We start from the raw sequence: 64353 nt of genomic DNA, 5'->3' as shown, positions 1-64353 counted from the left end.
AGGTCAGAGGACTGGAATGGGTCATAGCAGAAGCTTGGTTTGAGCTCAGTGACCCATTTCTGTGTTGTTTTTTGAGGTTTATGTTGGGTTATTGTACGGTTGGAAGATCCAAACATGTCCCATTATAAGATTTCTAACAGAGTCAGTCACTTACTGATTTTTTATCTCTTGGTATTTGATAGAATCCATGATGCCATGCATCTAAAGAAGATGTCCAGGACCTCCAGCAGAAATATAGGCCCACAACATCAAAAATACAGCAGTATATTTCATTGTACACATGGTGGTACTTTTTTTCTCTGTGTTCACCAAACCCATCTTGAGTGTTTGCTGGTAAAAAGCTCATTTTTTAGTTTCATCTGATCATAGAAACCAGTCCCATTTGAAGTTCCAGTCATTGCTGATAACTGAATATGCTTTAGTTTGTTTTTGAATGAGCTAGGAGAATTTTTCTTGTAACCCTCCCAAACAACATGTGTTGATATAGGTTCTGTTTGACAGGTTTTCTGAACCAGAGACTCAACTATTTTCTGCAATTCTCCAGCTGTGATCCTTGGAGAGTCTTTAGCCACTCAATCTCTCCTTCTCACCGTGCATTAGGACGATATAGACACACGTCCTCTTCCAGGCAGTTTTGTAACATTTTCTGTTGGTTGGAAATTCTTAATTATTGCCCTGATGTCCCTAATTATTGCCCTCAATTATCTTTTGCTGCACATCAGAAATATATTCTTTGGTTTTTCTCATTGTGATGGATGATTAAGGGAATTTGGGCTTTGTTTTCCCTCCTCTTTATATTTCTGTGAAACAGGAAGCCAGAGCTGGATGATTTCATGTTTATAATCATGCTGGAGTGATCAAAATTGTGAATATGAATGGGAATATACTTCAGAGATATTTTACTCATAAGAATTTATAGGGGTCTCAATAATTGTGACCAACGAGTATTTGAGAAAAACATTCATTTCATAATGATATTTCCCCTCCGTTTTAAATTATTATTATCCAATGAAAGGATACATTTTTGTGAATTTTTTAAATAAAAGACCAAAAGGATTAACAATGCAGATGAATTTTCACAGCCTTTTTTGATCATATTTACCAAGGGTGCCAATATTTTTGGCCACGACTGTATCTAATTTTAGGCCGATTTCAAAACTGCCTTTACTCTCTAAAGTTCTAGAGATGGTAGTTTTTATTCAATTACAAACTTTTTATAGAAAAATCAGTGCTTGAAGTCATTCTGTCAGGTTTTAGAGCACAACATAAGACAGAATCAGCAATTTTAAAAGTTTATACAATAATTTAATAAGTGTTGATTCTGGAGCTTCGGCAGTCTTAGTTTTGTTAGATCTTAGTGCAGTGTTTGATACGGTAGACAGTGGCAGAACTGCACATTTGCTGAGGGGTATGAGGGCAAGATTAGTCTTGGCGCCCCCCTGTATATCCCTGTGTATATATATACTGATATATATATATATATATATATATACACAGCAGCTTCGTACATACAGCTACTTTTTTTTTCTTCGTGGTATTAAACTTCTTATATGCCACTGTTATTAGTAATATAACTTCTAATGCCAACTGCCAAATATAACACTTACAAATTAATAAAATTTATGAACGCACATAGAAAAGAGAGAAAGTCGTTTTTTTTTTTCCTTTCTTGTTTTTCTTTTATTTATTTATTTCTTAACTTTTTTACCATCAAGTGTCAGTCACACTCAGCGCCAGCTGGGAGGAAAAGCCAACAATTCATAAAAATATTTCCACACAAGATATTTTTAAGAGTTGCTACTCTGTGTGATGACAGACTCCTCTGCATCCTGAACTTCAGACTGAGGCTACGTTTACACTAGTGCGTCTTCGTTTTAAAATACATAACTTTAGCCATGGTTAAGCCTGTTGTTTACACTAGTTTGGCTTTTTTGACCCTTGAAACGGACTTTTGAAAATGATGGTGTGGCTGCCCACATTCACTCTGCGTATTCTCGACGGCCGTGTATAAATTAATGCGTTGTGGCTGTACCTGCGAATGGTCATGTGACCTGCGTTTTTGGTTGTGTGGACGGAGAACGTTTCTGAAACACAGTGAAAACTCAAGTGTAGACGAGGATCATTATCATTGTTAAACGGAAACACACTAGTGTAAACAGGACTGTGGACTTGTGTTATTGTTCTCATCTGAGATATTCTGCAAAGTGTCAGAAACGCTTCGGTCTTTTACTTGATATTAAATAGGGCTCCATCGATGGCTGTTGATACTAAACATAAAGGAGTAGTTCACTTTCAGAATGAAAATTCTGTCATCATTTACTCACCTTCTACTCGTTCCAAACCTGTATGAGTTTCTTTCTTCTGTTGAACACAAAAGATGGAAGTTGTCTGAAGTTCATTTCTGCTGTGCACTGGGGCATGTGGATAATGACGGTAAAAACAACCACCATAAAAACAGGACATGCACTTTCTGATTCAGTGCAGTTAATGGTGGCAAAAAAAAATAAAAAATAAAATAAAAATGTTTTATAGAGAGAAAAATGATTGAGCTGCTTCTTGTGAATGCTCTGGTATTCTCTAACAAAGAAGGAGCTGGACATATGCAACTCACTGACTGACCAGTGTCTTCATCTCACCATACAACAAGAATTGGTACTTTTCCTTAATGCATTTAACCATTAAACGTATGTGATATTTAAGCTGTTCAAAGCAGTGGAAGAAAAATGCTATTGTAAGGTCCACCCACTGGCTCAAGGACAGTGAAAAGAGAAATAGTTTGACAGCATTAGTTTATATCATATTTTCTTTATTATGGACTTTTAGTTTGCTTTCAATAGTTTCTGTCTTTTGTTGTTCAGTTTTCCCGCCACTCTTTAGTTGGCATGGTAAAACATTTAAATAGCATAGGTGTTATTCATTATTTCATTAATTTGGTTTGTACTTAAGTTGATGTCTCTTCACTCTTTGTCTGTTCACTCTCAGGCCCTGTCCACACGGATGCAGTAATTTTTAAAACCGCAGCTTTTTCTATGCAGTTTGGCCATTCGTCCACACGCAAACGCAGCGCCAGGTCACTGAAACCGAACATTTTTAAAATCCCCTGCCAGGGTGAAGAAACATTTTCAGGTTTCTGATTTGCCAAAATGGCTTTACGGTTGAGATTATGCTGCCACCTGTTGGCTTGGCATGCTCTTGACAGTGCATCATAGCATGTGTTTGCATCATGTGGACGGAGATTTTTCTTAAAAACGGAAGAAGGAAAAACTCAGCTTATAAAAATGCGTGTGGACATGGCCTCAGTTGTTATTTTTATCATCATAATCAATGGACTTTACGTAACAATGATTTTTTTATTTTTTATTTATTTTTTTTGTAGTGCATGCAACATTTATTGCTATGACTTTCTTCTAAGATTTTCTGGTTTTTGAGGAAGGGCAAATAAGGACTTTCTTAAGTCTTTTTAAAGGCCTACAGAAACCCTGTGCTCTTCTCTCATCCAGGTTCAGTTCTTCATGGTGCAACCAAGTAATCGTGTAGCTTTTAGCCCCCTTTTTTTGGTGAAAATAATCATTATTTGATTTCCCTGTCAACCAGCAGGCTATGCAGGTTGGGCTTTCACAGTGTATTTGTAGTAGCCTAGGTGATCAAGATTCCCCTTTTATCTTTTTAGCTGTGTATTGTGGGGTGTTTTGAATGTGCTATAAAACGGGGACATTTCCGGTGACAGAAAAAAACAAAAACAGGGACTGTCCCTGTTTTACCGCACATTCAAAACACCCTACACATTTGCTGCTAAAAAGGTCAGTCAAGCACAGCAGAACACTATTATACCCAGTTATCAAAAGGGTAAACATTATCGGTTTCAAGGTAGCCATTCTAAGTTTTTCTATAGGTTTAAGTTTTTTTGTTAGTTTAATGTTTTGTTGGTAATATATTTTTTAATGGTTACTGCGTATGTAAGCGTTTGTGGTTATGAATTAGTTTGTGGTTCTCTTTCAAACAGAATCAATAACAACAGCTAAGTAGTCCCTCTAGAGCAGATTATTTTTGATAACAAGCAAAATATGTTTGCTGCGTAATTCAGACTTACTGAAAATGCCAGCAGGAGGTGCTTTAAAGCGGGAGAAACAGAGGTTTCCCCATTAGCTGCTGTACACAAATCAGCGCTGAGCTCACAAACGCTGCTTTATTAGGCATATAGCATGCAAGATGAAATAAAAATGACATCGAAAATTTAATAGACTAATTAAAGATAGTCTTCCTTCAGAAATACAGTGATATAAAAACATGCAGTACATGGTAATGTTTATTCAACAAAGCCTTTTGGAAAATCGGTCAGTTTTGATATTGTGAGTGCCACTAATAAATAAATGTATGGGAAACACATCCCTTAGCACAACCACCTGATCCCAACTTCAGTCTACCCATCACCTTAACTTTAACTGCATTTGTAGACGGGGCCACAGCCAGACAGATAAACAAACACAGACTGGAAGTTAACTTAGGGCCAGGCCCGTGTGCCCAGTGAAACCTTCTGTATAACAGGGCCTGAACAGTGTGCAGGTTTGTTCTGCACACAGTTTTAAATGCTCTGCTGTCACAATGCAGTAATTAATTCCCACACACACATAACCTAACTATACTGTGTGTGTGAAACTGTACCCTAATAAAAAATATGAATCAACTAAACAGTGGGGTAAATGTTTAATATCACCTGACCAAACCAGAAAACAGATCTTATCGCATCTGCTTGTCAGAGAAAGTGTTCACAGCAGTATGAACGGATGGCAATATGAATGTACTTTTAAGTAAATTGTCTAACCTTGTTGTTTTTTATTATTGGTGTTGTATTCATTTTTACTATCCGTTGTTGTTAATAATAATTATTTAAAAAAAAAATTGAAACCAATCTGCATATGTGATGGACAGTGGTTATGCTCATCTTTGGTATCTCTTTGAAGTCATCTTGAGTAAAACAGCTCCATATTTAACAAAGCACATACAGAAGACCTGAACCAGAAGTGACGTGACCTGATTTAAAGAATAAATTAGAATTAATAGTGAAGGTCCAGTTCCGAAAGCACAAGCATGTATAACATTTGGAAAAAAATAAAATATTGTTATTGCTGTATATAGTATATTCACAATTTGTTTTTGATTTAGGTTTTTTTAATTAGCCTTTATCTTTCTGAGTCCACTGCAACTTTCTCTTTGTGAGCTTTGGTTAGAGGTGGCCAAATGCAGCTTTATGCACATCTGCCACCCTCTGGAGAACTGAGAGGTTCTTGAGACTCTAGAGACACCAGCACAGCCAAATAACTGTTTACTGCTCAACAGTGGCGTTTTTTAATAGCTGCACTTTTAATACTATTATTTTATATAACAGAAGCTTTACTTAAGCATTTATTTGACTGAGTTCTTCTATGCTCTTATTTATTCACAAATCTTTTGACAGCTTGATGATCACTAATCGGTTTTTGTGAAACATCAATTGTTTTCATGCACTTTGCAAGACGTTACACAATGTCATGCTTTTGTCCTGTAAAATGAAATAAATAAATAGATAGATAGGCCTACATAAATAACAGTAGCATATGGAACCTACAACATTAAAAAATAAAAAAAGTACTGTCCACTTTTTTTAAATCGTAGATAACAAGTGAGATTTTTGACCACTGATGTAAACTGTTCCTAGTTTAACATTTCAGAAATCACCTTACAACCGCCTGGCAGCCTTTTACAAAAAATAACCATGGTTTTATTACAGTAACCACAGTTTACCACAGTATTTTTAGTTAAACTGCAGTAACCACAGGTGGTAATAATAATAATACATTTTAGTACTTATGTAACACCGTGTTTATTTTTCATGAGGTACCCTCAAAGGTGCACCTTTGTAACTTATACCCTTAAAGCATGCATACTTGTATGGTACTAATATGCTCTCTTTTAGGGTTGTAGGTGCACCTTTGAGGTTAATTTTTCAGTCTTAGAAGTATGGTTACACCTATGATATTTTATTTCTGACAGTGTAAACAACTAAAAAAGTTGTATATATATAAACATGGCTTTAAAAATCTAATATTAAGTGAGTAATTACTGATTATATTATTTTATTAATTTAAAAGATCAGTTTAGTTTAGAGGTATTAGCTTGAAAATATCGGTATCGGATCGAGAAAGAGAGAGAGAGAGAGAGAGAGAGAGAGAGAGAGAGAGAGAGAGAGAGAGAGAGAGAGAGAGAGAGGTATCGCCCATCACTACCTGTGTTGTTATTTTTATTTATTTATTTATTTATTTTTTTATTGCAAGACAAAAGAAATACAAACACAAAATAGCACTGCATTGACATACAATGACAAAAAAAAAGAAACAGGAAAATCATTCTTTCAGTATAATATCATCATAAGCCTTAACAAACTTGTTATTCTTATTATTATCAATGTTTTTAAGAGATTTAAAAATGAGTAAATACATCAAATCTAGGTAACGTATTGAGAGATTTTGATTTATGAATAAAAAATTTACAATGCAAAACAAAAAAATTGACAACAAGATTGACAACATGGTTACTACCAGAAAAATAGAAAAAAATATCTTTCAATGAGAATTTTAAATCACCTTTTATAAAAGAAGATAAATAACAACTTAAGTTCTCCCAAAGAGACTTAACCTGATTGCAATAATAGAATAAATGTAGTAAAGTTTCTTCTTCAACTTTGCAGAACACACATAAGTTAGAAAGATCCAAAAAAAGAGCAATTTGAGAGTTCGTTGGATAAACATTATGCAAAATTTTAAAATGTACCTCTTTAATTTTATTAGAAATGCAGAATTTTTCAGGGAGTAACCATGCTCTCTTTCAATGAATATTATCAAAAAAATTGGTCCAGAAAAATTTACATCTAGGGGATGTATATACTGAATAATGTAATATTCGCTTTATATATATCTACTGTTACATTTTTATTAAGAAAACAACCTCCATCCAGTAAAAGTTTGGGCATAATTGTTTTCCTCTCATTATAACTCAGGTATGTCTTAAATAAATGCACATAACTTGGAGACACGCTACCTGTGTTGTTATTTTGCTCATGAACCCTTTTAGTGACGTTGCAGCCAGTGTGCGCGTTCTCGTGGAGCTTTTCCGGTGGCGTTTCCTGTGTTTGTAAACTGACTTGAGTGGGAATAAAAGAGCGAAATAGAGCAGCACTAAGGTAAGATTTATGAGCACTACACGTAGAGTTTCAATAAAAATGATTATTACCGCTCTTTTATCTTTCGGAATGATGTGGTTCGGTGCGCCTTTAGAGGCCTCGAGAGATAACGTTAGGGATCTGATTATAGAAAGCCATGTATGCACGAAACACACATGGACGCGTTTAAAATCAACTCCAGCTCAGAGCAAATCACCCCTGACTGATGCGAGACATGCGGTTACATGTTTAGAAGGGGTTGAATTAAGGAAGCTCGACTGAATGAAAGGATTAGGTGTGTTAGATGAGCATTGTTGGTGCGCGAGCGCGAAGAGCAGCGCGCTGGGATGCATGTCTCGTGCGTGGTGTGTATAAGTATAACTAACGTTATCCTTTCATCTGCATACATTTATTACAACGTGCATGATTGTATTCGGTGTCTGCTGCTAAACGCACAGTACGTTACTCGTTTTCTTTGTGGATGTCTTCCATTAGCTAACTGTTAACACACCTCAGTCAAGTCCATAGTACTTCATGACATGGTTTGGATGTGTCTGATGAATGAAGAGGGTTGAGAGAATTGGATCTAAAACCTCATATGCTTACATATTCCTTCCTGTTTAAAAGGGCATTACACTGCTAAACAAGCCCACAAGAATTTTTAGTTGATTGATGTAACGTTACTGGACGAACGGGCTTTGACTTGAATTTGTTTGTAAATAATCTAATATATTTGTATGGGAGTTAATTTCGTATACTAATAGAAACAGATATTTAGCATTTTAGAAAGCTGAAGTTACTAAAGCAATGATCGAGGAGAGCACTAAGCATGAATTTGGGAAAATCACTGTAACATAGTGTTGCATATAGGGGTGCACGATAAATATCGGCCGATAATTAATGCGCATCTCGTCATTAACCCGTTTAATCCCTAATTTTTCCCAGACATGAAAATATCCAAATGATGTGTCATTAGTAACCCTTTGAAATAAACAATAATTATTTTTTGAATTTTTTTGGAAAAGTGTGTGAAAAATTGTGTTTTATGTTCGGTCACAATTGTGACCGGTGGGATAAGGTGAGTACTGAATGAACATATCTCTACTATTATGCATACAAAAAACCTTATGCAACACTGATAGGAACATTGAGATAAAAAAAAATTTAACTATCACTGCATTTCAAAATTGTTACTTTTTTGTGAAACATAACATCAAATTTTTATATTAATGCTTTGAGTATAAAAACATCATTATTGTAATTTTTTTGGAACATTTGAATTTTTAATTCAGTGCAATGTTTTGTCAATGCAACATTTTATTGTTATTTTCACTAGCAACTGCAATTGGATTTATATTGTATACCTAAGTTCACTGTTATCCCACCGGTCACTATTGTGACCATCAACATGTTTACTCATTCTATGACCACAGTCAACAAAAATAAATATATGTGAATGCATATATTAATACTAGACACCCTAAAGAACATGTGTACCAAAAATCTTTTTCATATCTTTATGTTGACATACTTTTGTGTGTTTTTGTTTGGTAGATTTTTTGAAGATTGGTTTTTGTCTTCGTGCAAACAGGAAATAAACTGCTCTGGTCATGTGACAGTTTGCACTAACCATGTGATACTGCACATATTTAATCGAGACCCTTTATTTTTTCCATATTTGCAGGAAGTGCACTAAAACATCAGTCATCAGCCGTTGTTAACAGACAAGCTGCGCAAATCCACCTTCATTATCAGCTTGGATTTGCACAGCTTGTCAGAGCTGCTATCAAATTGGCACGAATGAAAACAGTGAGACACGCTTTGAACACAAATTGACACATTTAAAATTCACAACATCATCTCAAATTTACGTCACACACAGTTTGAGTTTCAGGCCTAGCAAACTCTTCGTACTCGAAGCAATTTCTGTGTTTGAGTGCTGCGTCCAGTGGATGAAAGCCTGTAATTGTTGTGTTACCCACCCTGCTCAGTCTTACAACACTTGCTGTATTTTCTTTGTGAATGTCTCATGTTTCTACTCTAATTCATCTTTGTCACCGCAAAGAAAAGACATTGCTGCCCCATGATAGAGACTTGTGTGACACTTGGTCCAAACTGACGTCTCATCTGCACATCTCGCCTGTCTCTCAAGCGCTGTCCACCACCATGTCACACATACCCGGCAGCTCGGTCCGGGACCACATGAAATGGGTTAGTCCTCTACACGTTCCACGCTTCAGGACATCTTATTTTCTCTCTTGGGTTATTAGATTTTGGATTTTCGCTTTAATTCTAGTTCCAAATCCCTTAGTGTCTACACTTCCCGCAACAAAAGCTCATCTTTTATTCTTTTGTCTTGATGTTTTTTTAAAGGCAGGGCTGTTGGGATGTGAAGCGGTGCTGTCCAGCATGGCTCTGATGCAGGCCAGTTCCATCGCTGCTCCTAAGAAAATGATGTCGCCGTTGGGTCCGGCTTCAGGCCACGGTTCAGCCCAGAGGGATGCACAGGACCGAGGGATGCAAGGACACATGGTCTTACCAACGAGCATGACCTGCCCTCCGCTGGTTAGGAGACACCTTCAAGCTATAGATTAGTGAAAAGAGTTGCAAATTAGTTATTTAGGTTAAATTGGTTATTTTGTGCCATCTGGAAAAAAACAAAAAACACTCATAATAACTATTTTTCAAGAAACGGCTAAAGACGCATCTTACATATTGTACAAAACGGCACTTAGCAGCACTTGTTGTCCTTTTTTATTGTCTTTTATTTGTAAGTTGCTTTGGATAAAAGAGTAAATGTAGTGAAATATCACTGATTCTGATTTGGCCCGCTCACGAAAGTCTGGTAGCTACAAAATTTGCCCACTGCCTTATCATACATGATTTTCTGTTTTCAAACAGTGATTTATTTTAAAGTGATGTAAAATAAGAATACATTTAAATTCAGTTGTGTTGGACATGTGTCATACAATGTGACACTCTATATTTCATCTGAAACTATCATTTAATCTTTGTTTCTTTAATAATTACACATGGATCTTTAATAATCTCATATTGTTTCAAACACTACATGGAATATTGTACTTTTTACTCTTCTCTCACAGAAGGGCTGTTTAAAATGAACTGGTAAAGGCAAAAAGCAGGTTAGAAATGGAAGGAAATGGTGATCTATAGTACTCAGATAGCAGCGACATAGGTTCAAAACCTTAAATGTTGCGTAGAAAAATCTGTCAACTACCCAGTTATTAGTATTGCCTTCGGCTGTAAAAAAAAAAAAAAAAGAAAAAAAAAAAAAACCCTTGACCTCATATAAACCGGTAATTATTGGCACTGCAATGCATTCGTTCAGTTTGTTGGTAAAATGTTTCAGAAATCTGTTTGTTTTATAGTGTTGTGTTAAAACGCAGAGGTGGCATTGTAGGTTTACAAGCATTTGTGATTCATGTGTGTGTGTGTCTGTAGCTTCTGCGGAAGGAGGCTGATTTTACAGCTTCCCGACTGCTGGATGAGAAGGAAGTGAGACCCAATGAAGACATGCAGCTGAAGAAAAAGAACAGGAAGTCAGGAACTCCCTCAAAAGTGAGAGAGCAGGAGGGGCAAGCAGGGAAGGTCAGTGTGTGGGGGTGGCATATATCACGCAGAGTGTGTTTGAATACACTGCTTTCTGTGAGACCTTTTCAGTGCTGTTTGGTCGTGCGAGAGGGTTACGGAGAATATTGTAAAAATATATATTTCTTCAAATGTGACATTACAAGCGTTTCAGCAGCTGTTCCTGTATGGTAATGGTGTGTTTGTGGTGGTGTGGGGGAGGAGACGGCTGGTTTTGTTCGGGGGGTGGGGCGGTCTGTAAAGGGAGGGGAACGCTGTAGCACAATAACTGTTATTGTATCTGTCTGCTGTGATTTAAAGGGCTGGGATTTTTAGGAATGATTCATATCTGCTTCTTTTTTAGTTTGGTACTTGGCTAGTTAAAGTTTAGGTTCTTTTATGTGTGACGTCGTTTTGTTATGCATGTCTTTTTATACTATGTGCATATAAAAGAATAGTTCACCAATCATTTATGACATGTTATATATTCATTGTCATGTTATCCCAAACCTGTATCCGTTTCTTTATTTTGCAGAGCAAAAATTAAATGTGTGTGTGTTTTTCCCATTTAATAAACGTTAATGTGGTTCTGTGTTGTTTTGGACCCCTCTGGCTTTTATGAAATGTGCTCGTTTGTGTTCTGCAGAATAAAGAAAGTTATACAGCATTGCCATGTGTAAATTATGACAGATTTTTCATTTTGGTATGAGCTATGCAATACTGTGCATTACTCAGCACTGAGTATTGTGCAAAAGAAGATATTTAAAAAGGATTACATAATTGTCATGCAATGATATTTGCCTCTGCTCTGTGACTTGATTTCCCAGTTTCTAACTGGAATACATGGTTTAGTGATGCCTGCCGTGTCAGTCTTTCTTGCATTTTAGTGTGAAATGTATGATGCATTTGAAACTGAAAAAAATAAAGAAGACAAACTGTAGGTGATATAGATTTTTATGTAATCATGCATTTGTAGTAGGGATACAAAAAGTAACCTTTTTTTAAAGGGTAAGGTAGTACAACTTAATACACATCTATCTGTCTCTCTCTAACTCTCTCTCTCTTTCTCTCTGTATATGTAATGTGTTGTAAGTTGCTGCTTCAATTAACTGATTGAAAAGATCCCACTCAAAAAGTATGATAGTCATTAATGATGCTCTCAAGTATGTGCCGTGGAGAGCTATTCAAGATTGTGTGTGAATAAAGACTTCTATTTCAGCCTGTTCCTCTCACAAAGTTGTGTGGCTTCAGAAGATTTGGAATGTAGTGTATGGATAATTTTTCTGATAATTCTGTGGTTCTTCTTTTTCCTGATAGGCGGTTGTGGATGAAAATGGAAATTGTCCACTTTCAAAAGTCCAGAAGAACTTTATCTGTGACCACTGTTACGGAGCCTTCAGGAGTGGATACCACCTGAAGAGACACATTCTCATTCATACTGGTATGAATATTTGTGTTGATCATGTTTGATTGTGGTAATGTGTTTCACTGTTTCACACTTGAGTGTCTGATTTATCACAGGAGAAAAGCCGTTTGCTTGTGCAGTGTGTGACATGAGATTTATTCAGCGTTACCACCTGGAGCGACACAGCCTCACTCACACTGGTACGACTTGTTCCTCTGCATTCTGATTTGAAACAGTAATTGTTACCTTTGCATTTGTGATTTGATAAATGTAAATAATGTGCTTTTATAGGTAAGATAATTTATTTGCATGTGAGTGATGAATTATTGGACTTATAAGCTGCACTATAGAATTATTATTATTTTTTTTTAATTGAATTAAATTCCATTATTTACATATATAATATGAAAATAGTTTTTTGAATTAATGTTCTTGCCTTCCCCTGATTCACTACAGTAAGCATTTAATAATAATTAAATTGAGCTGTCAGGTCAGGTGAAGCTTTGGAGCTGCTCTGATTTGATGATCACAGGAGACAGCCACAGATGGCAACAGAGAGGCCAAAGTTCTGTAGTGCAGTTTTAATATCAAGTCTTCTCCCTGTACACTTAATGTTTGCACCTTAGTTAAATGACTTAATGTTTGCCTACAGACTTGTTTCCCAGTGGTGATCGGATACATTTGATCAAAAGCCAAGTTCACACTACACGACTTTAAACGTCAGCAGATCGCTGGGCTGTTCAGACTACATGACTTCCTGTCTGTCTTGAAGTCGTTGTGGTGTTCATACTAAGCGTCACTATGTAAATGATCTGCAACAGGGGGTCACACACTACACGAGCTGATAACTCTGTCACCCAGCAACACATTCTCATGAATGATGCGTAACAACATTTGAAACAGGAGTTGTTTATTTGAAAATGAACGTGGGGAGGAATTAGCCATTAGTCAAGTCACCTTTATTTGTATAGCGCTTTATACAATACTGATTGTGTCAAACAGCTTTACAGAGTCAAACAGGAAAATAGTTTGTAAGTAACCCAAGAAGACAATAACAGAGTAATTTTTCAGCTAAAGTGAGTTCATTGATGATTCAGTGATGTCATCGTCCGGTTCAGCTCTCTTCCAATAGCATCTGTGCAATCAGTCAACTAAGCAAGCCAAAGGCGACAGTGACAAGAAACCAAAACTCCATCAGTGACAGAAATGGAGAAAAAACCTTGGGAGAAACCAGGCTCAGACGGGGGCCAGTTCTCCTCTGGCCAGATGAAACCAGCACAGATCACAGCCTGACCTGTCGCAAGCTCGTTTACTTGTAAATCAAGCTTAAAATCCTGTAGTGTGAACTTGGGTAAAGTTTCATTAACGTTGCGTGAATCCTGACTAATCCTGTTTGTACATTATTCTGAAGTAGGCACTTAAGCAAAAATCATGTACTGTGTCTTGAATCAGCTAAACCCTTCTGGGTGTATAAAGCTTAATTTGTTATGAGGACATTTGAGCAAGGTTTTGTTTCTGTGTAGACGATCATTGAATTTGCCACTCTGTGCATTTAGGGGTGAAGCCGTTTGCTTGTTCCATGTGTGACATGCGGTTTTTCCAACGTTACCACTTGGAGAGGCACAGCCTCACTCATACTGGTATGTGTCGTTACATTGGACAATCCTTCAATATTTACTTTTTACACAATAGCACTCTTTAAAAATGTTAAAGCAAAGTTTTATGAAACAAGCATCATCTTTATTTACATACTATACAACTATAACTGATATCAAAGTCTTGCACAATTTTTTGTTTTGTTTTGTTTTTGATGTATGTGACCCTGTCTGTGAAATCCAGGCTAAAGTCTCAAAATCTAATTATGCAATAAAAAGCATCAAAGTTTGATTTCACTATGATTTCAATCATTGACATGGCCTTACTCAGTCAGCGTTAAAGTTATAAAGGTTATATTTTGCACAGAATGTTCTATATCTTTATGGAGGATGATTTTATGTAAACAAATAAATAAATAAATAAAAAGCCCACAGAAAAATGACTTGTTGGGTTGGGTTTTCACAGGCAGGGTCACATATGGTAAAACAAAAAAAATACTGTGCTCTCATTAGTCTTTTTATTTATATAATTATAATGTAATTATAGAAACCCCAAAAATCTGTATATTATAAACAAAGTTACAGATCATAGCGCGTCTACACAGAACAAAAACCTTTATTTTATTTATTTATTTTTTAAGGTCTCTTCACACAAATAAGAATGACACAAGACACAAGTATAAAATACTAGCTTTTTTGTTTTTTTTTTCTTTTGCACTATAGCATTATTCACACCATGTTTAAATTTCTCTATTTTTTTTAAGCATTTGAGCAATTAGAAAGTTGACTCAGCTGCAAAAAAAAAAAAAAAGTTAATTTGAAATGATGCTAAGAATACAGTATTACTTCTAGGCTTTTAGAAAATGTCAGAATAACTTTTAGATAAATAATAATATCCACTGAAACAGATGTATGCTAGCAGTACTAGTTAGCAGAAGTACTATTTGGCAGAATTGCTGTACTTTTGAGTAAGCTGTTATATGATGTGCAGAAGACAGTTTATTGATATTTTGTTCTGCGTTTAGGGGTCAAACCATATGCTTGCACCATGTGTGACATGAGATTTTTCCAAAGATACCACCTTCAGCGACACAGCCTCATTCATACGGGTACAAGTCATCTCTACCCACTGCGCTGCTCTACTTTCTGCATTGCTTTTGTTCATTTGACTGACATTTCCGAACCATGCGGTGTTATGCTCACTCTGCAGTTCCATTCTGCTTTTGCTCAACATTCCTGCACATTGTCATGCACATGAACCTTGTTGCCTTTTTAGCATGCTAGATGTGTCCCTGGACCACAAAACCAGTCTTAAGTTGCTGGGGTACATTTGTAGCAATAGCCAAAAATACATTGTATGGGTCAAAATTATTGATTTTTCTTTTATGCTAAAAATTGTTAGGACATTAAGTAAAGATCATCTTCCATTAAGATATTTTGTAAATTTTCTACTGTATATAAATCAAAACTTAATTTTTGATTAGTAATATGTATTTTTAAGAACTTAATTTGGACAACTTTAAAGGCGATTTTCTCACTATTTAGATTTTTTTTGCACCCTCAGATTCCAGATTTTCAAACAGTATCTTGGCCAAATATTGTCCGATCTTTATAAACCATACATCAATGGAAAGCTTATTCATTCAGCTCTCAGGTGATGTATAAATCTCAATTGACCCTTATGTCTGGTGTTGTGGTCCAGGGTCATAGATATCGTCTGCATGACGTTTACTTTGTCTGTGAGGCAATCACAAGTCCCTTTTGAAACTTCATATTTAATCTTCAGAAAAATTGCTTTTCTCTTTCACCTCTATCTTTGAAAGGAGCCCTGCTTATCTGTGTTCTAACAGAAAATTTCCTTGAAAAAATGTGTGTCATTGTGGTTGGCTTTTGAGGAGTACTGCAGATGATCTTAAGTTCTGAAGGTGCACGCAAAGTATGGCTTCCTTCAACATCTTATTGAAGAATGACATCTTCCTTAGTTTTCCTCCCAAAATTCCACAGATTTTTTTTACCATGCATTCAAAATCTCAGTCTCCAACCTGGCAATCATGGTTCATGCGGATATCCCATAAGCTCATTTACAGATTTCATAGTTTTACTTTTGAAATGGTGCAAACGGTTTATCTTCCAGTTGTCAGTCTTAAGTAATATTTTCTGGACCCCACTTTATTGACTTGCCAAATTAGGCCTTGCCAATATATGTATCCTTGTGACAATATAAAATGTCAACCGCGACAGATGGATAGATGCATGTATTTATTTATGTGTATTCCAGAGCTGCACGATTAATCATTACAAGACCGCGATCTCAGTTCAAACACCCAGGCGATCTTATTTCAAAATGACACCGAATCTCCTGTGTCTAAAATTCACTTTTCACAAAGTCTTATCAGAACATTCAAATCTGCATTCGAGCTGCCGCTGACACAGAGAGAGCAGTTATCATGTTTAGGTATGAAACAGCTTCACAAACAATCTTGTCAACCACAGTATTATTTCTGTCTTACAATCATGCATATTATCACTGAAGTAATGAGATAAAAGTATATAGTTAGGAGGATATAAATAACGATCAAAACAGAGCAAATCACCTTTTGAAAGTAATTGGTGCTTGGTATTTGTATATGTATTTGTCTTTGAATAATTAATTCAAGAGATTCCTTCAAAACTGCTGATTCCTCAGTAATGAAACAAGTTAAGTAATTAAGAGCGAGTCATTGAATCATTCATTCATACATTTAATAATTAAAGACTACAGATATTATTAGATTATTAGACTACAGATATTAATATTTTGTCACAGCCTCTAGTGAATTACACATTATTTGGTTTATTTCAGAGTTATGGTAGAATTATTATCTCTATTTAAGAAAAAAAAAAAAAAAAAAAAGTCATCCTGATTCCCAGTTTATCCATAATCGTGTAGCTCTAGTGTATACTGTGGTCTTCAAATATTTGTGGACGTGGTTAACTCAGTTTTATGTACAGCGGTCCTGCACCAGAGACACGGAAACAAGGAGGAGGAAGATAAACACACAGATCAGGAGGACTAAGGCTTAGTTCTTTGACAAGAAGTGTCAGTCAATAGAGATTTTGTTGTATTGTTTATATTGCGATAGGTAAATATACCTGTACAGTGCAGGACTGCTTAAAGTTGTTGACAAAGCATGCGTGCACACTCATCTCTCAGACAGCGTGCTAGTACTGAATTGAGTTACCTTTCACAGCTTAGGTCAAATTCACTCAAAATTGTCAAAATACCCATTTTGGCAAGTATAACTGAAAACGGGTGGAAAATTTTTAGTAGTAGTTCATGGTAAATTATTGCTTTAAAGCATACTTTGTGTCATTTGTATCTTCGATTTAGTGTATTAGACATTGTTTGCAATATTTAAAAGAACTTTTTACTTGTTGAATATCCTATTTCCCTTGGAAATATGTCAGATTATGGAAGACATTGTTTCATGCTAACCTTCAGAATCAGTGTTAGTAGCTGGTAGCCATTATTAGCACAGTGCCCTATTAAGCTGTGCAACCACCTTTCACATGCTTTTTATGTGCTTGCAAACATCTCTTGCACTCTGTTCTTGTGAAGCATGCGATTTCAGCAATATCTGTCAACAATCGGCTCCTATATTGACACAAACGTGTTGCATATACATGGTTTATATCTTATGCATAATTTGCTCTGGTCATCTAGGGGTGAAGCCGTATGCTTGCTCCATGTGTGACAGGCGTTTTTTCCAACGTTACCACCTGCAGAGACACAGCCTCACACATACGGGTGAGCCGTCTCTCCTTACCCTTTACATTGTTCTACTTGACTACACCAATGCACGGCTTAGCACTGTTGCCAACTTGTCAGCGTTTGGCACTATATTGTGTTTATTTATTTATTTATTTTTTTAGACTGTTGCCTTGGCAATGAAAAGGGGTTTTTAAAACCTATTTGAAACTTGGTTTCTACACTCACAAGATTATAAACAGGGAATTGTGAACATTGGGAAACCTCCAAATATTCCCTCAAATGTTTCTGGCTCAGTATTATTAAACAGTTGGCAGCAATGCTTTAATACCTTGTACACATTGCTTTTTATAGTTCATGACAACAAACACAAGCAAGCAAAACAGTTTTCAAACATAGGTTTGACTGCAACAAACTCGAGTTTGGGCATAGTTACAGACAATGCAATGGGGTGTTGGACATACTGAAAGTTTTTATTCATCAAAACGTAACATTCCGGTACTCTGTGTTTAGGAGTGAAGCCGTATGCTTGTTCCATGTGTGACATGAGGTTTTTTCAGCGTTACCACCTGCAGAGACACAGCCTAACCCATACGGGTATGAGTCCAAGGGGGCAATGCACATTTAAAGCATATCAAACACTTAATTTTGCAGCGTTTATTATATGGCAACCACACTTTCCATGGTTCTCCATGTGCATTTTGGCTTTTTTGTGTGACCAAAGGGGTAAACATAAATTATTAATTGTCCTTTGAATTTTTTATTTCTTTAATTTTGTCAATGTTGTCATCTCCAATGACACAGTCTCAGCCACATGGGTGTGTGTGTCATGGCTGGCCCATTCTCAGGGAACTGTGCCATATCGCGGCACAGAAATTCTCTTTTGGTTTTTTGTTTGTTCAAAGAGGTTACTGTTGAAGGTTACTGCATCCTAGAAATGATATTTTCCCACCTTAGCCCCAAAGTGCATGGCCATAACCATCATAGACATTGAGGGACACCTTGGTAGGTACATCCCCACAATATTCAGTTTACTTGTCAACCAAGGATTTTTTTTTTTTAAGCACACTTTATATTAGTTGTTAGCTACTATGTGCTTACGTTAATGTGATATGGTTAGGTTTAAAGGTGCAGTAAGTGATTTCTGTCCATATTTAAAGTCAACACCCAAACAAACACACCGCTAACAAAAAGAAACATCCCTGCCTTCATTGCTCCACCGCCAAATTCATGAACATGCTATGCTACACAAACAAACATAGTTTGGTACAAACATAATTTATGTTTTCTAGAAGACAGCTAGCAAATATTTTAATTTTCAACACTGTTTCTCAGAAATCACTTACTGCACTTTTAAGTTTGGGTAAAGGGGTATGGATAGTGTCAGCAGCAGCAATTTTTAAAAATTTTTTTTTTTTTTTTTTTTTTTTGTTTTTTTTAACTTAGCAGTGACGGAAAAATCTATTGCAACATGTAACTGTAATTCCCACCACTGTCCAGTTGGGGATGAGTGTGCTATTATCTAGTATTGTCCCATCTTTGATAATAGCTTAATAATAGCTTAAAATTTAATTTTACGATCCTGTCTATCGTGTTAGTCATGGCCTAATGGTTAGCGAGTCTGACTTATAACCCAAAAAGTGCAGGTTTGAGTCTCTGTACTGGCAGGGATTGTAGGTGGGGGGAGTGAATGACCAGCGCTCTCTTTCACCCTCAATACCACGACTCAGGTGAGACCCTTGGGCAAGGCACCGAACCCCCAACTGCTCCCCAGCCGCAGCAAAAATGGCTGCCCACTGCTCTGGGTGTGTGTTCACTACTCACTACTGTGTGTGTGCACTTAGATGGGTGAAATGCAGAGCAGAAATTCCTAGTATGGGACACCATACTCGGCCTTACTTCATCACGTCATCATTTTTTCAGTGGCTGATTCTTGAGCTGTAACCACAATCCCAATACTAAAAACACTGATCAGCCACAACATTAAAGCCACCTGTCTGATCTCATCTCATGCTGCTAAACAGCTTTGGTGCATCAAAACATTGACTTCATAAGACCTCTGAATGTGTCCTGTGTTCTCTAGCACCAAAACATTAGCAGCAGATCCTTTAAGTCCTGCAAGTTTCATGGATGGATCCTGCAAGTCCTCCATGGATTGGATTTGTTCATCCAGCACATCCCATAGATGCTGAATAGGATTGAGATCTGTGGAATTTGGAGGCCAAGGCCACACCTTGAACTCTTTATCATGTTCCTCAAATCATTCCTGAACAATTTTGTGCAGTGTGGCAGGGTGCATTATTCTGCTGAAAGAGGACACTGCCATCAGCAAACAGCACAGCCATTAAGGGCTGTATGTAGTCTGCATTAATCTTTAGGTAGGTGGTATGTGTCAAAGTAACATCCACATGAATGCCAGGACTAAAGGTTTCCAACAGAACATTGTCCAGAGCAAAACACTTCCTCTGTTGGCCTGCTTTCTTGCCATAGTGCTTCTTCCCCTGCTGCCATCTCTTCCCCAGGTAAACAATACATAGACACCCAGCCATCTACCTGGATCCACCACCTGGACAGTTAATGTGATTCCTCAGACCAGACGACCTTCTTCCATTGCTCTAGGATCCAGTTCTGTTGCTCATGTGTCATTTCAGCAGTTGAAAGGGTGGCCCCTTGACTGATCTGCAGCAGTACCAGCAAATTTTGATGCAGTGTACACCTTTGTATCATAAGCAGTATTACATTTTCAGCAATTTGAGAGACAGTAGCTCTTTGTAATCGGACCAGACAGGCTAGCCTTCACATTCCACAAACATTAGTGAGCCTTGGGTGCCCATGATTTTAATGGTTGAGGTAGTTTTTTTTATTCGGACCAGACAGTCATTCGCCAGCGTTTTTCAACGCGTTTTTTGTGTTCACACCCAAGCGATTTTCGCTGACGATGAGCCGAGTGAACATGCAAATTCATTCACTGACATTAGATGGCGCTTAATGTAAAACCATACTAGTTCTCTTTTATCAAGATTTTTTGTAATCGCTGTCGCGTTTGTCATATAGTTCTTTGTGTTCCGACCCCAACGAGGACCAGCAACTCTACATTCATCTTGCCTTACATCTTCTTCGTCTTATTTCTTCCCGGCAGTGTAGACGCTACCTGGCGTATATCTTCTTCGCCGTTACGTATGTGTGCTCAGCAAGACAGTTTTTGTGTTTGAGCGCCCCCAAGTTGTGTTTTACTGTAACTTCAGAAGCTCCAGACACGTGTGCAAAAGCGCCATTCTCATTGGTCGTATAGTTTTTGACGCGGGGCGTCAAACCAAAAAAAAACGAACCCGAGGCGTTTTTTAAAAAAATGACGCTTTTACGCGTGCCGTGTTTTTTCGCGTCGGTGTGCACACTCACATTGGCGCGCCTTTGTTTAGTCACGAGGCGTTAAACGTCGGCGAATATCGCGCGCGAAATTCGTCCCGGTGTGAACAGGCCTTATGTTTGAGCCTTGGGTGCCCATGACCCGCACCATTTTTGGGAGGTCCTAACCACTGCAAACCAGGAATACCCCACAATACTTTGCATTTTGGAGATGCTCTGAGCCAGTCTTTTAGCCATCACTATTTGACCCTGTCAGAGTCACTCAGATTGTTTCGCTTGCCCATTTTTCCAGTTTGCAGCACATGAAATTCAAGAACTAATTGTTCATTTGCTGGCTAATATATCGCACCCCTTGACAAGAACCATTAAAACAGTATATTAAATCAATGGTAACAACGTCGTCTGTCATTTTAATGTTGTTTCTGATCAGTGTATGCCTTGCAAGTTTCTAGTTATGTATTATTACTAACCCTAAAGCACTACATTTATTTTAAACCTGTCACTGTAAAAATCAAATTCATATACCTATAATTTGAAAATGATGCCTGTTTTTTTCATTGTTTTTTATGCTTTTGTTTTTTTTTGCCTTGAAGTAATGCTGCCTTGATTTGGAAAGTGGAAGAAATAATTTAGAATCTTAGAATTTTTAAATCGTAATCATGAATATGTCACATTTAAGTGCTTTGCTGTCAGACAAAGTAGGAAACATGGAGAACATGTTTTTTTTTTTTTTTCTCTTTTTTCTTTTTTTCCTCTTTTGAAAATGTATTAGACGTTTAACCAGCAGATCAAAATTGGAATCTAATCCTGAGTAAAAAGAGTGTGTGCATGAGAGGCAGCATATGACGATGCACATGATGGCAGCATAAACCGCAACCTATAATCAAAAAAATAACTAAATTCTCTTATGTAATGTTTTGAACAATGATCAAGTCTTACATTCAAAACGGGGTTAAGGGTCAGTTCAAAGATGGCTCATAACGGCCTAAACTAGGAAATGATACCGCTGCAGCACACAGAGTTAGTTAATATTTCTGTAAATATAATTAAAACACATCACTGTTCTTTGTTTTGCACTAATCAGTTGTCCCACAAGGTGGCAACACTGGCCCATGCCTTGTGTCACAGTATAAAATGAAGCTAAAAGATGGAATAACAACAGCAGTAAAATCGCAGAGACCACAACAACAAAAGTCTCCCGCATTGACAAGCGCTTGTGTAAGGGGGTTATGAGATAGTCAGAACTACATCGGTTATCGGTCATAACTTCTGGAGAACTTCAGTTTCTGCTATGCAGCAGCTCTCCAGTGCATTCATGTTTTACTTACATTTGACCTTGACAGACTGAAGACATAAACCTTTTCCCCGTTGGAGAAGGCAGAGCCCCAAAGCCACACCCACCTATTGTGTAATCACCATGGACTAATGGTAGTTCGAAGTTGAAACAAAATTTGTTCTGACAAGACTTTGTTCAAAATTACATCATACCAGTTTGTCTTCGATTTCACTTGAATTATATCGGGGCCTTCAGGCTTATCTATAGCTCGTGTCCTCCAAAACAAATTGCAGCCCAATTTTTTTTTGTCCATGCAGATGGTGTGTGTGCAACACAGAGAGTCCACTAGGTGCTATTGCCCATGTGTTAAAGTCATCCATCCATGCTCACCCGTGGTTGAGTATACTTTTGAAAGCTACACGGACACAGCTGTGTGTGAGATGAAGCGTATTGCAGAGAAAGAAGTATACCCGGGCCTTAAAGCTGCAGCAGAAATCGGTCCCTTGTCTAGGCATTAACTATTTTCTGTAAAGTAAATGGCACATGGAGGATAGTGAACAGTATGAAATCTGATTTTGCATCAATGTAACACAAACAACATTCCAGAAACAAGATCTATTTTAACGATCTAAGTGCACGATCTAAAGCGCACGGCGCAGGTGCACTCAGAGCATGTCCGAATCCACTTTTGCTAGTTTAATGACGGGAAAACGGTCGGCGTGATCTGCTTTTGTTATTTTTGTGTTTTTAATATTGTCTTAGTGAGTGGTGTGTGTTTTTTAGGATTAATGTGTAATAAACCAATCAGAGTCTCATTTCCCATCTCCTTTAAAAGCCAGTTGCGCTAGCGCCATGACCGGTTCACTATTTACATGGCAGAATGTAATTTTACATTTTTAAAAATGTTTGTGTGCTGCTGCACATACCTGTGTGTGTAATAAGGAAAGTGTATGTGCATTGTGCACCCGCCTATAGGCACATATAACTAATGCGCTCTTTAAATAACAAAGACAAAATAATGTGCCAGATTTTATATCAGGTTTGAGTTGGTCTATGGCGCAGTCTATTTTCAGTTCCTCAAAATAGCCACGTGCCAGCAGTGCACCTGAACACACCTCTTTCTTAGACCAGCACGCCCATGGGCACACAAATGGGTGCAAATGCATTTGCTATTTAAACAACGCAATGCAGGATGGGAAAATGAGAACTGCGTCGGGCTGAAACTAGCAAAAACACTTGCGCCGCGCCTTGAGCTGCATTGCGCCAGGTGTATGATAGGGCCCCATATGTGTAAGTCAGTACAGACCACAATAAACGTCTGACCCATTAGAAATTTAATGTATTGCTACATTTTAAAGCAGTTTCAAACATTATAAATGGTTAGACCACCCCAGCATTACAGCACTAACAAGAAGCAATAACACTGGTGCTATCCAGCAGCCTTAAACTATACATTATCACCATTTACTAACAATTATTGTTGTTTTGCGTAGTAACAATTTCGTATTAAATTTAAAAGGGGAGTCTGTTAGACTATTATATATTCGTTTTTGCAATATCCGTGTTTTTTCCATCAGTTTTTGTATTTCATTCATGGGGCACAAATGGCACCATTTCCTGAGAATGAGCCTACTGTTGTGAACACTGTTTTCATATTTGTTTATTATAATTATATTCTTTTTAGATTATTCATCTAATTTTTTTTTTTTTGTGTGTGTGGCTGTTTCCCTTGTGAATGCTCTGTTGTCTTTGATCATGAAGTTGCTACATTGAAGCTGATATTCGCAAGTCCATTCTAATACTAGTACTCTGCATTTAGGGGTGAAGCCATTTGCTTGCACAATGTGTGACATGAGGTTTTTCCAACGCTACCATCTCCAGAGACACACCATCACCCATACGGGTATGTGTCGTCTCTTTGCACCCCTCTCACACTGCTGGTTTTCTTCAGCATGTAACATAAATGAGCATAAAATAATGTTCAAAATTATGAGCTTTTACCATTAAATGTTTTATCTTGTTCAGATTTACTAAAAAGGTTTTTGGAGGAGGACCAGTGAAGTTTCGCTTAAGTGCACCCACAGAGTGTCAGTCATAGTTATTCACTTGATGAAAGAATGACTAATTTCCAGTTTCACAAAATTTACTGCAGTGGTTCATGTTTGACTCATAGTAGTTGGTTCATGAGCAGGAATTTTTTTTTTTTTTTTTTTTTTTTTTGGAAGACTTTGTGGAGAACAAAAATGTTTATTATAGGCAGTATAATCACAGTACAACTACAGTCAGTTAATGATGATGGAGATTTCTGTATTTGGCAATAATTATGAAAATATGCATTTCCAACATTAACTCCTATGTCTGAGAATTATTGCATAATTTGACTGTGAAGCTCTTGTTAGGAACTAATCATGATGTAGTCATACTAACATGACAGCTGGGTCAGAATGTAAAATTAGGCTACTATCTTTGATTCTCAGTTAAAATTTGTTAGGTTGTATTATTAAGATGATGCGTATGGTTAATATTTTGCTCTGGTCATTTAGGGGTGAAGCCGTATGCTTGTTCCATGTGTGACATGCGTTTTTTCCACCGTTACCATCTGCAGAGACACAGCCTCACTCATACGGGTATGTGTCTTTCTGTCTTACCCCCCTTAGATCATATCTGAGCTCTGCTGCCATTGACTAACAGGAAGCTGGAAGTATGCAATTTCAGTATTAATTAGTTTAGTACATTACTTTTAGACAGGAGAAATGGAGTGTCCCAAATTATTACACACACACACACACATATATATTTATTTATTTTATTATTAAATGAATGTGATCTTGGGTTAAAGTGCATACTGTCAGCTATCCTTAACACTACAGATTTATACATTTCCATATTATTTTTATAAGATGACAATTTTGTCCACTTTCATAAACCATTTTACAGTCAAAAAAATCAGACCAAAATGAGCTCAATAATCTTTCCGTCTAAATCTGAGAAAAGAATAATTATTTTATAGTTAAGTACTAGCGTATTAAGTATCAAGAGAAAAGAGAAAGCACTTCCCAAAAGGTAGAAATCCCTAAATCTATAAGCTTATAGTTACACTTTAACCCAAAGTTTTTCACCTAATTCCAGAACCTGAGCAAAAATATTAACACATTTCTAAGGTGGCAGCACTGCATCGTATTTCATGTCTAGTAGATGCTCAGTTTGTGAACTGCTCTTAGCATTTTATGCATAACTCACCTTACTTGGCTAATGAGACTGTAGTGAAAACTTCCTTTATATACGTTGTTCTGTGAGTTGAGCAGTTTCCATGAGTGCTTGGTTTAAGTTGACAGGTGGTAGTAAGGCTAATACACTGCTACTTTGTGCATTTAGGGGTGAAGCCTTATGCTTGCACCATGTGTGACATGCGTTTTTTCCAGCGTTACCATCTACAGAGACACAGCCTCACCCATACGGGTAGGTGAAATCTCTGTTTATATATATTATTATGAATTGCCTCTCAAAGCAGGGCTCGCAAAATCGCTAGCTCGATATCTAGATGGTATTTTGTCCAGATTCTAGTCGTTTTTTCTTAATGTATAGCTTCCATGATGTATTGGCTATCTTACCGACTGGCTATCTTATATAGCGATATGAAATTCCTTCCTTGATTCACATTGTTCACACGCTTGTAATGGTGAAACGGATCATAGTTGGTCATTTGTACATGTTGCTAATTTAAACATTTAAACCATTCAAGCATATGAAGAAGCAAAAGAGAATTCAGTTTTGTACTCACACTCTATTTTTTATTTTTATTTGCGCACACACAAAGAGCAGCGTTTCAGACAGCACGCGAACACCGAATTGATTCCTCTTTTCGTATCCTTAAGCTTGAATGGACACATACACACAAAATCATCTCAAAATACCGGTTCTTGGCAAGTATTCTCGTCAACACAGTAGGTTATGTCTCTCTAACAGTAGAGAAAGAAATCGCACATGTATCATTATATTGGATACATGCATTCATTCTTAAAGGGACAGCAGGCTGTAAATAGCTGCTGCTGTCTGTGTCATTAATGTTATGGGGATAGTTCACCCAAAAATGAAAATTTTGTCATCATTTACTCACCCTTGTGTCATTCCAAACCTGTTTGAGTTTCTTTATTTTGTTGAACATAGAAGATATTTTGAATAATTCTGTTAATCAAACAGTTGATTGACTTCCATAGTATTTCTTTCTTTACTATGGAAGTCAATGGGGACCAACAACTGTTCTTCAAAATTCTTCAAAATATCTTCTGTGTTCAACATAAAAAATAAACACATACAGGTTTGGAAAGACATGAGTGTGAGTAAATAATGACAAAAACTATTCCTTCAGTCAAACAACAAAACACAACTTTAACAAATATTGGTCTATATGTAATTTATAAATTGAACACTGTGCAGTGTGGCTTAACAGTTAATTATTACATTTCTGTACCTGAAAACTAATGGTAGACCTTTATTTTATTTGTGACTTTGTTTTATTTGTCTATGCTTGTAATTAATTATTTCTTATTTTATTACTGACGTTCACGTGCCTTTAACAATGTAATTTATGCTACTATTTTTTTTCTTTTTCTTTTTTTGTTATCAAATAAGTTGTGTGTTGTTTTCAATCTGACTCCAAATCCGTAATATGATCCAAACCATGATCCGTTGCACCCCTACTCTTGACTTGTTAATTGAAGGAAAAATACAGTCACTGAAGTTTGTGATGATGCTGATTTGTCCGTAGTAAAGTTCAGCCAAGGATTTAATTTTTATTTATTTATTTTAATTTTTTTCGGGCTAGTTAAATTCATTTTGGGCGACCAAAATCTGAAGAATGTCTGCCTAAAAGGCTACCAGGGATTTTGCGAGCCCTACGAAAGCTCTCAGTATGTTATGGAGAGAGACACAATCTGTTTAAACTACAACAAACTCGAGTTTGTATTTTTTCTATTCAGCAAGCATAAAAAAAAAAAAAAAACGCTGACGATAATGCCACCATCTTTTTTTCCAAAGCAGGATTATTTGTTTTACTGAATTTTTGCTCATCTGATTACAGAGGAAGGGAATATCAACACAACTAAATCTTTGTGGCACACACAAAATATCATGTTAAATATAAAATGATTATAATGCACACACAATACTTTATCTAATTTCATGATGCTTTGTAATATAGCCCACATTTTAATTATACTTGTTTTTTTTTTTTTTTTGGTTACTGCGGATGCATTTAGTATGAGCAGGATTTTTCCCCCAGAAATGCTATATTAATAGAAACACATACATGAACTGTTGGTGCTCTGTGCATTCAGGGGTGAAGCCGTATGCTTGCTCGATGTGTGACATGAGGTTTTTTCAGCGTTACCACCTGCAGAGACACAGCCTCACTCATACGGGTATGTGTCATCTCAAACCCCTGCCTTTTTATAGTTAATGTTCGTTTTCTGCATGCTAAAAAAAAAAAAAAAAAAAAAAAACTTTTACTTTGTTGTTTAGGGAAATTATTTCCATTAAAACCATACAAACACACAAACTGCATTAGACAAGCAATTTTTGATCTTATAATATGGCAAGAGTTGTGATGACTATTTAAGGTCAGCATGCAGAAAAGAAAAAAAAATGAATAAAACAATAGCATGCTCTACATTTTTAAACAGCGTTAAAATTGTTTGTTGCTTTGAATGTTGTGTAAAGACATTCACTCACTAAAATTGACTCTACATTTAGGGGTGAAGCCGTATGCTTGCTCGATGTGTGACATGCGGTTTTTCCAACGTTACCACTTGGAAAGACACAGCCTGACTCATACTGGTATGTGTCCGCTCACTGTACCCCTGATTTGTACCCAGTATTCCTTGATTGGAACTAAAGTTTGGATATATTTTGTGGTTGAGGTGTTTAGGGAGGAAAAAAATAAATAAAAAATGAGATAATTGACTTATTCAAATTAATGGCCAAAATGTTTAGTAATGACTTTTGAATAAGAACTGTTACTTTTGAAATACGTGTTAGCTATATCCTGCATCATAGAATATTTGCATCAAAGTCAAGACATATAAAAATGTTTTCGCCCCTTTAATTTACTGCTCTTTGGCACGAGTTTTGCGAGACTCACGTCACGCTTGCGTGTAGTATCAGGTTTCACAACATCTGTGTAGGTGCTCCTGCCTCATGTTTCTGAAGGTGTGTTTTTGTGTTTAAGTTTATTTGCATTCATTTAAGTATTAAAGCATAATCGATTAGAACATTTTTTTTATGATTTAATGATCAGTCTCCAAGTAGGTAGAACACAACTTCAAGTCTCAAACTAGGTTTCTGATTTTTAAATCCAAAACCCCAGTGTGCCACTTTACAATCAAGCAGTTTTTTTTTTATTCCATATTAAACTCTACAAACTCGAGTTTGTATGGAGTCAGATACTTTATTTCTAATCATGCATATACTCTCTGTTTAAGATTTCATGTGGGAACCCATATGACAATCAGTCTTAATCCTTTCATGTGTAGAAACAGTGTTTCCGACTCTTTGTCGATGATGTAAGGTGCTGGTCATATAATTAGAATATCATCAAAAAGTTGATTTATTTCACTAATTCCATTCAAAAAGTGAAACTTGTATATTATATTTATTCATTACAGACAGACTGATATATTTCAAATGTTTATTTATTTTAATTTTGATGTTTATAACTGACAACTAAGGAAAATCCCAAATTCAGTATCTTAGAAAATTTGAATATTGTGAAAAGGTTCAATATTGAAGACACCTGGTGCCACACTCTAATCAGTTAATAAACTCAAAACACCTGCAAAGCCTTTAAATGTTCTCTCAGTCTAGTTCTGTAGGCTACAGAATCATGGGGAAGACTTCTGAATTGACAGTTGTCCAAAAGATGACAATTGACACCTTGCACAAGGAGGGCAAGACACAAAAGGTCATTGCAAAAGAGGCTGGGTGTTCACAGAGCTCTGTGTCCAAGCACATTAATAGAAAGGCGAAGGGAAGGAAAAGATGTGATAGAAAAAAGTGTACAAGCAATAGGGATAGCCGCACCCTGGAGAGGATTGTGAAACAAAACCCATTCAAAAATGTGGTGGGAGATTCACAAAGAGTGGACTGCAGCTGGAGTCAGTGCTTCAAGAACCACTACGCACAGACGTATGCAAGACATGGGTTTCAGCTGTCGCATTCCTTGTGTCAAGTCACTCTTGAACAACAGACAGGCGTCAGAAGCGTCTCGCTTCAACAAGGACTGGACTGCTGCTGAGTAGTCCAAAGTTATGTGCTCTGGTGAAAGTAAATTTTGCATTTCCTTTGGATATCAGGGTCCCAGAGTCTGGAGGAAGAGAGGAGAGGCACACAATCCACGCTGCTTGAGGTCCAGTGTAAAGTTACCACAGTCAGTGATGGTTTGCGGTGCCATGTCATCTGCTGGTGTTGGTCCACTGTGTTTTCTGAGGTTCAAGGTCAACGCAGCCGTATACCAGGAATTTTTAGAGCACTTCATGCTTCCTGCTGCTGACCAACTTTATGGAGATGCAGATTTCATTTTCCAACAGAACTTGGCACCTGCACACAGTGCCAAAGCTACCAGTTACCTGGTTTAAGGACCATGGTATCCCTGTTCTTAATTGGCACGCAAACTCGCCTGACCCTTAACCCAATAGAAAATCTATGGGGTATTGTGAAGAGGAAGATGCGATATGCCAGACCCAACAATGCAGAAGAGCTGAAGGCCACACATCAGAGCAACCTGGGCTCTCATAACAACTGAGAAGTGCCACAGACTGATCGACTCCATGCCACGCCACATTGCTGCAGTAATTCAGGCAAAAGGAACCCCAACTATTGAGTGCTGTACATGCTCATACTTTTCATTTTTATAATTTTCAGTTGGCCAAGATTTCTAAAAATCGTTTCTTTGTATTGGTCTTAAGTAATATTCTAATTTTCTGAGATACTGAATTTGGGATTTTCCTTAGTTTTCAGTTATAATCATCAAACTTAAAAGAAATAAACATTTGAAATATATCAGTCTATGCAAGTTTCACTTTTTGAATGGAATTAATAAAATAAATCAACTTTTTGATGATATTCTAATTATATGACCAGCACCTGTATGTTGTGGCATGCTGTGAGAAGGAAGAGGTGGGGTGCTTAATAAAGACTGTTTTTCTCTGTTAGGAGAGAAGCCTTTTGCTTGTGACATGTGTGACATGCGGTTCATTCAGAGGTACCATCTGGAGAGACACAAGCGTGTTCACAGTGGTGAAAAGCCTTACCAGTGTGAGCGCTGCCAGCAGGTAAGAACACGTTTCACAACACTGCGGTTTTCAGGTATGGGACAACTCCCATGATCATTCATTAGTCCCGTAAACACCGTACACAAAATCATTTTTAAGGAGAGCTGCCAAACCCCAGTGACGAAACCATCGGTGACTCAATGTGAGCGTTCATTTGAGAAAGTTGAAAAATATTCAACTCAATGTAATTATTCATTGAATAATTAATTGAAGTCAGTGGAGCGCACGTCATCTTTGTCCTGTCAAATGCTGTAGGGAAATGTTAGGAAGATGGAGAAGTTAATCCTATTGGATGGAGTATGTAGTTGTAATAATAGGTTTTTACATTAAATCAAGTCTGCTCACTGCAAACATATTGCCAGCTGTTCATCAGGGAAAATGGCTTTCTCTTTTGTAATCAAATAAGAGTTCTCTCATGCCTAAAGTACTGCTAGAAGCCGCAGGAAACACCTCTGAGCGACCAAGTTTGCAGAGACTGGTGAGCCGAAACAACAGTTGCTAGTAGTGTGAACAGTGCTTTAGTCCTTACACTGTCTGGAATTTTGTATTACCAGTTGGGGAAATAATGCATTGTATTGAAATACAAAGGCTAAATGTCAACTGCTGAGTGATGCCACTACTGCTAGGAAGGTGTCTGAACAAGTTCACTTGCCTTGCCCTCATAACACTTTCTGTCACCATTTACCCACATGTTGTTCTAAACCCATAAGACTTTGGCTATTCTTTGAAACAAAAAGTATGATATTTTAATTTAAACCTGAGTGGTGTCTGTCCCTCCATTTAAAGTCTAAGTTACCAAAGCTTAAAACGACGTGAGGGTGAGGAAATGATGATGAAATCATTTTGAGTGAACTATCTTTTAAGTATTTTATTATTTTTATCATTATTATCTTCTAAATTAGAAGAACCATCATTTCAACCCAGCAGACATTGTAGCCATGTGCAAATTGAATACACTTACAAATGATTAAATTTATAGTTTGCAATTTGGGATTTTCATTAAAAGAACACAAGGAAAAGTAATCATTGAGGTAAAGTCAAAAGTGTAAATGCTTTAGTTGAACACTTCCACTAACTTCTCTTTTTTTCACCTTGAACTTCTCCCGGACAGACAGACTGTTGAGACACCGGCGATTGTGTCAGGGTCGTGGCGTGGCAAAAGTCGAGGCCCAGCCGTGCTCTTTCACCCAGGAGCCTCCCGCAGCGCCTCCGTCCACGTGGAGTCCTCTACATCCCGCCCCGGGCCGACTCGCTGTCTGACACCATACTCTTTAGACGACAGCACACCCAGACCTCTCTCAGGGCCACTGGCACTGTGGCCCCACCTGCTGACAGAGAGATGCGTTACAGACAGGATGAGGGGAAATTCTCCTCTTTTGTTTCTTAATTTAGAAACAAACAAGGTTCTCTTTTGATCATCGAGGGTTGTTTTATACTTTTTGGTAATATATTATGGGGTACTTTTAAGAGGCGAGGAACAAAAAACACACCTAACATGGGAATTTCATGTTACTAACCAAAAAAAAAAACATACAAAAGGTACAACCCATCATCTATTGACTGACACTTATTGATACACACTTCATGTAAGATGTAACAGCACTGTGTGATTAAAATCAGCATCATGTGATGTATAGGCCTGCTGTAAAGTGCTAAGGGTTAGTACCCTACTGTCCTGAGGACTCAGGTAATGTCCTACTACCATCGCGAGATCTGTTTGTAACACTGTACCCATATGTCACCATATGGATATGCGCAGTGTTTCCATATATTAATTCATTAAGCATTCACAGGCTTTTTCTCAATGATAAATGTTTGATCTTATATTGTAACTGTGTATGAATTTGAAAGATGTGTATATTGCTATGTGTAACAGCTGGTTTGTTCTCGGTCATTGCCATGAGCTGGTGGAAATGACACCACCAGTTGAGTTCTGCTCACTGGAAGTGTCCCCTTCTCTGACTTCACTCACTTAATGACTGGGTGAATCTCACAAGAGCTGTCAAGGCCATGCTTTGGGTGTCATTGGTCCTCACAATCTGAAATTTTGCATTAAGAAAATGAGGTCTATTTTATGCCGTTGAGTTTTTCATTGTTACAGTATTTTTATGTACCTTTAGCCAACTTCATTGATATTCTTATTACCATATTGAAAAAATAGTGTTTTGGATATACATTAAAATAATATATTTAATTTTGTTGTACTGGCTTTATTTAGGCAATGGGAATCATCATGCTTGCATTACTTAATGATAATTGAAGGAGTAAAATATGACAAAATATCAGTGCCTAAAATCAGGCTTCATTTTCTGTATGCTAAATGTTTTTTTTGATTTTTCCTGATTTTTGAGTGATATATGGCTGAGATGTTTTTGTGAGATACATTCAAGTATTGGCTCCACTGTTAATGCATCTACATGGTAAATTACACAATGAAAATGTCCAAAAGCCCCACAGTTTAGTGTACAGATTTATATGTGCAACATATTATAAGATATTGTGGCTTTTTTTTTATTTTATACACAACAATAGTTATATACATATTATTTTACTGAAACATTGACAAGAGGACAGATAGTCTGCCTGTTTTCTTTCCAAAGTCATTTTTAACATTATATTGCCTTGTGTTGAAATATCTATTGATATAGATTTGTTGTTCTGTTGTAAGACTCCGTTGTAGTATCTGAGATGGGAGTTTTAAAGTGGAGGTTTCCAGTGTGATATAGCAGTGTTGTCTTATGCATAGGTTTACTTTCATGTGAATCTGCATATGCAATGCCTTCAGTACATGTGGGCCAATAACAGATGACAAGGGCAGAGATCTGAAGTTATTGTTGCACCAAATGATATTGTATTTTTCAGTTTATTAACTTCTCATTCTATTGTTAACATGATATCTACTGTTTGACGAGAGTATCGTCTGTATTTTTTAAGTGCTGATGGACAGTTAGGGATTTAATTGGGCATTTCCTTGCATCAGAATGCTTTCTGGTGTTAGTATCTGGCAACTACAAATAGAATATATCTTTAGAGGGATGTCTGCTGTTTATTGACAAAAGATTGCTGCATTTCTATGTAATGACTGAATATTTTTCTTTGTAATGTTACATGTTTATATGCTGTAACTGAATTGGTTAAAACTTTTAGTTCTTTAGCAACAAGCTTTGTGTATTTTAAGTACCTTTTATGCTAATATAATTTTAAAACACTGGAGAGAAATGTGTGAAATGATCATCTATCTATATACAGTTGAATATACATTGCGTATACATACACACACACACACACACACACACACATAATTGGTCTGTAATTACTAATCAAAATATCTCTCCAAAGTGTTGGGAACATTATTTCAGTGTGCAAACTTGGATATCCGAATTAAAAATAAAGAAGCAATAGAAGATTTAAATGATTTTAGGTATTTACTTGGACAGATAAAGAGATCATCAGTAGTAGTTAACAAAGCATCCCTTTTTTTCGTGCATGATGTTGCAGACACTGATGTAACAACTTCACTGAATTCCTTCTCTTCAGCTGAAGGTGTTTTCCAAAAAAAAACTTATGATGGAAAATGAAACACATTTTGTTAATTGTTCAGACACTTCAGTAACATTTATTGTTTTTTGTGAGGAGACAAGAGAGGTGTTTCCTTTATGCATAAATAAAATACTAAATAAAATGTGTGGTTTTCATACGAGTATTCACTTTTAATTCATGGTTGTCGAAATCGCATTGGAATTAAATTTAAATCTGACAAAAGGTAAATTATTTTTCTCAAAAATGGAATATTGTACCCCTTCTCTTACAGTTTATTTTTAACAGGGAGACATCAAAATTAAGGGATTTAACTTATTTAGGTTTTACAAAATATTTCAAAATATTTGTGCTTTGCAAATAATAATAATAGTAATAATAAATGTTGCAATCAATAATTATTGGGGCCCAAGCACCAATGACTCAAATGTATGATCAGGTGATTCAACTGAAATTTATCTTTTTAAATGTAATGTGGTTTTTACAGCAAAGTCCATCTTGGCTCTTTAATTATAGTTAGGGCTGATGAACAAGTTGCAGCAGCATATAGCGGCAACTGACTTCCGAAGGAAATTTACTCCCACTTACTGTTAACTGTTGACTGAAACATTTATTTATTCCCCCCATAAAAAAATTAATAAATTAAAAAAAGATTTATGAATAGTATGTCAGGATTCCATCGGTCAATTTCAAATGACAGTTCAAAATTCTGAAGTATTTATCTTAGATCCCTGTTTTATATTTATTTCTATATTACATTTAAGACATTTAAAACTGTTATTTGTGTGAACTGTTGTTTTGTCGAAACTACAACCAAGTAAGCACTTTAATAAATATATCATCTGCTCAAACAGATAGACATATTTTTGTTTTTGTACATGGATAAAATATAAAACTGATTTCTGGTATACAAAAACAAACATGTTGATTGGTGCACTATGTGCTTTATTAATAAGCCAAACTCAAAAACTGTCCGTGAGACACCAAGCTCAACCAGGGGCTGGAGAGAGGTGAAGAATAAGGGTCCAGGACCAAGCTACTATTAAAGGGGTTAGTTCACCCAAAAATGAAAATTAGGCTGCGTTTTACTCACCCCCAGGCATCCTAAGTGTATATGACTTTCTTCTTTCAGACAAATCTAGTCAGAGTTATATTAATATATCACTGTTATATATATATCACATATTGTGATGCCTTGTGTGGCCGGAGCGATGAGACAAAAACATAAAACCCATTATAAACGTAATATAAACATGATTTCTAGTCGTGTTTTCTTTTGGAAGGCAAAAACAAAGTAGTTTCACTTTCTCAACGAAACAGCATCACACACCACGGCCTTGAGTGAGCAGCGGTTGGCTTGAATGAGCACCTTGGTCTTGCAGCAACCACATGTGACTACCCCAGGCTGGACACCGCCTCGTTCACAGTGAAAGCTGATTCGATGATCCACAGTGCAAAGTTGATGTATTTCCTCAGCGACCAGCATGGATCAGCCCCAGGCATGAAGAAGTGGATATCATCCTCTTTTGGAAGGCCAAACAAAGTAGTTTCGCTTTCACAGTGAAACACACAGTGTCTATATTACAATGGTGGTGGCGGCAACAACAATACTACAACAAGAATAAAAGGTACACCTTCTTTCTTTGTGTGAACATCTGGGCTGGGCAGCATTATGCAAATCTTCCCCCATACTGACGTAAATATGTGGGGGCGTGTTAGAACGAGCCGTTTCAGGGGGGCGTGGACGAGTGTTAACTTTTATAAAGAATATCTCTTTGGATTTGAGACTTTAGTCTTTGCAACTACACAGATCTTCTTTATTCACCAAGAGCTTGTAATATTCCAAAGAGAAAGGAAAATCTGAAATCGCATCATATGACCCCTTTAAAGTGATTATTATGTTTTGAATATGGATATTTTTCTCACAAAAACGCATCAATTTGCTACAGGAGGCCTTTGTTCAACCTCCGGAGCTGTGTGAGACATTTTTTTTTTTTTTAATGGATGGGCACTTTTTATTTAACTTCTTTTGGACTGAAGCAAGGCAACACCTGATGACTGCAATGATAGAGCTTGAAAGAGCAAAGACAATTTTTTATTTAACTCTGACTAGGCTCGTCTGAAAGATGAAAGTCATATACATCTAGGATGCTTCAGGGGTGAGTAAAATGCAGCCTAATTTTCATTTTTGGGTGAACTAACCCTTTAAGCAGGGATTAATATGATTGTGAGTGACTGGCACTGACTGAGTGAGAAACAGGTAATAGTCCAGGCTGGCAACAGAAAAACAGGGAGGACCTTGGCAATGGAGTATGGCCCGATGATATGGACCTGGGTACCAGCTTATGAGCCGGAATCTGTAGCGGCAGGTCATTGGTGGAGAGCTACACCCTCTGATCAAAGATGTACCTGGGTGCCACAGTCTGACCGCGTTCAGCAGCTCTTTTAGTGTGCCTCTCAGACTGAACCTCCCTGGTCCTCCTCCATGTAAGATGGCAGCACTGGATAAACACCTGGACTGAGGGGGCAGCAGTTTAAGCACCTTTTGATAACAGCAACGGGGACTGATACAATACATGACTGGGGACAGCTCAGCTGAAAACACCAGCAAGGAGTCATTTTGCAATCATGCAAAATGACAGTTAAACCAGTTCTTCATTGAATTCAGTGATGTCATCATTCAGCTCAGTTCAGTTTAAATAGTATCTGTGCAATCATTTGCAATCAAGTCAATGGTATTGCTGTAAATGAAGTGTCCCCAAATAAGCAAGCCATAGGCGACAGCGGCAAGGAACCAAAACTCCATCAGTGACAGAATGGAGAAAAAACCTTGGTAGAAACCAGGCTCAGTCAGGGGGCCAGTTCTCCTCTGGCCAGACGAAACCAGCAGTTCAATTCCAGGGTGCAGCAAAGTCAGAGTGTGCAGAAGAATCATCTGTTTCCTGTGGTCTTGTCCCGGTGGTCGTCTGAGACAAGGTCTTTACAGGGGATCTGGGGCTCATCTAGCTGTCCTGGTCTCCACTGTCTTTCAGGTCTGTAGAGGTCCTTTCTCGGTGCTGATCCACCATCTGGGCTAGATACGTACTGGATCCAGGTGACTGCAGTGACCATCTGATCTGGATACATACTGAATCTGGTGGCTACAGTGACCTCGGAATAAGAGAGAAACAGACTAATATTAGCGTAGATGCCATTCTTCCAATGATGTAGCAAGTACATCGGGTGTTATGGGAAGTGTTCCCGGTTCCGATTGTCCTAATTAATGCAGCCTAAAAATCCTTTAACAGATTTGGATATTAGAAGCGTATTAGTGTGTTATGTGTATGCCAGGTTAAAGAGATGGGTCTTTAATCTAGATTTAAACTGCAAGAGTATGTCTGCCTCCTGAACAATGTTAGGTAGGTTATTCCAGAGTTTAGGTGCTAAATAGGAAAAGGATCTGCCGCCCGCAGTTGATTTTGATATTCTAGGTATTATCAAATTGCCAGAGTTTTGAGAACGCAGCGGACATGGAGGACTATAATGTAACAAGAGCTTGTTCAAATACTGATGTGCTAAACCATTCAGGGCTTTATAAGTAATAAGCAAGATTTTAAAATCTATACGATGTTTGATAGGGAGCCAGTGCAGTGTTGACAGGACCGGGCTAATATGATCATACTTCCTGGTTCTAGTAAGAACTATAGCTGCTGCATTTTGGACTAACTGGAGTTTGTTTATTAAGCGTGCAGAACAACCACCCAATAAAGCATTACAATAGTCTAACCTTGAGGTCATAAACGCATGGATTAACATTTCTACATTTGACATTGAGAGCATAGGCCGTAATTTAGATATATTTTTGAGATGGAAAAATGCAGTTTTACAAATGCTAGCAACGTGGCTTTCTAAGGAAAGATTGCTATCAAATAGCACACCTAGGTTCCAAACTAATGACAAAGATTTGACAGAGCAGCCATCAAGTCTTAGACAGCGTTCTAGGTTATTACATGCAGAGCTTTTAGGTCCTATAATTAACACCTCTGTTTTTCAGAATTTAGCAGAATAGAAAGAAATTACTTGTCATCCAGTTTTTTATATCGACTTTGGACTCTAAGGAGAGCAGTCTCAGTACTATGATACGGTCTAAATCCTCACTGGAAATCCTCACAGATATCATTTTTCTCTAAGAAGGAATATAATTGTGAGGATACTACCTTTGCTAGTATCTTGGACAGAAAAGGGAGATTCAATGTTTCCTTAACCTTCCTTAAGTGTAAAGGAGCAACTGTATTTAAAATGCTAGAAAAGAGAGAGTCCATAGTTTCTGTTACATCATCAAGTTGTTTTGAGGTTTTGGATATGCTAAGGAATTGGGATACATCAGGAAGATTACTTACAAAGCAGTCTTTTGTGGTAGAAGTGATGGTTCTACCATACTTGTAACAAGATGCAGAATTTACAGTTTTAGCTATGTGAAGTTTGCACAAAACTAAATAATGATCTGAGATATCATCGCTTGGCTGCATAATTTCAACACCATCAACATCAATTCCATGTGACAGTATTAAATCTAGAGTACAATTTCGACAATGAGTAGGTCCTGAGACGTGTTGTCTAACCCCAGTAGAGTTCAGAATGTCTATAAATGCTGATCCCAATGCATCTTTTTCATTATCAACATGGATATTAAAATCACCAACAATTAAAACTTTATCTGCAGCCAGCACTAATTCGGATTTAAAATCAGCAAACTCTGACAAAAATAAAGTTTGTATGGTGCCCTGGTGGCCTGTATACAGTAGCCAGTACAAACATCACAGGGGATTTATCATTAACATTTGTTTCTCTGGATAATGTTATATGAAGCACCATTACTTCAAACTAGTTATACTTAGCCTGCCCTCTGAGAAATACTGAAAACATTGTTATAAATTGAAGCAACATTTTCCCTGCATTTATCACATGTGAATCCCTCGTCACCAACAGAGAGAGAGATAAACTATACATGTGGCAAGCGGCGCAAATAACAATAGCAGGAGAAGCCATTACTCACTGGGATTGATGAAAGATTCCTACCACAGTTTTTTGATGAACTTGTGAAAAACTGGAGTGAGAGAGTAGCGAGAAAAAGGAGAGGAGAAAAGAAAAAAGAAAAGAAAACAGCGATAGGCACGAATGGAAACGCTAATGACAAGCTAACGAATGCTAATGCGATGCAGGTGCGCTGCACTCGCAGATTTAGATTAAAAGTGGATGATCAAATTAACCAGATTAGATTGATAGATAGTATCAGAAATATGGTGGGAATTAAGTTATATTTTATCACTTTAAACAACAGAGAGTGATAGTAAGACAGAGATTCTACAGAAAAAACAAAGCTACACAGAGCTACGATCACAAACCAGCAGCAAGGCAAGCTGGAAGCAGGAATAACACTCTCCAACCACGACACCTGCAGGTCGCCCAGTCTTAAAATGTAGGAATGTAGAGAATTCCCTCCAAAAGTGGGAAACAAACTGGGGCCTCTGTCAGAGACCACATCCTCCGGAAGACCGTGAATCCAGAAGACATGGTCAATGACCATCTCCCTAGACGAGTTTAGATGGAGAAATGAAATGGTCCACTCTAGAAAAGCGATCCACCACAGTGAGGATTACAGTATTGCCACTGGAGGGAGACCAGTAAATAAGTGATCCAGGGCAATAGGTGACCAGAGAAGGGGGTGTAACAGACCAGTAGGAGGTTAGTTAGAAGACTTGTTTTGAATCCACATGTTGCACAGCCTAACAAGCCAACAGATCCCATGGCCTGCCACCAAAATCACGGATGGCTGCCAGCAGTGATGGTGACAGCCCCGATCACATGCCATGTGAGGCAAAATGGTATCTGGAGAAATGCTCAAAGAACAATAGCCCAACAAGCATACCTGGAATTCAGGCATTTGGCAGACTGAATATATTTCGGTGGTCGGACACCACTCCCCAAAAGCCACTGATGTAACTTATTATCATAAGGGTATTTTTGGGAAAGAACCACTCTATCACCCACCCCTGATGTGTCCACTTCTGCCACAAGCTGTCATTTAGGATCAAAATCAAACTGTTGGTGTGATCAAAATAATAGTGTCATAAACAACAAAAAAAATGAGATGAGAGACTGGAGACAGTGCAGATGCAAGACAAGAAAGACACCAAGACAGGATAGTAGTGTTATATAGTGAATATGAGATTTGTTTGGAGAATGGTGGGGGTGAAGATGAAAAATAGGAATACAGAGGGAGTTAAATAAATAAAAGTTTAGGTCTTCACTGTGATTCCCTTAAGTGACCATACTCACTGGGCAGGTGATTTGTGAAACTCTCATTAACTGGTGACCATTGAGGGAATAAGCTATGAGGGAAGGAGAACGATCTTTGATGGGAAGAACCCTGTGACAAGCCCTGTCAGCATTATGAAATTCCCCTCCGCCCCTGAGTCAATGAGTGGAACATTCGATAGAAGATCCAATGATCAGGACTGAAACAGAAAAGAGGTTGCAAGAACCCATGGAGGGGGAGGTAAGAGGTGCTGTCCACCAGCATTCCCCACATTATTGACAGGTGGTGGCTTTTATTGGGCATGCAGAAGGGGATGTGACCTTGACCTGCTGGTTTCGTCTGGCCAGAGGAGAACTGCCCCCCGACTGAGCCTGGTTTCTCCCAAGGTTTTTTCTCCATTCTGTCACCGATGGAGTTTTGGTTCCTTGCCGCTGTCGCCTCTGGCTTGCTTAGTTGGGGCCACTTTATTTACAGCGATATTGTTGAATTGATTGCAAATGATTGCACAGATGCTATTTAAACTGAACTGAGCTGAATGATGACACCACTGAATTCAATGATGAATTGCCTTTAACTGTCATTTTGCATTATTGACACACTGTTTTCCTAATTAATGTTGTTCAGTTGCTTTGACACAATCTGTTTTGTATAAAGCGTTATATAAATAAAGGTGACTTGACTTGACTTGACCAATGCTGTAAAGACAGAGACCCTTTGTTAATCAATGTTGATTTTCTTCAGATGAGAAGTGCATCCTCCCCACCTGCATGAGTTCTGGCTCATCAGGTGCATCAGGCACCCAGGAAGTGACAGGGGAAGGGCACGAATAGCATGCTCGACTATGTCCTCCAAGATTTCTGGGGGGTTGGGGACATACATCTCATCCTTGACCTCAATGCGCCAAGCTGCCATTGCTACTGGATTCTTTTTACCCATCAACTGCAACCAGTGGTGTTATCAACCACCCTGATGAAGGAATGCAAGTTGTGAAGAAATCTCCTTACCGAAGACTGACTAACCAAATACCTTGATCATCTCAAGCTTAAACTCACATAAATCAAAACGCAAATCCCACATGGCAGCACCCCAGTTGTGTGCTCAACCGGCTAGGAGTGAGATAACGTATGCCACTGTTGACCACTTGTGCAGATAAGAACACCACCTCACACTGTACAATAAAAGAGCAATAATTATTAGGTTCACCAGCATATACTAGCAGGTTATTGATGCATGGCTTGCGAATATTTGTCTGGGCACTGGCAGAAAGGCATACTGTTCGGTGAAATCAAACTGAATCGGCCCAAGTGTTCAGTGACCCACACAACAAGTCCAGAGTATCCACAGTGAGACAGACATTTGAGAGTTTCTTCTCATGATGATATAGCATAGCTTCCTGAAGCTCAACAGCAGGGATCCCTCTGCTGAGTCCATAGCTGGCCAGTGTGTAATTTCAGGTGTTTTTTTTTTTTTTTTTGGAAGGAAGGAAGGACTCAAAAACAGAATACAGTGGGTATAGCACCCAAGAGGCCGACAGCAACTCTGAAGCAGCTGCAGACAAAGAGTGGTCATTGTGTGCATGTGATAACAATGTCCCAAATTCTCCACAAATGTGGCTTATATGGGAGGGTTGCAATAAAAAAAGAGCACACAGTGGTTGAATAATGGTTGAAAAATGTGAATGTCTTTGCATGGCCTTCAGAGCCCAGACTTAAGCCCCACTGAAAATCTGTGGAAGGACTTGAAGACTGCAGTCCACAAACGCGCTCACCATCAAATTGAACTGAACCTGAGCAGTTCTGCAAAGAAGAGTGGACAAATATTGCAAAGTTTAGATATGCAATGTTAGTAGAGATATATCCCGACAAACTAAAGGCTGTAATTAAAGCAAAAGGTGCTTCAACAAAATACTGACACAAGGGAGTGATCATTTTTCCAACTCTCTTTTTCCATCTGATTCTTTTTATTTTTCTTCTTCTTCTTTTTTGTAAGTGTTTTGTGCTAATGTATGATTCTGTTCCATTGATGTGCTGCAGCTCAACCTTGAAGGGAAAAGATATATGTATTTGCAGGGTTTGTTTAGGAATGTGATAGACATGTGACCATACCCAAGGAACAGTCTTCAGGAGAATCAATAGCTGCCCTCACAAGATTTATGACTTATATGACTCTTGCATTACTGTAGTTGCTTATTGGAACTTAGTAACTCAAAGATACTGTCTTAACCACATTTGCATAAAAAAAAAACCTTCATGTTTGGACATTGCTAAAATAATCTGTACTGTTAACTTACCAGAACCTGTAGAAATGATGTCAAATGATCATCCGTATGACTATAAAGTACTAGTGTTTTTGTATTCTAAGTTTAAGGCTTTATTCCCTTACAGTGGCATTTTAGACCAACTGGAGGTGAGATAAACAAGGCTGAGTGATATCTAAATACAGTAAGTTACAGTAGTCGAGTTTGATGAAATAAATGCTTGAATAACAGTTTCTAAATGGTAGGAGAGATTTAATTTTGGTAGTCATCCTAAGATGAAAAATGCTGATGAAACAACTGAGTTTATTTATCAAATTTGAGTGCGGGTCAAAATTGGCTCCCAAATCTCTTGCATAAGTGCCTACACTGTTATTTACAGAACCCAAGGTTTTAGAGAGAATGTTAGCACATGCAGGAGGACCAGAAAAGTAACACCTTAGCCTTGGATTCATGTAACGTAAGAAAATTTTCCACCATCCAACTGGTTTTATTGGAATATTAAGCTTTATGTCATATGCATAACAATAATAAATAAATAAATAAATAAATAAATGGCTAATGGAAAAGACAGAGGGAGAACAAAATAACCCTGCATGCGGGACACCACATGTACATGCAACAGTGCAGGAGGTAAAGTTTTCAATTGCTACAAAAAATGTTCTCCCCTTAAGACAGGATAAGAAACCAGTTTATTCTGTAATTGCAAAGATTCTGTAATGTACTGAGCTCTAATCCCAGACTGAAACCTGTCTAAATTTTCATTATTCTTTAAAAAGGAGGAGAGCCGTGTCCAGGTAAAGGCAAGAAGAGGAAACAGGCAGGCAAAGGTCAATGCCGGGTAATTTGTTTGAGCATCATCCAAATCCAGATGGGAGAGCAGAGAGAAGAGGCAAACTGACATGGAAGTAGCTGTTCACTTGGGCAAATTGAGATCATAGTGACAGGCAATGATCGGGAACCAGGGATGTTAGTTTTACTGGTTCCAGAGAACCAAAACACAGATTGTCTTTTTATAGCACCACCTAGTATTGAACAAATGTGTCTGGGTACGTTTGGAACCATCTTGTCAATTTGGGGTCTCTGTGATTTACAGTCTATGATGCCCATACACATTTAGGGAAGAAGAAGAAGAAGAAGAAGAAGAAGAAGAAGAAGAAGAAGTACAAACACAAGGTTTACAGCACATTTTCAATGACCTTTTTAAGGACCATTTTCAAAGAACAACTTCAAACTTTCCTTTTTTATTAGGTACAAAAGAATATATTTTTGAATTTACAGATTAACTAATATCTGACAATGATGCCAATATTTACTGTGCAAGTTATAACTGTAAAACTGAGTGAAAATAATTCAAAGGCACAGAAAGAGTCACTTGAACATACATTAGAATAAAATGCGGGAGGTCTCAGTCTCAGAGGAGGAAGTGCTTGTGCTTTGCACACTACATTTTAGTCATATGTTCTACCCTGTGACGCGACACTGAATTTTCTCTCTCCTCTCTCTGTCCCATTCTCTCTAAATCGTAGTATGCCAATGAATTATCCTGTCAGAATATCCTGTTAGCATTAAATCACATGTCATGTTGGTGGGAGATGGCAATGTATCTGTCACAAAGCAGAGTCTCTTGGCTGCTGCTGGGAATCTGGGGTAACCATTCATAAAGAAGGAAAAACAGGCTCAGAAATGGGAAACATTCATTGCAGTTTGACTTGTGTTTTTCTGGGGTAGTTTGAGCAACAAGTTTTGAGGGTTTAAGTTAGGTTATGCATACAAGATATGAGATCCAGTGTGTGGCTAATAACAACAAAGTTAGGATTAGGAAACAACAGTCATAGATACAACAGATGCAAAGACAAAAACAGAAGTCTTTGGCCAAACAAATTGAATATTTCATGAATGCCACCAATTAGGATATATACTTGATTATTACATTTGATTATTTATACAGCTGCAAGAAAATCAAAAGAATGACTGTGTATTTTCAGTTGAAAGCAAGTTACTGTAGCTTGTCTAGGGGTTGTCAACCCTCAGTTGAATTGGATATTTTTAAACCATCTATTATTCATATCAGTTTTTGTAGTTTTTCAACCAAGAAACATTTTCCAGATGATCCTGTAAAAAGTATCAAATAAATATTGTAAATTTGCAAAATGACCATTCAAAGCTGATATGAATGTGTTGTAATCAATGTTTTTTTTCCCATTTTTTCCATTAATATAAAATGTATGACATTATTTTTGAAAGCATCCACAACATTTTTACACTTGTGCCTAAAACTTTTTACAGAACTGAAACTTTGCAGGTAGGTTACTTCAAGCATCTTGGAGATAAAATTTTCTGTCTGTTTCTTCATGTAATCCTGATTGACTGGATGAAGGTGAGATCAGATCTCTGTGTGGAGCACTGGTTGTTGTCAGACTCCTTGTGCATTAAAAAAAAATAAAAATCTCACTGGATTATTACAATTAATGGCAAAAGAAATGTTTGGAAATGTAAAGTGATATTTCCTACTGACACATGAAAGATTTAAATAACTGGCTTAAAACCATGGCTGAAGACTAATTCTAACCTATCATTGAAGGAAAACAATGGAAAGTGAGGGGAAATCTTACTATCAAAATAAATGTTTTTTATAGTTCACATTAGACACAATTATTGCAATGTCCTTTACCCAAGATTACAGCTCTGAGTTTTCTTCTATAGTGCCTGAAGAGTTTAGAGAACACCTGATAGGAGATCAGAGAACATTCCTTCATCCAGAATCACTCCACATCCTTCATATTCCCAGCTTCATGCTGCTGTTTCTTCTCTCCAGTTCACCACACTCATTTTCTAAAGGGTTCAGGTCAGAGGACTGAGACAACCAAGGCAGAAGCTTCATTTTGTGCTCAGTGACAAATTTTTGTGTTGATTTTGATGTTTGTTTTGGATCATTGTCCTAATGGAACATCCAACCATGGCCTATTATAAGATTTCTAACAGAGGCAGTAAGGTTTAGATTTTTTTATCTGTTGGTATTTGACTGGATCCATGATGCCATGTATCTGAACAAGATGTCCAGGACCTCTGGCAGAAAAATAGGCCCACAGCATTAAAGATCCAGCAGTACATTTAACTGTGGGAATGGGGTACTTTTTATCCCTGTTTGTACTAAACCCATCTGGTGGGTTTGCTGCCAAAAAGCCTTTTTTTTTTTTTTGTTTCATCTGACCATAGAAGCCAGTCCCATTTGATGTTCCAGACGTGTCTGACAACTGAATAAGCTGGAGTTTGTTTTTTGATGAGCAAGAATAATTTTTCTTGAAATCCTCCCCAACAACATGTGGTGATGTATGGGCTGTTTAACAAATAAGACGTATGACATCTACATCTGTGTCTTTGACTGCTCAAACTTTCCTCCTCACTGTGCATTAGGACGATATAGACACATTTCCTCTTCCAGGCAGATTTGTAATATTTTTAGTTGATTGTAACTTCTTAATTATTGGCCTGATGATGGAAATGGGGTTTTAAATGCTTTAGCTATTTTCTTACAGCCACTTTCTATTTTCTGAAGCTCAACGATCTTGTTCTGCACATCAGAACTATGTTATTTGGTTTTACTCATTGTGATGGATGATTAAAGGGGTCATATGACGTTGCTAAAAAGAACATTATTTTGTGTATTTAGTGTAATGCAATGTGTTTATGCGGTTTAAGGTTAAAAAAACACATTATTTTCCACATATTGTACATTATTGTTTCTTCTCTATGCCCCATTTTTCTGAAACACATTGATTTTTATAAAGATCATCGTTCTGAAAAGCGAGGTGTGCTCTGATTGGCCAGCCATCCAGTTCACTGTGATTGGCTGAATGCCTCAAGCATGTGACGGAAATGTTACGCCCCTTACAATACTGTGATGCCGTGTGTGACAAAATCAATAAAACACATTACAAACTAGGCATTTGTTGCATCCAGTGGTGACATAATTACGGATTATAATGACTTACTATCTTTTTATGCGTTGCGTATCGCGGTGTGTAAACATTAAACCATGTCTGCATTTGTGATCAGAGAAACGACAAACAACAAGCGCTACTCTACACTGCTCAAAACTCACGTTTGAATCATCAGTGGCAAATCCTTTACATATGTAAACGTACTTACAGACTGTGAGTGAGAAGTGCCAGACTGTCCTTGCAAATTTGTAACTGCCCCACTTTATAGAAACAGACACTGGCATTGTAGGCTACTCTCACAAGAAACGGTCCTTGTCCTCCACAAAATGTGCTGCACACATCTGAATATTTGGGTTGAACTTTTCTGGAACAGTGTTGTAAATACAACTTAACCACTGATTTCTAGTTGTGTCCTCTTTTGGAAGGCCAAACAAAGTAGCTTCGGTTTCACAACGAAACATGGCAGCAGTGGCAACAGCGAGAATAAAAGTTACGCCTTTTCTTTCTTTGCGTGAACATTTGGGCGGCATTATGCAAATCTTCCCACATCATGACATAGACATGTTATGTTGAGTTGTTTTTGGTGGGTGTTGTTGATTATTAAATTTTATAATGAGTGTTTTTTTGGGTTTGTGGTTTTAGTCTTTGCAACTTTACAGATCTTCTTTATGCACCAAGAGCTTGTAACACTCCAAAGAGAAAGGACAAATTTAAATTGCATCAGATGACCCCTTTAAGGGAATTTATGTCCTTCTATTTATAATCATGTAGAACAGGAAGTAATGGCTGGATAATTTCATGCTCCTAGTCACCCTGCTGTGCTAAAAAAAAAAAAAAAAAAAAAAAAAAAAAATTGCTAAATAAATAAATAAACAAAATACTCATAAGAATTTCTAGGGGTGCCAATAATTGTGGCCAACATGCATTGGAGAAAAACATTTATTTCATAATGTGTGTTCCCCCAAATTTCATTTGTTTTACTTCAATGATAGGTTGGAAATTTGTGATTTTTGTGATTTTTTTTTTTTTTAATGAAAGATCAAAAAGATAAACAATGCAGATTTATTATCACAGCCACCTTTGCTCATATTTACCAAGGGTGACAATATTAGTGGACACACACACACACACAATGTAGAGCATACACTAATAAATTGAAAGAAATTTAGGGAAGAGAAGAATTTCAAGCATATAATAAAATAATCAGGGAAAAAATATATATATATATTTTTTACTGGCCTGTCTTCATTTTTAACTGGTCTTATTTAACTGGTCTTATAAGGAGAAGAGAAGAATAAAGCATTTTACACACTCCAACCCAATAGGTGTCAGTATGCACCTTGAACGATGGTCTGTAACCCGCCATACAAACAGAAGAAGAAGCAGCAGCAGAGCGTCGAGCTGCTTGCGGCTGCGCAGTTGCTGCGAGGTTCTGCGCGAGGGCTGCTGTCAGTCACCGGGAGACCGCCATGTCCAAAGAGGTAAAACAAACAAACAAAACCCCCAAAGATATTATAGTTGAAGCATATAGATTGCATTTTAACTGTTAAGTATTTTATGATTGTTATGAAGCCAAGTGTAAAAGAGTGAGATAATTTATTTAGAGAAATTAGCTGTTGGTTAAAACGCCCGTTTCGTCGCGGCTTCGTCTCTTTTCTTTGTTCGCAGCAGAGGCTCGTATCAACACATGAGCTAAAACGCAATACCTTTGTTTTAAATTGTTTCAACCCTTCATTTGGGGTCCATCTGTGCTTTCTGTGAGTAAATGTATTTTTCCGTCCATCCCCCCCATTTTTTTAAATGCATGTTATTTGTGGAGGCGCTGTAGGCCGCACTCTTGCAGATGCGCTGCTGCATCACATATCGATTTGATCGACACAATATCGGCAGAGCTCGATAGCATTGGCAGTTTTGATTTTGAGGAATTAACTAAGGAACGTTAGTTAAGTTTGCATCCTTTGCTTTAAAGCAACTTGTTTTTCAGTGCTCCTTTCGTGTGTGTTATGCCATACTGACGCAGTGAAAACGCCTATAGCTAATCAAATGAGCTGTATCTGTTTGAATAGGATCATGCATTTAGAGCGGTTTGCAACTTTGCCATTTTGGGCATTGATTTGAACGGTTTTGATTCTCACAGCAACAGACCCCACGTGAGCCTGAGCAGCTCCGAAAACTCTTCATCGGGGGCCTCAGTTTCGAGACAACAGATGAGAGTCTAAGGGCCCACTTCGAGCAATGGGGAACTCTTACAGACTGTGTGGTGAGTACATCTGCGTGCATTCACATGCTAATGAATGAGAGCGGGCTCTGAAACTACCCCTGTCTGCTCACAGGTGATGAGGGACCCCAACACAAAGAGGTCGAGGGGTTTTGGGTTTGTGACCTATAGTTCGGTAAATGAGGTGGATGCAGCGATGGATGCTCGTCCGCACAAAGTGGACGGAAGAGCTGTTGAGCCCAAGAGGGCGGTGTCTAGAGAAGTAGGTGTTGCTGTTTTTATAAAATCAATTTAAATAACGTTCTGCTATTTGCCACTAAAAAAAATGTTATTATGTTTTTATCTAGTGATATCTGTGAATAGATCATTGATAGATCGCAATAATTGCTCATACGCTGATTTCAGGACTCGTCCAGACCAGGCGCTCACTCCACTGTTAAAAAGATGTTTGTGGGCGGAATCAAAGAAGACACGGATGAGGAACATCTGCGCGAGTATTTCAGCCAGTTTGGTAAAATTGAGGAGGTGAACATCATGACTGAGAAGAACAGTGATAAGAGGAGGGGCTTCGCCTTCATAACATTTGATGACCATGATGCTGTTGACAGGATTGTCAGTAAGTGACTGCCACTCATTTGTGTTTACTGTCTATAGCAGTGTGTGTGTGTTTCTTTTAACATTGTTTTCATTTTTCCCATTTAACCCCACAGTACAGAAATACCACACAGTGAATGGACACAACTGTGAAGTCAGGAAAGCTCTCTCCAGAGAGGAAATGAACCGGGTGTCGGTTAATCAGCGAGGTAATTATCACACGTTAGAAAAGGAATGCAATAGCGTACACCTCATTGAAAATAAAATGCATCGCAGAATCATCGCAGAATCAGAGTCTTGACTTGTTGCATAGCTCTTTAATGTTTTGTACAAAAGATCTGAAGTGTAAAAATAACCTTTTCATATAGGCGGGCGAGGAGGAGGAGGAGGAGGTGGTGGTGGTAGTGGTGGCGGCGGCGGTGGAAACTTTGGCAGAGGTGGAGGATATGGAGGTACAATTTAGCATATTATGTTCTCATTTTTGTTTTATAGTTTGTAGATGTCTGTAGCAGAGATTCTCAAACTTTTTTGTCCCCAAGTCCTTACCTGACTAAACATAAAATTAAAAGATTATGCAGACTAATGCCGACATCCTCAAATGTGAATAGTTGTATCCATACCCAAGTAGTCGGATTAATCCTACGTCTTTTCACTTTGCACTGTGCATATTTCATGGAATAATTGGAAATGATTAGTTAGGTTGTAAGGACGAATTCAATAACACACTGACACACCTTTTGGAGAACTACTGGTCAGCAGTGTTCCTTATGAGTAATGCTTTTCCTTTTGTAGGTGGATATGGAGGAGGAAGAGGTGGTTACGGTGGAGGTGATGGATATAATGGCTACGGAGGGAATGGTATAGATAAAGACTTTAAGAATGTGATTCACATTACATTTGACTGTTCAGCAGTGTTTCCATGATCATGTTTGTCTCTCATCTCTTTATCAGGTGGTTATGGTGGAGGTGGACCTAATTATGGAGGCAACCGTGGTTATGGAGGCGGCGGCGGAGGTGGTGGTGGCTATGGAAACCAGGGTGGAGGCTACGGCGGTGGCGGCGGTGGCTATGATAACTACAACAATGGTGGTGGAGGCAACTTTGGAGGAGGTCAGTTACCTTGTGAACCGTTTTGCCATGTTCTTACTTTTGTTCTCCTGGATATGGGATATGCAAGTAAAGTTCTCCTACCATGCTGCTTCTGTAGCAAATAACACTGATTTTCTGCAGGCAACTTTGGAGGTGGCGGAGGCTACAACGACTTTGGCAACTACAACAATCAATCTTCCTCTAACTACGGCCCAATGAAGGGAGGAAACTACGGAGGTGGTGGAAGGAGCGGTGGTGGCGGTGGCCCATATGGCGGTGAGTGAACATTGCAGTGTTGTATGTGGTACTAGATCATTATATTTGAATTCAAACCATTTCCATTCCACTAAGCCTCTTTTGGACATTGAAATGTTCTGAAGTTTGACTATGAAATGCGGCAGTTCAGGGACTATTTTAACTGAAATATTTAGTGTATGAACTTTTGCAGATGTCACAGCTTTTGTGTCACATCTCAATCACGGTTCTTTTGTAGGTGGTTATGGAGGAGGCTCTGGTGGTGGTTATGGAGGAGGCTCTGGTGGGCGGAGGTTTTAGATTCCAGGGTAAGAATTGCCCCACGTATGGAAGAGGCCTCTGAAGTTAGCCATTAGTTTGTTTTTAGCTTATCTCATAAGATCAGAAACCTATGCAAATGTTAGACTGTAATAACTTCAGTTATTCGGTAAGTGAGTAAAACTATTGAGTTTTCAGAGCAGGGGATCCAGCAGCAAACCTTCAAATCTTATAAAGCTAAGATCCACAAGACGAATGTTGATTTTTTTTTTTTTTTTTGAGTTGCTCTCCAAACCTTCTTGCTGCAGCACATGCAAACTCATCCCCATTGTCCTAACCAAGCAGTCTTAGCTGACCTGAAGGTTTGCTTCTGTGCTACTACTTCTCATTCTTCTCCAGTTCAGCTCTTGATAAAGACAAAGCAAGGTTGCAAAGTGTAACTGAATTTATGTTCCGTATTGTCCAACAGGCCACAGTACTTAGAGGAGAGCCAGAGAGAGATGACAGGGAAAGGAGAGAAGCAAGCAGGTTTACACCTAGATCTGCCCAGCCAAGCAGTGTGGTGGCGATATTAACGTCTGCCATGCGAAGAGAACATGTTCAATAGGGGAGGAAAATCATGTGGGAATGGGGGTGGGGGGGTGGGAGTTGTTTTAAGGTGTTTAAAAAAAAAAAGAAAAGAAGAAAATTCAAAAAATTTTAGTTTGTAGTTTTCCCTTTCTTGTCTGTGAAGTGCAAAGCATTCCAATTAGATTTTATGCAGGGTTTAATTGTTGTGTTGGCTTTTCTCTTGAACCAGTAGGGTGTCTGTCTTTTTTTTTCTTTCTTTCTTTCTTTTTTTTTTATGTGAACAGTCACCAATCAAGATTAAATAAACCGCTCCAGTTTTTTTATTTAATTGTATTCGTCAGTGTTTTGATTTGGTGAATTAAATTGTGAGTACTCGACCAGTTGCATGAATGACTGATGACAGACCCACAGCATGTTCTGATAGATCTGTAGATTTGAAGCTTTACCCTTAATTCACTTTGACCTTTGGTTAAAGCATTAAAGGGATACTCCACCCCAAAATGAAAATTTTGTCATTAATCACTTTAATTTACCCCCATGTTGTTCCAAACCCGTAAAATATATTTTGGATGAAAACCGGGAGGCTTGTGACTGTCCCATTGACTGCCAAGTAAATACCAGTGTCAAGGTCCAGAAAAGTATGAAAAGCATCGTCAGAATAGTCCATCTGCCATCAGTGATTCAACCGTAACGTTATGAAGCGACGATAATACGCCAATAAAACAAAAATAACGACTTTATTCAACAATTTGTCTCCTCTGTGTCTCTCCACATCATTGTAGCGCCATTTTGGAGAAAATGAGCTGTAAGAAGAGCGTAAGCTGGCTGCGTTCAGCTCATTCTCCAAAATGGCGCTGTTGGTGCAACGGTGATGCGGAGAGACAAAGAGGAGACAAATAGTTGAATAAAGTCGTTATTTTTGTTTTATTCGCGTATTATCGTCGCTTCATAATGTTACAATTGAACCGCTGATGGCAGATGGACTATTCTGAAGATGCTTTTCATACTTTCCTGGACCTTGACACTGTTATTTACTTGGCAGTCTATGGGACAGTCACAGGCCTCCCGGTTTTCATCCAAAATATCTTAAATTGTGTTCTGAAGACGAACGAAGCATTAACGGGTTTGGAACGACATGGGGGTAAGTGATTAATGACAAAACTTTCATTTTGGGGTGGCGTATCCCTTTAATGAGCCATGGTTACTGGATAATTAATGTAATGTTGGTTTGTTTTAACTTTAATGTGAAATACCTGAAAAGAAATCCAAGATCTATGAATTTAACATCAGCAAAACTTTAATTAGCTTGTTCATTTATATTTACAATTGGGCCTAGCACTCGTCCTGGTGTTTGTGTATTTTGCAACATATGGGTAGCACATAGTTCATCTTTTGGACAAGTGATGTTTCTTTGTTGGAGTTCCACTGGGGAATGGAATCCATAAGAGAATTTTTAGCAACTCTGAAGGCAATCTTGCACGTAAGCGGTCAGACTATCTGATGAAGTGCCAGCAAAGATTCTAGCCGTCGGGAGGAGCCAGCTTAAAGGCTAGCCAAAGAGAAGAGACTGTTGAGAAGCGGTCCATCGAAGAGAGGCTAGCCATTGGGATGAGCCAGCTGAGAGGCTAGCTTATTGGAATCGCCAGCAGTCTTATTGAGAACAGATGATTGCTCTTGTAAGACTAGCGAGAAACAGCTACCAAAGTAAGGTGTTTAACATACCAGACTGGTAGGTAAGAGGAGAATTTTAGTTTTCTTTCATGTGAATTATTTGTGCTCATCAAAATTAGGTAACAGTTTAAAGATTTTGTTGCTTGGTTGTTTTCGTGGTTGTGGTGAAAACATGAGTGCCGAACTGTCACAGTGAGCAAGTTTTCAACTGTGTTTTAAGTAATGTTCGGTCTCTAAATTTATGTTGTAAACGTAGTCTTTTGTGTCAGTGGTGCATGAGACACTTTCTGTGCTTGGCTACATGTCTTTTGTGTTTCTCTCATTATTTGGGGTTTAAGTCAATTCATTCTTTTTCTAGGGGTATAAACTGGTGGATTTTATACCTGCGACAGTAACCGCCAGTACAAATGGCTGGTGATCTCGAAGGTGAGTCCATTTCATTAGATTTATTTATATTTTAAAATACTGTATCTTTTTTCAAGTTGGTTCTTCAATTATTATTGTCTTTGCTTCTAGGGTAGCTAAAGACTGACGCCTAGCCCAAAATGACAACTGCACAAACATGTTAACATTTAATTATTTTGCCATTTTATCAACGTTGGCAGATGGTCAGAATATTTGAGTTGGTAAGATATGTTTTAAATTAACCCAAAGTGTCTTTTAAATGAAGTCATTCTGTATTGTTAACCTTGTTAAAACACTCTTTCTCTTGGTTTCCCCCACAGATTATCAGAGCACAGCGTCGGACACCAAACAACAGCTGCTGGGCAGCATTAGAAATTTTAACTTTTCAAATAATAATAATAATTTTTTACAGTGTTTTAATAAAAATGTTTAAAACCAAGTATAGGATGAAATGCTTTATTTACCAATGCAGTGATTTTACTTTGTTATATTTCATGATTTCTCCTGTCAGCTTGCATTAAAAGCAATATAACAGGCCATAGAAAAATGAATCAGTGTGGTTCAACCAATGAAGTGATAAAGGGTCTGTTCCATCATGTCAACAGATCAGTCGAGGTGTTTGAGAAATGTGAATAATATATATTTTGAATATAGTTTACATGAACATTTGGATGCAAAGCTCAGTATCACTACTTAAGTCACTGACGCAACTTACTCTGAAGCATTTGACCGCTACCATATTTGCAAGGTTGTAATTCATGGACAACCTTGGACAAATATTTTAGTTGCATACATATAGACCTGGATATGATAACTAATTTTACTTGCCATTATACAAATGAATATACATGTATCAGAAGCACTTTTTTATTGAAGTAATTGCCATAATTGGGTAATAGTTATAAAACATGAACTTTCCCCTCAACCTAACTTTAATGCACGTAGTTATGAATGAATGCTGTTGTGCATTCCTCTGGTTTTTCCATAAGGTTTTTATTTCTGTATGACCTTCCACTTACAGGAGGCTGAAACCAGATTCTTCATCTGGGAATATAAACACGAGTGTTGCTAAACCACATCAAATAACAGTTCAACACAAGCTTGTTGTAGTATATGTTATTTCATGGCTAATAGGCAAAAGGAACAAAAGTTTTTCTATTCAACAAAATGACCTTTTCTCAAATTTGTAGTTTATTTAGTTTTGATTTAACCTTGGCTTATTTTTGCCAAAAACATCTTTGCTTGATATACATAATTTAAATCTAATTTGGAAATGTTAAAATAGTTCTAAGCAAAGGTTGATCTGTGATTCTGTAATCTATGGAAGGTTGTTTTTGACCTCTGTATATTCTGAAAGTGTCTAGTAAGTGATAGAAAATAATGTACCATAGTACATATAGCCTAATGTCTGCTTTAATACAGCATTTTCCTTTTTAAATTTTTTTTTGTTTTGTTTTTTTGACTGTAAATGAGTCGATGTGGACATCTGTGCTGCATTACCTGTAGACATAATAGTCTAATAAAAATATCTTCTATGTAAAGAAGTCTCTAGAAATGATGTGGTATTAATGTATGGACCCAACAAATGCTCCAATGTCACTCCTGGTGAATACCATATGTCAGCCTGCAAGGGATGAGTTTTAAATAATTAGTACTATTTAAAAGAGAAACTTAAAAAAAAAAAGTTTTTATTACCTTGATTAAAACTGCCAATTCTCTAAACCAAGAGAATTAATGTGTTGCGTCCAGCTTAATGAGGGGAATGGTTTTTTTTTTTTTTTTTTTTTTTGCTCGTGTAAATGTACAGCAGATGTGTTTTCATAGTGAAGGGAAAGCAGCCGGTCCATCTGTTTTCTGTTTGAAGTGGACAGAATCAGCAGGACACGAGACGGGAAAAGACCTGGCTTCTATACTCTTTGCCTGGTCACCACAGGCAAGAGTGCACCCATATAAAAAGAAAAGCGACGATTAACTGTGTAGGGGTGTGGCCAGGACAATGAGAAAAACTTGACAGAAACTGGGTAAAGGACCAAGAAGGTAAAGATTAAAGGCCCGTTCACACCAAGCACAATAACTATAAAGATATAGTTCTAAAAATCGTTCTCAGTATTAAAGAATAGCAGAGTCCACACTACAGCTATGACGAAAAAGGCACAGAGAAACGACATCGTTGGAATCATTTCCAGAACGATTATTTTCCAGCTGATGAACGATACAAACACAGCCAATCAGAATCCATCCTGCTATAACGAGCTCGAGAATTTAAAGCGGCAGACGCACGTGTGGTGTGGACGCTAATAACTTTATAGTTATCGTTCTTGGTGTGAACGGGGCTTAAGATTTATATTTAGATTATGTATTATTGTTAATATGGGCATATGATTTGGCACATATAGGGTTATGCTGAGCTATTGTGATGGGTACAAATGGACTGAATATTTATAGTAATAATATTAATTGTTTTATACATTTAGACTCAATTTAGTGACAAGGTGTTGCTGGGAACCAAAACTCCCTGCAAAACTTCATAGATTTGAGATTAGTGGCTACAAAAGATTTTACTGATGTCCTTTAATCTTTAATAAAGCCAATTTTTTTTTCTTTTAGCACTTGCTGTTTCCAGAAAGCAACACTGAGCTTAGTCACATTTTGTTAACACTTCTAAACATATGAGCAGTTTTACTGGAAGCAACAGTAGATCCCAAAATACTAAAATCATTCAGCAATGCTTCCATGAGGTGGCGCCAGAATTTGATAAAAAGCTAATGGAAAATAGAAAATATATCAAGACATACAAATGCAAACGATAAGCACTGTTACGTTTTACGAAACATGATTAACGTTTTACGAATTTAGGTTTTCATGTACAGTAGTACAAATGTACAATAATGTTGTTGTTTTTTCTGTTTGTTTTTTTGTTTTTTAATTCCACAAAAATCCCATATACGATATGATAGGGTAGGCCTATATTGTTTTTTTATGTAGTAGTCTATTTTATTTACAGTTTTGATAGAGTAGGCCTATATTGTTTTGTTTTTTGTATCCTATTCTGTTTGTGTTTTTGTAATTGGACTGCATTAATTAGGAAAACAGTGTGTCAATAATGTAAAATGACAGTTAAAGCAGTTCATCATTGAAGTCCCTGCACTGCTAAAGAGACCATGGTTTAGTAAACATTGGGACAATTGATAAATCAATATGTAAACCGTCACCACTGGTATTTATCAACAACAGGCAGGCATATTTTGATATTATTTTAATGTTATAATATGAATTGTGCATGTTCTGTTACAAATCGTTGCAACTAATGAACAGTCAACATCAATGCTCCCTGTGTTGTGCAATGGATTGAGATTTTTTTGTCTGCCAATAAAAAAAAAATGGTTGCAACTTCTGTTTCATCACAAATTTAATTAACTGGTATTACATTTTAAATTATTTAAAAGGCATCATTTCATTTCTTGAGATAAACTGTACTTTTTTTTCTCTCCATCAGGGTGTGGCCAAAGGTTTCATTGGCGCTTTCTCATCATTGCAAGTTTTCAGATGCTGGTCTGTCACTTCTTCCAAGGCTCCAAACACTGCCATGTGACCAGACTGCTCCACTGAAACTGCATAGTGTGTGTCTACATTTAACACTAAGACTTAAGGTAATATGTGTACAAGTTGAGAGTGTTTACTACAATTAAAATGTGCTTTATTGTTCTCAGTGGCATCTATGCTAATATTACACTATTATGCCCTTTCACACTGAGATTCCGGATAATACACTTGTAATGTGTCCCGGCAATTGTTCCCGGATCGTTAGATTTTGATTTATTCACACTGCCAGTGATTTCTCGGAATCTGTGCATATGTTCACACACAACCCGTAAAGGTCCCGTAATGACTCGTGACATCAGGACTTTCAGGACATGAAAGGGGCTTGACTCATTCTTATTCCAAGATCACCGTAGTCACCAGATCCAGTCTGTATCCAGATCAGATGGTGAGTCAGCACCTCTACAGCCCTGAATGTCAGCGGAGACCAGGACAACTAGATGAGGCCCCGAGACAGATCCCCTCCAAAGACCCCGTCACCTAGACAGCCATCAGGACAAGAGCACAGGAACCAGACCAGTCCTCTGCACAATCTGACCTGTGTTGCAGCCTGCAAATTAAAACTGCTGGATTTATCTGGCCAGAGAAGAACAATGGAGTTTTGGTTCTTTTTCCACGCATGATTTTTTCTGTTTAATACTGTAAAGCTGCTTTGACACAGTCTGTAGTGTAAAAAAAGTACTATGTAAAAACAGTAACTGGACTTTACTTAACTCAGTTTGGTTGAACTTGTTGAATCGGACAAACTGCGCCGATGTGAGCCCAACGAGTGCGAACGAGTGGAACACACACCAAACAAACTAGCCCGACCGTGTCCTGGGCTTAACGAATCAGTGCCGAGAATTAAAGCAAAATTGATGAAAACAAGCATGTGAATAAAAGCGGTACAGACAGAAGGCTGTTTAAATGTTACGTGATCTTTCCCAATCAGTCTAATAAGCAAATGTTTTCATAACAACAATGAGCCGCTTTAAATGATTAAAATTATCAACGTTACTGATATTCAAAATGATAAGCCAAGCGCTGCTTTGTTTACATTTCATATATCTGCATTTATCTCGTATATCTTTGTTTCGGTTTCCTCTCCTTTTGAATGATGTATATATACTTTTAATAGCTGCTGATATGAACAGCTCGTTCCTCTCACGCATGCGCAGAACGCACGTGTTAAACTGTACTTTTTTTTCTCTCCATCAGGGTGTGGCCAAAGGTTTCATTGGCGCTTTCTCATCATTGCAAGTTTTCAGATGCTGGTCAGTCACTTCTTCCAAGGCTCCAAACACTGCCATGTGACCAGACTGCTCCACTGAAACTGCATAGTGTGTGTCTACTTTTAACACTAAGACTTAAGGTAATATGTGTACAAGTTTAATTACTACAATTAAAATGTGCTTTATTGTTCTCAGTGGCATCTATGCTAATATTACACTATTATGCCCTTTCACACTGAGATTCCGGATAATACACTGGTAATGTGTCCCAGCAATTGTTCCCGGATCGTTAGATTTTGATTTATTCACACTGCCAGTGATTTCTTGGAATCTGTGCATATGTTCACACACCAACCCGTAAAGGTCCAGTAATGATTCGTGACATCAGGACTTTTAGGACATGAAAGGGGCTTGACTCATTCTTATTCCAAGATCACCGTAGTCACCAGATCCAGTCTGTATCCAGATCAGATGGTGAGTCAGCACCTAGAGACGACCTCTACAGCCCTGAATGTCAGCGGAGACCAGGACAACTAGATGAGGCCCCGAGACAGATCCCCTCCAAAGACCCCGTCACCTAGACAGCCATCAGGACAAGAGCACAGGAACCAGACCAGTCCTCTGCACAATCTGACCTGTGTTGCAGCCTGCAATTAAACTGCTGGATTTATCTGGCCAGAGAAGAACAATGGAGTTTTGGTTCCTTTCCACGCATGATTTTTCTGTTTAATACTGTAAAGCTGCTTTGACACAGTCTGTAGTGTAAAAAGTACTATGTAAAAACAGTAACTGGACTTTACTTAACTCAGTTTGGTTGAACTTGTTGAATCGGACAAACTGCCGCCGATGTGAGCCCAACGAGAGCCGACGAGTGGAACACACCAAACAAACTAGCCCGACCGTGTCCTGGGCTTAACGAATCAGTGCCGAGAATTAAAGCAAAAGTGATGAAAACAAGCATGTGAATAAAAGCGGTACAGACAGAAGGCTGTTTAAATGTTACGTGATCTTTCCCAATCATTCTAATAAGCAAATGTTTTCATAACAACATGAGCCGCTTTAAATGATTAAAATTATCAACGTTACTGATATTCAAAATGATAAGCAAGCGCTGCTTTGTTTACATTTCATATATCTGCATTTATCTCGTATATCTTTGTTTCGGTTTTCTCCTTTTGAATGATGTATATATACTTTTAATAGCTGCTGATATGAACAGCTCCTTCCTCTCACGCATGCGCAGAACGCACGTGTTAGTTTGCCGTCGGCTGTAAGTCTGTGCGGTGTGTTCCAGCGCAGATTTTTGGTCTGACGCTGCCGACGCGAGGTGACAACACCGTCGGCATTCGTCGCCGCTAGCTCTTTGAAGTCGGCTTGGTGTGTCCCGGCCTTAATACTTTTGGAGTATAGTTAAAGATGGGTACTTTTACTCTTACTTAAGTAAATTTTTAGTGAAAAAAACTGTACTTTTACTTCGTTACTGTGGGGCACACTCCTCTCGTTACTTTATCTTAATGCAGTACAAGTTATAAATGCTTCAGTTTATTCCAAACGCGCCGTCTACTTTTCTCTTGGCAATGAGCGATGTCCATTTGCGAATGATTCATTCTTTTGAGTCAATTCTGTTCAAAAGCTTGATCGAACTATTTGGCAAACCAGTGAATTGGTTCGCGAATCAGTTTGAATGATTCGTTCAGTTCCCTGCCGTGCGCGCTGAGCGTCTGAAGCGGTTCACTCAGAGTTGTAACAGAAAGTTTAAGAACATCAAGAGCGTTGAAGACATGGCTTTGGATCTACAGTCAGTTGAAAACAAATCTGCAAAGGCTATTGTTTGCTAGCGATGAAGATCTTTATTAGATGAACACAGCGTGTGCAGGGCCGCATTAAGACCTCACTGGGCCCTGGGGCTATGACTTACTGCAGGGCCCCCATCACAATAATGATATATATATAGCTTAAAATAGTATTTTTATCTGATCAAAAATTTTTATGCATTGAAATTTCATAATTCTTTTTACCAATTCCCATATCTAAAAAATAATAATAATAATAATAATAATAATAAAAATACTAGCCTACCTAAAAACAAACTTACTGAAGACAAGTGAACAGTGATGAATTACAACAGAACAAAGAAATTGACCTACAAACACTTAAAGCACTGAAAAAGATATATTATATTGTATAAAATAAATAGACTGCAAATAGACTGAATAGCACTGTATAAATTCAATATACATTATTTTACAAAAGCGATTCGGTCAAGAACAGTGAGTGATTTTCTTTCTAATGTTTAATTTACATTATTGGAACACATGGCAACAGCAGCTATATTAGGCTGCTTTGGAGGAATAGTTCACCCAAAAATTAAAGTTATGTTGTTGTTGTTCTAAATCTGTATGAGTTTCCTTTTGCTGTTGAATGCAAACGTATATATTTGGAACAATACTGGTAACCAAACAGTTTCTGTGCCCCCATGACTTCCATAGTATGAAGAAAAAAAGAAAAAAAACCCTATTGGAGTCAACAGGGACCAGAAACCTTCTGGTGGTTACGAATATTCTTCAAAATATCTTATTTTATGTTGAGGAGAACAAAGAAATTCATACAGGTTCAGAACAACTTGAAGTTGAGCAAATGATGACAGTATTTTAATTTTTGGGGTGAACTATATCCCTTTTTGGTATTATAGTTCTTTGTGATTATGTTTTTGTTTCTTATTATTGTGAATGCTTTATCTTTAACTATTAACGGTCATTTAAGTCACAAATGACTGTGTTGATGAGGAGACACGTAACTATGTGTATTCGAATGTTTCAACAGTATTCGTGGGTTTTAACTCTTAGTTTAGTCAGCCGCAGACGAGCAAGTGCGCTCTGCGCGTATCAGAAACCGTCTTAATGTGCGCATTTGCCAAAATGAATTCTGCCTCACTGCATAATGTCCCTGAACAGTTAAATTTGTTTTTAAACCACAATGCTTAAAATGTGTTTAAATGAAAAGCTTACATCATGACGCGCAAAATGAATACTAGGCCTATAGAGTTTGCTCAAACACAAAAAGCAATATACATCTATCAAGTTAATAATCAAAATAACCTTAGAACTAATGGGATGATGACGCTGTGTTTTTATCTGCTCCATGTGTCCGGTCCGTTTGCGGTTCCACAACTCCCACTCCATCATCAGCTTTAGTAATATAAACTAGCTGTGGATTATAGTGACTAACTTATGTTTTCCCCTCTCTCCTCATTTTTTTCTCTGACTATTTTTTTTTATTTTTTTTGAATAGTTGACATTTTTACTTATCGAAAATTGTTCTTTGCATGACCATTTCTAGATTACACCAGAACAAATAAAGAGAGGTAAATGCAGACATTAGGCGCAGCGATCACCTGATAGATAGGCTACATGTGCAGTTCGTTCAAAAGTAAAATATATAATAAATGCATTTGATTGATAAAACAAACTCAAATGTGACGTTTTGATCTCTAATTGTAATGCATGGAATTTATGGAAAAACTCCACTAAATAATAGCGCTGAAAAGTGAGGGGCGTGGTAGGGCTTTGGTGATCGGCGCTATTAATGTTCGTCAATCTACTCCACAGCCAATCACGGGCCCCCTTCTTGCTTGGGCCCCGGGCTTCAGCCCCGCCTAGCCCAATGGTTAATGCGGCCCTGAGCGTGTGCTGTCTACAGTTCAACAGGTATAACTTAAGCATCATTCGATTACGGTAACGTTACAGGGTACCACTATGACCAGTTTGTTGTACGTGTAACTTAGAAATTAAACACAATTTATAATTTTAACATTAAATAAGCTGTCACAGAGTATGAAATGAATACCCTCCAAACCCGCGTTAGCTCTGTTCCAGGAGGAATGCCTTTGCCTAGACACAATTAATATATATTTTCACAATATTTATGCTTGCAGAAATATACAATTGTTAACATTTTGCAGAACAGATGGAAGAAGATCCGTCAATGTGCATTTGGTTCGTTATGTTCAGATGCTCGGTAACTTAGCCGTCGTGTGAGGAGTTTTCACTCTTATCCGTGTCAGAGGTTATTTATACATATATAATACATAATATACTTTAAAATATAATTTAATTCAGTGATGCAAATCAGAATTTTCATCAGCTGTTACTTCAGTTTTAAGAGTCATATGATCCTTCAGAAATCATTCTAATATTTTGATTTATTACCAGTGCTGGAAACAGTTTTGATGCTTAATATTTTTTTGGAACCTGTGACAGTTTGTTTAGGATTATTTGATGAATATAAAGCTAAAAAGAACATCACTGATAGTAAATCAGCATATTGGAATGATTTCTGAAGGATTATGTGACACTGAAGACTGGCATAAAGGCTGATGAAAAAAAAAAATATATATACACACACACACACACACACACACACACACACACACACACCCAGACATACATTACATAAATTGTATCTATATATCTAAATAAAAATAAACTATAGATATACAGAATATGATCCAAAGTAACTAGTCTTACTCAAGTTACTATTCAGACTATTACTTTTAGTTTTACTTGAGTAAATATTTCTATAAATACCTTTTCTTTTATTTGAGTAGGCCTACAGTTTTTGGGTACTCTACACACCTCTGTTCAATAGAACAGTAAAGACGATTTTTTTATCTCAAACGGTGATCCATGGCGATTTATACACTGAACGTCTGTGGCTGCCGGTTTTTAATTGTTTATCTTCATAAGGCCTGAATGTGTCCTCAGGAGCCTTTGGTAATTTGGTCTTGTCTGTATATGTTTGTTTGACTCTTAAAAGCTTGCAGAATTGCAATGTTTTCAAAGGCAATGTTTTCACCTAAAAATTTCCTTTACTGTTCAATTAAAGAAAAAAAAGTTAACTACATCTTGGATGGCTTGCGGGTGAGTCAATTAACAGCAAATTTTCATTTTTGGGTGAACTAACCCTTTAAGCCTGCAAGTTTAGTCTGTATAACAAATGTTATAAATACAGATTGTTATTAAATAAAGGCTATTATGTGTTGTAATGTGTGTGTTTAAGTGATTGATAGACACCAGGTAATAATTTTCTTAAACTCAATATAAAGTTTAATAACTAGTTCCACAACAATTTCTTATGATACCCAAATAATAAATCTTAGTTGTGGTAACATATGAAACACATGGAGTAAATGGTAAAATTTTAACTGACACAATTTGCTGTAGTTTTCTAAATGTTTGACCAGTTAAATAATTTTAGTTGAATGGACTATAAAACTATTTCAATAAAGGTTGAGCCGACTAAAAAATGACAATTCAGGCAACACTTTGAAGACAGAAATTGACTGAACATGTTACTAAATAATAATTAGTTGAAACGGCTTGAAATTTTTTACAGTGTACTGTAACATCTCAACTGATTAAAATCGTCATATAATTTTATAGCTTTTTATTCGACATGGGGTGCATCGTTACTTTCCTATTTGTGACCATAAAAAAGTATGTTCTATGGAGAAGGTCATCTGGGTACTTTTTGCCTACTTTTTTTATGAGTAGGAACTGTGAATTTGGATATACTTCTTTTGTCCCATACTACTTAGCGATTTCCGATGCAGTTTTAGTATTTTGTATACTTTTCCTGTTACTCTCTTCCTATATAATGACTTGTCAGTAGCCAATTGCAAATCCAATGAAGAGAACCACGATGTGACTTTGAGTGATTCCAGGATGTCATTGTCAGGCTTTGGGGAAGAAGGGAAAGTGAGAACTAAGGTGCAGATAAAATGGAGGGATTTATTCAAATCTCAAAATCCAAACAAAAACAAACTACAAAAACTAATAGTGCAGGGACGGTGGCAGCACAAATAAAAGACATGGGACCACCCAGCCAATTGGGTACTCATTGACACCTCAGGGGCAACAACCACAATTAACTGGTACAAGATAGAGGTCA

The 64353-nt window shown here is 37.6% G+C and overlaps 2 protein-coding genes across 33 annotated transcripts; both read left to right on the top strand.

Moving 5' to 3' along the window:
- The first annotated feature begins 7075 nt into the window (after positions 1-7075).
- Positions 7076-34195, top strand: LOC109074099 (gastrula zinc finger protein XlCGF46.1-like). 28 transcript variants are annotated; one of them, XM_042765890.1, is made up of 17 exons: positions 7076-7216; positions 9261-9406; positions 9569-9760; positions 10658-10804; positions 12101-12224; positions 12305-12388; positions 13745-13828; positions 14809-14892; positions 17487-17570; positions 18045-18128; positions 23993-24076; positions 24717-24800; positions 25549-25632; positions 27510-27593; positions 27925-28008; positions 30382-30500; positions 31596-34195. In XM_042765890.1, exons 2-17 carry the CDS (start codon positions 9362-9364, stop codon positions 31758-31760), a joined length of 1632 nt encoding a protein of 543 aa, XP_042621824.1. In that variant the 5' UTR covers positions 7076-7216; positions 9261-9361; the 3' UTR covers positions 31761-34195. The 28 variants fall into 28 exon arrangements, with proteins under 28 accessions (XP_042621824.1, XP_042621833.1, XP_042621825.1 ...); XM_042765891.1 differs by having other exon boundaries at positions 7116-7216; positions 9348-9406; XM_042765884.1 differs by lacking the exon at positions 7076-7216 and adding an exon at positions 7253-7560.
- Positions 34196-47859: 13664 nt separating this feature from the next.
- On the top strand, positions 47860-54032 carry LOC109074095 (heterogeneous nuclear ribonucleoprotein A1-like). 5 transcript variants are annotated; one of them, XR_006161070.1, is made up of 12 exons: positions 47860-48014; positions 48671-48793; positions 48867-49013; positions 49157-49367; positions 49462-49554; positions 49714-49797; positions 50138-50203; positions 50297-50455; positions 50576-50710; positions 53547-53614; positions 53705-53814; positions 53914-54032. XR_006161070.1 is itself a non-coding variant. In XM_042765882.1 (11 exons), the coding sequence occupies exons 1-10, from the start codon at positions 48003-48005 to the stop codon at positions 50987-50989; spliced, it is 1092 nt and encodes a 363-aa protein (XP_042621816.1). In that variant the 5' UTR covers positions 47860-48002; the 3' UTR covers positions 50990-50997; positions 51417-51845. The 5 variants fall into 5 exon arrangements, 3 of the variants coding, with proteins under 3 accessions (XP_042621816.1, XP_042621817.1, XP_042621815.1); XR_006161069.1 differs by lacking the exons at positions 53547-53614; positions 53705-53814; positions 53914-54032 and adding exons at positions 50928-50997; positions 51256-51309; positions 51417-51845; XM_042765882.1 differs by lacking the exons at positions 53547-53614; positions 53705-53814; positions 53914-54032 and adding exons at positions 50928-50997; positions 51417-51845.
- Positions 54033-64353: the final 10321 nt, after the last annotated feature.

This window comes from Cyprinus carpio, chromosome A11, assembly GCF_018340385.1.
Source record: "Cyprinus carpio isolate SPL01 chromosome A11, ASM1834038v1, whole genome shotgun sequence".
Taxonomy (NCBI): domain Eukaryota; kingdom Metazoa; phylum Chordata; class Actinopteri; order Cypriniformes; family Cyprinidae; genus Cyprinus; species Cyprinus carpio.
The sequence above is the reverse complement of the archived record's forward strand: the minus strand, read 5'-3'. Positions and strand labels throughout refer to the sequence as shown.

Excerpts from the sequence above, each read along its gene's own strand:
- LOC109074095 (XM_042765882.1), top strand. Across the intron at positions 49,368-49,461 it reads TGCTGTTGACAGGATTGTCA|TACAGAAATACCACACAGTG; the intron begins GTAAGTGACTGC and ends TTAACCCCACAG. Across the intron at positions 50,711-50,927 it reads TGGCGGTGGCCCATATGGCG|GTGGTTATGGAGGAGGCTCT; the intron begins GTGAGTGAACAT and ends GTTCTTTTGTAG.
- LOC109074099 (XM_042765884.1), top strand. The coding sequence starts at position 7,500 with ATGAGCATTGTTGGTGCGCGAGCGCGAAGAGCAGCGCGCTGGGATGCA. Across the intron at positions 10,805-12,100 it reads AGGAGGGGCAAGCAGGGAAG|GCGGTTGTGGATGAAAATGG; the intron begins GTCAGTGTGTGG and ends TTTTCCTGATAG. Across the intron at positions 24,801-25,548 it reads ACACAGCCTCACTCATACGG|GGGTGAAGCCTTATGCTTGC; the intron begins GTATGTGTCTTT and ends TTGTGCATTTAG.